The following is a 70,348-nucleotide window of genomic DNA, read 5'->3' on the forward strand; positions in this document are numbered from 1 at the left end:
CGCCGTGACAGTCTGAAGTAGCACAATAAAATCAGAGTCCAGTAGCACCTTTAAGGCCAACAAAGATTTATTCAAGGCGTGAATTTTTGAAGAAAAGACTGAGGAAGAGTGCTTGCACTCGAAAGCTCACGCCTTGAATACATCTTTGTTGGTCTTAAAGGTGCTACTGGACATTGTATCTCTCCATTACATCTCTCTTATTTTATCTCTCTTATTGTATCTCTCCATTACAAGAAGCTTTGAGGACGTGTTTGCCAACGGCCGCTTCTGTTGGTGGTCAGTCTGTCATACTGGCCAGCAGACCATACATACCATTATTTTGACTTCTTTTAGAGAAGTAGAGAAGGTTCAAGAGAGGGGGAAAGGCTAAGGCATTTCAGTCAGGTGACCAAGGGATTGTTGTTAGGTGAGAAGTCGTGTCCGACCCATCGCGACCCCATGGACAATGATCCTCCAGGCCTTCCTGTCCTCTACCATTCCCTGGAGTCCATTTAAGTTTGCACCGACTGCTTCAGTGACTCCATCCCTCCACCTCATTCTCTGTCGTCCCCTTCTTCTTTTGCCCTCAATCGCTCCCAGCATTAGACTCTTCTCCAGGGTGTCCTTCCTTCTCATGAGGTGGCCAAAGTATTTGAGTTTCATCAAGGGATAGACCAAGGGATAGAAGCTGGTAAAAGGCGAGAGAGCCAGCATGGCATAGAGGTTGAGAGCGACAGACTCTAATCTGAAGAACAGGGTTTGACTCCCCACTCCTCCGCATGCAGCCAGCTGGATGACCTTGGGCTAGTCACAGTTCTCTCAGAGCTGTTCTTGCAGTGTAGTTCTTGGAGTTTTCTTAACCCCACCTCCCCCACAGGGTGTCTTTTGTGGGGAGAGGAAGGGAAAGGTGTTTGTAAGCCGCTTTGAGAGTCCTTTGGCAGTAAAAAGTGGGGTATAAAAAAGCCATCTCTTTGTCTTCATGCGAGCCAAAGCAGCTGCTTCTCAGTTTTAGAAAGAGTTTGAGCCTTTAGGCAGCTGCAAATGAACTGAGGGATGACTGAGCTATACAGGAGCCTGATTGTCCAGTCCACAAAGGACCTGGCTGGAAGGTGGAGTAACTTGCACAGTCTAACTTTCATATGCAAATGAGTGGGCAGGAGTGGAACAAGCAGGCATCCTTGCTGAGAAAGAAACCGACTGGACCTCTGCCCAGGTTTTTAAGCGTCATTGCTGGAAATTAAGTAGCAGGGCAGGCAGTACAGCGAATGTCTATCATGCATACACCTTTAACACTGTTACAGAGGCATACCCAGTCTTGAGCGCTACATGTGCGGGCTACCTTCCGTGAGCGGTTTTGCTTGAACAGTTTTGGAAATGGAATCTCAAGATTTGTTTTTTTAAAAAGTGACATTTACCGCATCACTGGGGAAGCAGGTAATTATAGCTTGCAGCAGATGCAGACCCGGTGGCAGTTCTGTTCAGACACTCCCACGTGTAAGTGTGCCGTGCTGCATCACTTCCTGTGCACAATACACATATCCGGAAGCAGGAGCTTGTTAGGGACTGTGTTTTCCTTAACACGAACTGCAGAGATGGGTAAGTGTGACTTGTCGCCTTCACAACGCCACCTGGAGAGCTCTCTGAATCTGGAGAGCTCTCTGAAGGTGAGACATCAAGAACAGCCCCCCCTGGGGCCAAATTAGACGTAACTTGTTTATAAAGAGTTGGGTCTGGGTTCCAAATGCACGTTCCCCACAGCCCTGAAGCAGCTGTGGGTAACTTAAAATAAAATGCAATAAAGAATGGCCTGTTTTTCTTGGAATGCCACCGTGGGCAGAAGGCAGGGCTCTTGAGTTAAGAACATAAGAAGAGTCCTGCTGGATCAGCCCCTTGCTCCATGTAATCCCGGATCCTTTCTCACACAGTGGCCAACCAATTCTACTAATTTGCCTGCAATTTGCAAGCTATTTTCATGCTCCAACACAGGGCTGGGTGGGAGGAGTTATTTCTGGTTTGGCTGCTCTGTGTCAAGTATTCTGTGCACATGGAGCATTGAAGGTGGAAAAATACTCCCCCACCCAAGGCATACACATGTGCATTATTATGGTGCAGGAAAACAGCTGAGAGTGGGGGAGTAGGAGCCTTTTCTCCTCCTGTGGCAGAATTCAAGGCTCTCCTTTATTTTCAAAAAGCCTTTTCCCTCCACCGTTGTGTGTCTGCAGGGAACCCAACTTTTTAAAATGAAGCATGTCTCGTTTGGCCCTTGAACAGCGTCCGTGGGCCTACTGAAAAGAGACACAAACTGCCTTCTTATCACAACGGCAGAGCTCACCAAGAGAAAAGTCATACGGGAGCCAAAGTTGGCATCTTAAGCCAGGGTAGGAAGGCCTTTATCCAGTTATCCAAGAAACTATCTGATTAATAATTCCAGGACGCTGACTGAACTTTTTCCCCTTTTGCTCCACCCAGCATTGCCTGCCCAGAGGACTGTCCCACCATTTCCCCCTTTTTCTCCTATTGTCCCAAAACACCCCATGACCCTAGCTTCTTGTTCTTACATTCCCTTTGGCGGCCTGGACGTTTCCTCAATAAATACTGCCCTACCCACAGGGCTTGGCAATGGCTAGAGCTCTGATCGACCCCTATCCAATTCTTTTTACCTTTGGAGACAGGTGGGCATGTTTCCTTTATCAGCTATGACGACAAGTCTTGGGTCACCTTTGCGAACGTTTCCCGAAAGTCCCATCTGATTTTAAGCGCAGACCGGACAGGGGCGCTGGTCAGAGGCTTGCAGTGGACCTCAAATGATAAGAAGCAGCAGCAAAAGACCACAGAGCAGGGGTAGTCAAACTGAGGCCCTCCAGATGTCCATGGACTACTATTCCCATGGGCCCTGCCAGCAGATGCTGGCAGGGGCCCATGGGAATTGTAGTCCATAGACATCTGGAGGGCCGCAGTTTGACTACCCCTGCCACAGAGCCCCTTCATCACCAATACTGAGACACAGAGAGAGAAGGAGGGGAAAAATCCCACCGGTTTTATTGAGATGAGGTGCTACGTCACCTCCTAGGCACTGAGCTAAAGGGCACCTTACGTGCTACATGAGACAAAGACCGGGTTAGGAACACACCACAAGGCGCCATGGCTACACCCAGCCTTAGAGTCCACTGAGCTGTGCAGCATAAGAGACAAACATAAAACTGCTAGCAAGGGCAGCGGAAAGCAGTAACTCCGGAGAACCTGCTCTGCTTGGACGGCACCTCCCTTCACGCGCTTTCCCCAGGGCCGGCTGGGGAGATTCCACTGCCCCTTGGCAACCAAGGGCCGATTCCGCACAGCCCCACAGGCACGGTGAGAGCATGGGCAGAGCGTCATGCGCGGTCGTGTGATTGTCGTCTCCCATACCATACTCCCGCTCCTCAGGCCATTGCTTCAGCCTTTTCCGGCATCTCTAGAACAGTGCGCTAAATGCTGTTGTGAACATAGCACCGTCGACGTACATGGCACTTTTCAGAACAGGGGAAGAGAGAGGGAAAGGGGACGACCGTACCCTGGAGAGTGTGCAATCTAAAATCCAATCAAAGGGGAGGTAACAAAGATACGGGAGTTGAATTGTGAGCTGAGTGACAAAATTACACAGCCAATTCTAACCTGAGAAGCACAGCGGCTCTGCCTGTTTTCTCAAGACGTCTGCCTGGCACTCTTTCTGAAGTCAGACAGTCACGCGCGGTGAAGGCACCACAGCTGGGCGGCCGGGGTCTTCTGCGCCGCTGCCGGGAGAGTCAGCTCCATGGAGTTTAGCTTGCTCCAGCGGGCAAGAACAGCTCAACCTGCTGCTCAACCACCTGTCCTGCCTGCAGAACAGACTGCGCCAGTCTCTGAGTCTACTCTACGCTTTCGAGAAGATGAAATGCGTTGTTTGGAAAACAGCGAAAGGAAAAGGTCACTGCTGGGGGTGGGGGGCCGCCACGTCGGTGGCAAAGCGCATGCTCTCCTCCCCGCTCCCTCGTAATGCACATCCCGTCACTGTTGTCAGGCACTTCAGCCCTCTTGGCTTGGCTTGGCTTGGCAGGAGGGACCCTTCCACCAGGGTGCGCTGGCTCAGACCCCATCGCGGAGGCACAGGGCCTCCACTGTGCTGCTCGGGCCCTGCGCCACCCCTCCGATCACAAAGAGCAAGTTGGCAGCCTGCAAGCTCGAGCAGGAGCAGCGTCCGGTGGGCATGGAGGGCAGCGGCTCCCATTTCTTCTTTGCCAAGTTAAAGCTTTCCACGGAGCACAGGGGACTCGACTGGTTTCCTGCAAAGGAAGAGAAGCGACAGCCAATCAGCAGTCACCTAGACCCACGGCTGCCACACGCATTATAAGAGAACTAGATTTAAAGCCCATTTCACATGCAAATGAAATGGGCGCTAGATGGCCTGGGAGAAGGCCTACCCCCCACCCGTGGCTCTCTGGAGCCTTCTCCCCACCCGTGGCTCTCTGGTAGAAGGCTGCCCGGCCCACCCCCCACCTGAGGCTCTCTGCAATCCCGCCCTAACTCCTCCCACACTGCCCTTACTGCTTTATTCAGTCCGTGGCGCTCTGCGCCATGGGGCTGTTTAAAGATGGAAGTAGTCCAGCCAGGTTCCAAGCCCATGCATCTCCTAACACGTGCTGCATGGTACGCACTGCTGCACTGACCAGAGACTGAATTTTGCAGGGTCCTATGATGCTCACAGCAGTCTTGGACTGAGAGCACAGACTCAAGTTAGAAGCAAGGAAAAACAGGTCTTTGGTGGGCTTTTTCCACCACCCCAAGCTGAGCTGACAATGCTAAGACCGTGTGTGACATCAACCCACCATACACACACACACACACACACACACACACACACAGAGTGCCAAAAGCCACAAGGCTGCAGATTTCTAAAGGTTCCATTATCCCGTTCAAGTGTCAATCTTTTCAGGGGTTATGAATTTTCACTTTTACAGGCTGCATTTTACGTTTGGCTATTGCTAGACGTTTGGCAGCTTTTAAGACAGAGGAGGAGGCTGGAGAGAGAGATTGGGGTTTGCATCCCTTTTCTGCTGAGAGAAGAAATCACTAGAGGCAATCCCTCACCCCACAGCTAGAGGTAACAAAGATGCAACCTTCCAAGCATTCCAAAAAAGACATTTTTATTGTGAAAATGACAGGGAAAGCTAGCCTGTACCTAGGGACACGCGAGTCACTCACTTCCTTAGCAGGCGCTGTGTGTGTGGAGGGGGAAGGAAGAGGATTCCGTGCGGAAAGGAGCCAAAAAGCCATTCAAAAGAACCACAAAGTGATGAAGGCACCATGCCTTCCGGAGACAGGCAGGCATCAGCTAGCTGCTATGCATACTCACGTCACACATGTGTGGACATGAGATCAAATATCTGCATTATTTATGCATGCAGTAAGTACCCCGTGGATCTGCCCTCAGCAAAGGCTACAGCACATCGTGTACTCTGCAGGGATTGTCAGGAGCAAAAAATATCCACTGCCATTCTTTTTACCACATGGCAGGAAAGCGAAGGGTCTTCAGCATGAATGCACTAAATGAGACAGACATCGTTTTCACCAGTCAAGGGGGAAAAAATGAAACCTCTCATTCACACGTCAAGGCTGAGATCTTCACTCTTCCCTTCAAGAGCCCCAAAAAAGCACGTTGGTCCTCAACTAGCTTTTTCTGTCCTGGCCCCCACCTGCTGGAACGAGCTCCCTGAAGAGATCAGAGCCCTGCCCGAACTCCCAAAATTCTGCAGGGCCTGCAAAAGGGAGCTCCTCCACCAGGCATTCGCCTGAGACCGACAACAGGTCCCCCCTCAGACATCCCCCTCCATGGCCTGAACCAGTCTGTCCTCTCTAAGGGCTTTAGCTAAGTTCCTGTTCCTGTTATATTGTTGCTTAAGATCACTGAAATTGTGTTATTTAGATTACTGTCGTTGTTGTATTGGTTTATGTTATATATATTACTTCGTTCCATGTTGTATGTAAACCTATGGAAGGGCGGTATAGAAATCAAACAAAGAAACAAATAAATAAATAAGTAACCCCCACAGAATAAAGCAGAGCTTCTGCATAGATTTGTTTTCCAACAGGCCAATCCTCAGCAGGTCTGCAATGGGCCTTACACCCAGAAAGCGCTCTTAGAATTGTACAGCAACTCACTTTGGCCCTGTGAAGAAAACAGATCCCATCTGGATCCCGCCCAATGCTCTCTGGTTCTCTAAGGCAGGGGTAGTCAACCTGTGGTCCTCCAGATGTTCATGGACTACAATTCCCATGAGCCCCTGCCAGCGAATGCTGGCAGGGGCTCATGGGAATTGTAGTCCATGAACATCTGGAGGACCACAGGTTGACTACCCCTGCTCTAAGACACCCTGCCTTAATACGTTTAAAGAAACATCGTAGCAAGTAAGATCGAAGGGTTGGGACACTGGCTGAAGAAACCCAGGTTCAAATCCTCACTGGGCCCTCAAGCGAACCATTCTGCCTTAGCCTAATCCCTCCTGCATTTATTTAATAATACTCTGCTCTCTCTCCTGTAAGATAACCAACAAGAATGCCACTCTATAAGAAAACCCCATTTCAAGGGAAAACCTCAAGGTCACTTAGCTGGGAGCAGACAATACCCATCACGCTAATTTCCCTCACGGTCTGACAGGAAGACTAAACTATAGGGGGGAAAAAGCATAATTTTTCTTTTTCTTCCCTCAAGCTTAGTCCTGCAATCCTCTATAAATCTGTCTTTCTCTCAAGATTAATTATCCTGAAGGAATCCCGTAACTTGTTAGCATAGGGCACATGCAGCAAACTCTGCTTTTAGCCACGATAATTAAATGATTCGGAATGATTTCTCCTCTAGGCCCTCTGCTCAGACACAGCCACAAACAGAATCCCCAGACCGCCCTCTGAGACAACCCTGAAACGTTTTTCCGGCTTCCCGGAAATGACATCAGCAGGCCACAACTCCCTGCCATGCCCCTGGAAGTCACTTGTCACTGGAAGTGACATCACCTAGACACTCCCACCGGATGTGACATCACATTCCATTGCCTCCCCAACCCACCCCAATGCCAGAAATGGCCCAGCGGCCTACTCAACTGGGCAGGCATCCACGGCTCCATCACCACCTTGGAGTACTTACCTCTCTAGGCTTGTCGTTACAGCATGCAACGAGTCTCGGTCAGCAAGAAATTTTATGAACAGAGTCCCTCTCCTTTCCATCCCCACCAGGTCTATCATTGGCCATTTTGGGAGGGGGCGGGTTGGCAGACATATTCATATGTGGTCATATCACCCAGTATCATTATGTTTAATTTTAAAAACATATTCATAGAATCATAGAATCATAGAGTTGGAAGGGGCCATACAGGCCATCTAGTCCAACCCCCTGCTCAACGCAGGATTAGCCCTAAGCATCCTAAACCATCCAAGAAAAGTGTGTATCCAACCTTTGCTTGAAGACTGCCAGTGAGGGGGAGCTCACCACCTCCTTAGGCAGCCTATTCCACTGCTGAACTACTTCGACTGTGAAAATATTTTTCCCGATATCTAGCCTATATTGTTGTACTTGAAGTTTAAACCCACTACTGCGTGTCCTCTCCTCTGCAGCCAACAGAAACAGCATCCTGCCCTCCTCCAAGTGACAACCTTTCAAATACTTAAAGAGGGCTATCATGTCCCCTCTCAACCTCCTTTTCTCCAGGCTGAACATATTATTTATTTATTTATTTATTTATTTATTTATTTATTTATTTATTTATTTATTTATCATACTTCTATACCGCCCTCCCCGGAGGCTCAGGGCGGTTTACATTATAACAGAAAACAATACATAAAACAGTCTGTAGAACATGTATAACTGATAACTAATAATTGTAACCAAATAACAACACAGTATAACAGTAAACAATATGGTAATACAAACAGGTCCAGGGCTTATTGATGGGATTCTGAGGGGGGGAGCAGGGGCCCTTGGTTGCTGATTGATTACGTCTGGTCTCGGCCAAATGCCTGGTGGAGGAGCTCCTTTTTGCAGGCCCTGCGGAACTGTTTAAGCTCCGTCAGGGCCCTGATCTCCTCTGGGAGCTCATTCCACCAGGTGGGGGCCAGAACAGAGAATGCTCTGGCCCTGGTCGAGACCAGGCGGACTTCTTTAGGGCCAGGGATCCTTAGCTGATTGGAGGCATTAGAGCGCAGAGCTCTTTTGGGGGCATAGGCGGGGAGGCGGTCCCTCAGGTACACTGGGTACACTGAATTTGATATTACAAATCAATTAACTTCTGCACCATCGGGGAAACCCTTCTGGGTCATTAAGATACCCCAGGGTTTCACAATGCCCCTTTTGAGGAAGCCTGCCCTAATTTCAACCGTGACAGAATAATTGAAGAGACAGCATGCTGTGGTAGTTGTATGGTAGAGACCTGGGTTCAAATCTTCGCCCATGAAGGCCACCAGAGAATAGAATCATAGAGCTGGAAGGGAACTCATGGGTCATCTAGTCCAACCCCCTGCACTATGCAGGACACTCACATCTTAATCGCTCATCTACTGTAACCTGCCACTCCCTTAAGCCTTCACAGAATCAAGTGACCCACAGCCTAGTTATTCTCTCTCAGTTTAACCTACCCCCAGAGCAGGGGTAGTCAACCCATGGTCCTCCAGATGTTCATGGACTTCAATTCCCATGAGCCCCTGCCAGCAAACGCTGGCAGGGGCTCGTTGGAATTGTAGTCCATGAACCTCTGGAGGACCATGGGTTGACTACCCCTGCCTCAGAGGATAGATTCATGCGGGTACCTGTGCGGCTCTTAAGCAACAGAACAAAATTTGAGCACGGTGGCACCTTTAAGACCAACAAAATCAATCTCTGTTGGTCTTAAAGGTCCCACTGGACTCAATCTTTGTAAGGACAGAACAGAAGGGACAGCCGCAATGACAAAACAAAGATGTGAAATTGAGGAAGTGTCTTTATGCATGCCAATTCTGCATTAAGGTGGAACAAGATTTCACACAGCAAGCAGCATTCTCAAGTGAAATCGTTACGTCTAATGAGGCTGCAAGGATAGGGTATTTGCATTGAAAACCAGTGGCTTTTTCTCTCTATGCACTCTTTCCCCCTTCTGACCCTCAGGCTCTTTCCCTCCCAGCCTCAGCACCCAGCACCCATAAGGATGGAATTATAGGGTGGGAAAACACACATCAGAGCAAGCAATGGGGGTTAAGAGGAACAGCTTTAAGGGGTATCTCTGCAGACCAGCATAGGGCTTCTCTCCCCTAACAAACACCCCCTTGAGTTTTTGTGCACATTCGTGTTCCCCACCCCAAAGCGCCCGATGGCCCTGATCTGCAACACTTACCGAGGCCACCAGCTACCACCACACGTCCACCCAGGCCGCCAGCCACAAAGTCAGCCCTCTTGTCCCTCATGCGGGTGGCCCGGCTCAGCCGACTCCACGACCCTGAATGGGGAAAGGGGTGGGAGGGAGCAGATGTCAGCTTGCCACAAAGGTAGAGGAACTCAGCTTACAGTGGGAAGAGAGGAGCAAGAATCCTGTGTGTTACGGAGGAGTCAAGGGCCTTACATGGAAGTCACGGCAGAGTCTGCACGGGGATTTTTAATCACTCCCAGTCTGAATAAATCCCTTCCGTCTACACTGAATTCGATTTCCATTTTGATTTTGGGCACTTTTCCCTCTGCAACATGCATGATAGATTTTCCCTCTGCAACATGCATGATAGATCCGCAGTTTGCTGGCAAGGGTTCATGAGAATTGTAGTCCATGGACATCTGGAGGACCCCAGTTTGACTACCCCTTCCAAACCTTTAAGACCAACCAAATTAAACTCCGATGGCCTTAAAGGTGCCACTCGATTCAAGCTTTGTTCCACCCTTGGAGGGACTCAAGCCAAGGAGGACACACTTTGGCTAACTTCGGCCACAGGCCCTTCCTTCCTGCTCACAGGGACAGGCTCCCATTTACCTTCCTCCAAGTCAAACATTTCCACAGTGTTGACAAAGTGGGGCCGGGAATAGAAGTTGTGGGGGCCGGGCTGCTGCAGTCCTCCCAGGCTGAAGAAGCAGCCGTCCACCATGGCACAGCTGGCAAAGGCACGCCGGCTGGGCACGCTCGGGTAGCGCGTCCAGCTCCTCACTTCCAGATCGAAGGCTTCCAAGGCCGTGACGGGCAGCTTCCCCTGCCTTCCTCCTGCGGGGAGAGAAGATTCTCAGCCGCTGGATCCCCAGACCCATTCCATGTGGGCCAGGGAGCCAGCCGAGGGTTCGGAGGCTGAGAAGGGAAAGGAAGGCGGCTTAGCCAACCAAACGCCGCCTTTCCAATCCAGGGCAACAAGATGCCTGGAGACAGAGAAAAAGATCTTGTGCAAGCAACTATTAAAGATGCTCTCGGCTTCAGGTTTGTTTGTTTACTGAGATCCATGCAAGGTCACGCCGGAGGAGGGTAGCTCCAGACAAATCAAGAGCTCTTGACTTCGCCATCCCATTACTTTTGGGATTAAGAGACACGTGGACTCCATCGATGCTGTCGTCAGTGACAGATGGGAGTTCACAGCCCCGCTGAGAAACCAGGCGACCAGAGAATGACCCAAGAGTCAAGCACAGTTGTGTAGCAGGAACACCCCGGGGGGTCCTGAGGCGCAAAACCCACCGCCTGCTGACTCAGGATAATGACTTTTTCAATTAACCGAATCTTAGATTGTGCAAACAGGCCCAAGATCAGTCGCAAATAGCATCCCCGCTGGAGTTCCAACAAGCCTTCAGGCCTCTGCTGGAACAATCCTGCATGCTTGGCTGGCCCCCGCCTGACGAGGGATTGTGGTTCTTTGTGGATCTTCCCTTATCTCTCTCTCCTCTCTCCCATTCAGGCTTTGCCTCTCTCCTCACCCTACACCAGGGGTAGTCAAACTGCAGCCCTCCAGATGTCCATGGACTACAATTCCCATGAGCCCCTGCCAGCATTCGCTGGCAGGGGCTCATGGGAATTGTAGTCCATGGACATCTGGAGGGCCGCAGCTTGACTACCCCTGCCCTCCACCCCCAGCCTCACTGAAGATTGTACCGCCTCTGTACATAAACCCAGCCTCTGTTGTACTGTCGGTAACATCTTGCACATCCTTGAGGGCAGGGACTAAACCAGCTCCATCCCAGCAGGCGGCGTTGTCATGGGCACAGGAGGACAAGAAGTGGCTAGGCGGGCCCGTGCTTTCAGAACTGCTGCCAGGACCCTGAGGACGTGCACCACGGAAGACAACCATGGCGCAGATGCCAGCGGGTGGATCCTGCCCTCGGACCCTGTCCTTACCCATCACGTAGATCTTGTTTCCGTGCAAGAAAGTGGAAGCTCCGTAGCAGGGCGTGGGCATCGAGGGCAGGGACAGCCAGAGATCCTTTGCCGGCTCGTACAACCGCACCAGCGCTTGAGGAGATGTGTCTGAGCCCATCCCGCCTAAGGCGTAAACTGCACCATCTGGAAGAGAGGAGGGGGCAGTCAAAGGAGTGGGCAGAGAGAGGGGGGGGTGGGAGAGAGTACGCAAGCAGTCTGCCCATGCCCGCTACCAGATGAAGTCACAAAAATAGTCACTGCCAGGAGCAATCAGGGTGGCTGAATATGTTGCCTCCGACAGCAGTCAACCCTGGACCCAAACTGAAGGGAGTAAGGAAAATCACAGGCACTTCAGACTCAAAATCTGGAAAATCGCGGTCACCCAAACTTAAACCATCAATGTAAGTTGGCATAGCTGAGGGTGGAAAAGGCTTCTAAGACCCTACAGTTGCTCCAGTGAGCCAGAGGGAACTTTACCACATAAATTATCAAGCCATTTTCAGGTCTGGGAAGAAGTCCCATCCATCGATTAATTCAAAAGAAATTCCATCTAAACATCCGGAAGAAGTTCCCGACTCAGTGGAATAGGCTTCCTCAGGAGGTGGTGGGTTCTCCATCTTTGGACATTTTTAAACAGAGGCTGGTTAGCCTTCTGACAGAGAGGCTGATTCTGCGAAGGTTCAAGGGGGTGGCAGGTTACAGTGGATGAGCGACAGGGTTGTGAGTGTCCTGCACAGTGCAGGGGTTGGACTAGATGACCCAGGAGGTCCCTTCCAACTCTATGATTCTATGATTGCACTGATTCCCTCTGCGTAATCCACCTTGAGCCCAAGTGAGAAAGGTGGACGATCCATAATGCTTATAAATAAAAAGTAGGTGCCCTTCATTGGCAAAGGAATGCAGCCACTCACGACTGGCATTTCATGTCAATGCGATATGTTCTATTTGTGTACAAAGCAGCTGTTTTGAATTGTGGCTCAGGATCTAGAAGTGAGTCATGAAGCCCGGAGAGATAAGGTGGGGAAAAGAACAACCCAGGACAAACTGGAGGCTTGATAGCAAAATTTGCATTGGCATCTCCATAATGGATTTAATAGCCATGAAATAATAATGCCTGTTGCTCAATAATACTGCCATGGGTATGTATACCTGTTCAAAATGAAAAACCTAAAAACTAATTCCACACTAAGCGATGTGGAATTCTAACATTCAATTTTGAGGAAAGGCAAATAAGAAGAGGCCCCCTATCCTAATTCTGCCTTCTTAGGCTATGAACCTCCAAGAGACTGGAGGGGACCAGTGGGGATATGAGGGGCTAGAGTTCACTTGGAGGGAATCCTAGCCCCCCGTCCCAGTGAGGCGCCGGCCAGGCCAGCCCCCCAAACTGCCCCCCAGTGGCCCAGCTCATTAAGAACAAGGTCCTGTATGCGTGTATGAACTACCTCCCTCCTCCCCAGGGGCAGTCAAACTGCGGCCCTCCAGATGTCCATGGACTACAATTCCCATGAGCCTCTGCCAGCATTTTCTGATAGGGGCTCATGGGAATTGTAGTCCAGGGACATCTGGAGGGCCACAGTTTGACTGCCCCTGTCCTAGGCCCAACTAAATCCTCAATTTGCCAGGCTTCTAAATTACCTGTGCACAATCTGAGATCTTTAAAAGGGAAGATTTGTTTCTAGTTAAATAAACAGCCCTGCCAATCAGAACACAAAGGCAAAGCAAAAGAAACAACAAACTGTGTGGCCTGCGATATCTTAGGAGCGCAACGAAGAAAGGGCGAAAATAAAGTCTCTTGATTGTGTTTTCTTTAAACAATTTAGAGAGTTGATGCTGAAAGCTGAGCTGAACACGGTCCGTTATAGTCTTGTTTCGATTGTATTTCAGCAGCAGCAAAAACCTACACAGCATAGAAAACAGACCTAAGGAGGAACCAAGCTCAAAGTGGCTGTTTTAGCTTGCTTTGCCTAAGTGATGCAGCCTGTAATTCATCTTTCCTCTAGATTGTTTGACTTAGCCTGAAATAGGGCTGAGAGCCCAGGTTTCCTGCCAGCCGCCATTTTTAAGTCCCCCCAGATGAGGATATTAAAAATAACCCATCCCTCTCATCAATCACCAGAAATGGAGGATAGATTCAAATGTTTAGCCATAATGGTCTGAAGTAGCACAATAAAATCGGAGTCCAGGAGCACCGGTAAGACCAACAAAGATTTATTCAGGGCGTGAGCTTTCGAGTGCAAGCACCCTTCGTCCGACTATGATCTTCTTACATGACAGGGAATATAAGGAGGTATGCTTTCCTCACAGGAGGTCTTTATTACCGGGTTCTCATACAAAGGAACGCTGCTGCAAAGGAAATGGAAAGTAGGGGGAACTGGGGGCTGAACTTAAAGTGCAGGTGTTATAAAGGGGAAGGAGAAGGGCAGTGCCAGCAGCAAGCAGATGGGCACACATATGTTTGGGGCTTCTGCCATTTTCTTGCCTTTGCAGCCAAATATAATCCTTTATTAAATATATATATGTCTGTGTTGGCTAAAGTGTCTTCCATTAACTCAGCACCCAAGAGTCACAAAGCTCCAGTCTATTCCTAACTAATATTTTGTTTATATTCCACGTAAACCCACGTTGACCCAAGTGGATAGGTTGTTAGCTTCAGTAAGGCCGACCACTTGTCATCGGGATCACTGGTCCCCAACCCCCGGTCCAGACCGGTACCGGTCCGTGGATCAGTTGGCACTGGGCCGTGGCTCCTCCTCGTCCTCCTCCCTGGCTGCTGCCTCGGGGGCTGCCCTGCCACTCTGCCGCCGGCTCACCTTTGGTGCTCTCCAGCGGCCGCCATGGCTGGGGCTCCCCCTTGGCACGGCAGTGCGCACCTGCTGCTGGCAGCACCCCCAGCGGGCGGCAGGAAGTTAGGGGCGCCAGCAGGAAAGCAAGTGGAGCAGGGGCTCAGGCGGCGACGTCCCTCAGCAAAAGACTACCCCCCCCCTGGGCCTCAGTAAAATTGTCAAGCATTGACCGGTCCCCGGTGATAAAAAGGTTGGGGACCACTGCTCTAGATCCCTGCCCTTCTTGGTTACTCGAATCAAATGGTATTTTGGTATTATTAAATGGTAATACAAGGGTATTTCCAGGAGGCTAGGGAAAAAAAAACATTATTGGATCACCAGGACCCAGACGGTTACCGCCCCATCCCACACCTAGCATTTCTGGAGAAGGTAGTTGAAAGGGCAGCCACAGACCAACCCCTACCATACCTAGAAGAAACTACGGCCTTCAGTCCATCCCAGGTGTGCTTCCATCCTGGCCATGGGGTGGAGACAATCTTGGTGGCCCTGATGCACAAGTTCAGACATCAACTGGATATCACCCAATAAATGTTTAACAAATGTAAAAATATAAATTAAACATTAATTAACTCCCACCCGTTCGGGAAACCCTTCCCGGGCTACCAAGAAACCCCAAAGCTTCACAAAACCCTGGCTGAGAAAGCCTGTGTTACTATAATATTATGCGACTGTGTTGGAATTTGCTCTGGGCTAGCTTGCAAAGGAGAGTGGTCAAGAAATCCCAGAATAAAAAATAAATAAAATACATCAGCAGAGCCAGTTTGGTGTAGTGGTTAGGAGTGCGGACTTCTAATCTGGCATGCCGGGTTCGATTCTGCACTCCCCCACATGCAACCAGCTGGGTGACCTTGGGCTCGCCACAGCACTGATAAAACTGTTCTGACCGAGCAGTGATATCAGGGCTCTCTCAGCCTCACCCACCCCACAGGGTGTCTGTTGTGGGGAGAGGAATGGGAAGGTGACTGTAAGCTGCTTTGAGCCTCCTTCGGGTAGAGAAAAGCGGCATAAAAGAACAAATTCTTCTTCATCTTCTTCTTCATCTTCTCCTAGGTCAAACAGCTAGATGAGCCTTTGTGAGGGAATCTTTGTTTCCCTGGCCTGCTGTTGTTCTGCCTTTCTACTCTCAAGATGATTCTTGTTTTTTTAATTTATTTTATTTGGTTATATTTATAACTCCCCCCTCCCGGCTCACTTCTCAGCCAAGCTTGTTTCCTACCACCCAATCTATCATTTAGTTCTCTCAGTTTTGGCACCAGCCGTTTCAGTGCAGTGTGTCTTCTGGCAAGGAGGCAGAGGAGAAGGTCTGATTTCGAACTGCTCTTTGCCACCGGTCTTTAAGCAGCTAAGTAAAACTCTTTAACACCCACATATGTCATTCAGGTCACATATTAAGCTAAACAGGATGCGGGAGGCTCTACACAAAGAACATAAAAAATTGCAGTCAAAGAAGTATGTAAACCCCCATGTTCGGAATGCGGCTGGGTGTTCTGAATACGATCCATTTCACTCTAAAGTCTGCCCCGTTGGGCCGAACTAGGAGCAAAGCGTCCAACGGCCCTTGAAACAAAACAAGAGGAGCTGGGGGGGTGGCTTAAAAAAACCAAAAGCTGGCTGAGTTATTATTCAGTAATACGGTCAAGGAGCATTAACAGAACCGTCTCTTCCTCACAGAGTCCCTACTGTTCAATAATCCAGTGGTGGTTAGTCTTTCAGGACGGATTTATCCCCGCAGTAAAGCCGGAGGAAATACACCCCCAGTTAATCCCATTTACCAAGTTGCCCCTGGGGTGCCAGCAGGAAGAATGCGCTAAGGGGAGCCCTAAAGGCTCTTAGGGATGAGATATCTTCTCATTAGTCACAAGAACCTTGAACAAGACCGCATCTCCCACCTTCTAGCAGAGAGTCCTATTCTCCGTGATGGCTGACATGAGGTCTCTCCCCCAACACCCAAACCCCTCAAAACAAATGGAAACAAGTCCCCCCCCGCCCCCGCCCAGTCTTAGCCTGTTTGGTGTGGTGGTTAGGAATGTGGACTTCTAATCTGGCATGCCAGGTTCGATTCTGCACTCCCCCGCATGCAACCAGCTGGGTGACCTTGGGCTCGCCACGGCGTTGATAAAGCTGTTCTGACCGAGCAGTGATATCTGGGCTCTCTCAGCCTCACCCACCCCACAAGGTGTCTGTTGTGGGGAGAGGAAAGGGAAGGCAAATGTAAGCCGCTTTGAGCCTCCTTCGGGTAGGGGAAAGCGGCATATAAGAACCAACTCTTCTTCTTCTTTTTCTTCTTACTACCACCTGAGAGGTCCCCAGCACCCGTCGTTCCAGATGCGGCCCCCACCCCTCCCTCGGCAACATTCCCCACAATGAATAACACAGGGATGCTTGGCAATCACATCTAATTATACTCGCCTCATTGTATCCCTGGAGATGCCATGGCAACCCAGCCATGCTGCCAAGTTTGGTCTCCAGCGTAGCCGGCCCACCGCTCTGCAAGAGAGGACTCAAAGGCTTCCCTCCTCCAGAGTGGAACAAGGGCTTGTCGACAGGGACGCTACTCCCTTGGCCCACGGGAAGCCACCTCTGATGAACTGTTGCACCGGGCTGGCCAAACCCAGCAGCAACCGGGAGAGGCAGTATGGGGACTGTTGTCCAACATGGTAACTCAGAAGCATGGAGGACTCGATGCCCAATTCTAGTAGACTTGTATTTAGCCGCCTTGCTCCCACCACGCCAGGGGGAACGGCTCCGAGCTCTCAGCACCTTCCGCTGCCACTATGAGTGTCCACAACACTCCCTGGGGAAGCTCCCCTTATGTCCAGGGCAGGGATAGCCTAAGAGCCATTCCACAAAGCACTCCATTGGGTCAGATTCTCACTCAGCTTAGCCTGCCTCCCAAGGTTGCTTTGAGGTCAAGCAGGCAAGAACTTTTATTTATTTACTTTATCCCACCTGCCTTCCTCATGAGGACTCATAGCAGTTTACACCATTCCCCTCTGCTCCATTCTGTTCTTTAGGATGCTTTGGGCTGATCCTGCGTTGAGCAGGGGGTTGGACTAGATGGCCTGTATGGCCCCTTCCAACTCTATGATTCTGTGATTCTCACAACAGCTTTGAGAGGTAGGTTAGGCTGAGAGAACGCAGTTGGGCTGGACCCCGGTCACCCAGCAAGCTTCCGGTGCCTGCTCTGCCACGGAACTAGGCAGGGATGCAAAACCTCAGGCGACTTATTTTAAGCAGTTATCACAACAAAGAGAAAAATGGATCCGTTTATGTAAAAAACATTTCCCCCCCAAGTGTGCCGAAAGATCACTTCCGTCGACATTTAAGGGCTCTTGCGGTGCAATTAAACACTGGATAATTCCGGTGAATGGAGAGATGAAGCCGATAAATTATTTACGTCTGCTTTGTATTGGCCAATTCACCTACATGTAACCTCCCTCCTGGGATACTCTATGCTGCCAGCTGAAATATTTATACTGCAGACTGCGAAACAAGACTCTCATGACTAAACAAGGCAAAAATTCACACACACCCCTCATCCCTTCCCCCATTCCGTCTTCCCTGCCAATTGCTTCTGCTCCTTGCTGGAAACATGCTTCCTACTCAAGTAAGTGTTCTCTTTTTCTATAAGCTGAACTGCCTCGGATTGTTAATGCAGCCCCCCTGCCCGATGGCAGAGTGCAGCATTTTATAAATACATTTTAAAGACAGGGGCCATTCCAGGCTGTGGCGGCTGTATTTTTGACTTATGAACTTCTTCGTCTGGTACGATCTACAGATATGGACTGCCTGGTTGTAATGTCAGAATTATTGAACGGAGGACCAAGAAAATCAATATCTCTGCCCACATTGAAAAGCCTCCGATCAATGGCAGCTCACATGCTTTGCACATATTAAGGCCCAGGGTCAACGGTCAACATCTCCAGATTTCTTGGGCGTGGGGGCTGCTCCCGTCTTCATTTATGTTTTTCATTTGGATTGGATCAATTGGTATCCTACCATTAACAGCTGGGTAAAATTTAAAGACATATAAAAAAGAGAGAGAAAAAGAGAGAAAGAAAGAAATATCCCAAGGCTACTAACAATATTTTCAAGATTTATACAGAATAAAGAAAAGTAAAGTAAAAAGTCTCTTCGTTCTATGTTGCTTTAGAAGAAGATGAGTTGGTTCTTATATGCCGCTTTTCCCTACCCGAAGGAGGCTCAAAGCGGCTTATAGTCGCCTTCCCATTCCTCTCCCCACAACAGACACCCTGTGGGGTGGGTGAGGCTGAGAGAGCCCTGATATCACTGCTCGGTCAGAACAGCTTTATCAGTGCCGTGGCGAGCCCAAGGTCACCCAGCTGGCTGCATGTGGGGGAGTGCAGAATCGAACCCGGCATGCCAGATTAGAAGTCCGCACTCCTAACCACTACACCAAACTGGCTTTATTGGCTAGATCCTAGAATAAAGCAACATAGGACAAAGAGACTTTTTACTTTACTTTTCTTTATTCTGTATAAATTTTGAAAATATTGTTAGTAGCCTAGGGATAGGCTTTCCCCCCCTCTCTCTTTGATTGTAGACACTACAAATCATCCCATTTGTTTGTATTTGGGTTAATTTGTGTGTGACTAACTTTAGCTAGAGCTTCTTGTGGCACAGAGTGGTAAGGCAGCAGACATGCAGTCTGAAGCTCTGCCCATGAGGCTGGGAGTTCGATTCCAACAGCCGGCTCAAGATTGACTCAGCCTTCCATCCTTCCGAGGTCGGTAAAATGAGTACCCAGCTTGCTGGGGGGTAAAACGGTGCTTCCACAGGGGATACCTTTACCTTACCCTTAGTTATCTGCCTACATTTTTATCCTGACCTTTGGCATAATGGTCAGAATAGGTCAGACTAGGAGGTTTGAAGCCTGCTCTGCCACGGAAGCTTGCTGGGTGACCGGGGTCCGGCCCAACTGCGTTCTCTCAGCCTAACCTACCTCCCAAACTACTATGAGAACAGAACGGAGCAGAGGAGAATGGTGTAAACTGCTATGGGTCCTCATGAGGAAGACAGGTGGGATAAAGGGAGTAAATAAATAAAATAAAAGTTCTAGCCTTCTTGACCACAAAACAACCTTGCGAGGTAGGCTAAGCTGAGTGAGAATGACTGACCCAAAGCATAGGCATGGGGCGCTTTGTGGAATGGCTCTTTGGCTATTTGGCCAAACCTGGCATACTAGGCAGTCCATGCATATGAGAGGCATACTAAGAGTCCATGCATAGAACGAGAGAACCTGAATCAAAGGAGAAAACAACCTTCATTTTGCTTTTTCTTAAAACGGCTGTGAAAATAAGGTTGGAAACACCAGGGCTGGCAATTGCTCCAGTAGTTCCCACCCCCCACCCCCATTTCACCAAGTCAACGAATTTGCGTGCGTCTGCAAAATGAGGAAGACGGATAGTGAAAAAGATTCCCAGTGAAAAGCATTCCCAGGAGCAGGGTCTTGGGTTTGATTTAAAGCCCCGGAGGGAGGGCAAGATGCTGCGGAAACGTGATTCACTGGCAGACTCTCATGGCCAAGAATGCACACAGCTCCCTGAATTAAGACAGCTCCCTCCTTCTGTGCTAGCTGGCCACTCAGCCAATCAGAATCATCTTTAAGTAAATGCATTTGACTTCTAGACTCGATCTCATGCTTTTACTCTGCGGAGGGGGGGGGGGAACTGCCGCTCGCTTCCCCATGCAGAAACCAAATTACACCTCCTGGGATTCTCAAGGCAATAAAATGGGATCTGATTACAATGAAAAGGGGCTGCAGCTCCATGGCAGAGCACTGTATGTCCCCAGGTTCAACCCTCTAATGCAGGGGTAGTCAAACTGCGGCCCTCCAGATGTCCATGGACTACAATTCCCAGGAGCCCCTGCCAGCGAATGCTGGCAGGGGCTCCTGGGAATTGTAGTCCATGGACATCTGGAGGGCCGCAGTTTGACTACCCCTGCTCTAATGTCTCCAGCTAAAAGAGAAAGGATCAGCTGGCGGGTGAAGTGAAAGACTTTATGGGCCTGAGACTCTGGAAAGCTGCTGTCAGTCAAAGTAGACAATACTGACCATAGCAGTACAAGGGCCTGACTCAGTACAAGGCAAGTAATAGGGCACTGGGATACCAGTGCGGTGTATCAAATGTTACCATATAATAAACAGACTTCTATGGAGTATTCAAACTTCAGTAGTTCTTTAATGTCCAGAATATTAAACAAATCCCAACGCGTTTCGCTGTGTGGCTTTTTCAAGGGACATCAATTTCAGTGTTTTCGACAGGAACTTCAGTTTAGAGAAACAATCTCTTAACAGAGAGTAAGACTGTTATAACAACTGCTACTCCTAGCTTGAGGCATTCCAGACGCCTTGAATCTGGTCCTTCACTGGGTCATAGAATCATAGAGTTGGAAGAGACCTCCTGGGTCATCTAGTCCAACCCCGTGCACTGTGCAGGACACTCACAACCCTATCGCTCACCCACTGTAACCTGCCACCCCCTTGAACCTTCAGAGGAATCATCCTCTCTGTCAGATGGCTATCCAGCCTCTGTTTAAAAATTTCCAAAGATGGAGAACCTCCCACCTCCTGAGGAAGCCTGTTCAACTGAGGAACCCCTCTAACTGTCAGGAACTTCTTCCGGATGTTTAGACGGAATTTCTTTTGCATTAATTTCATCCCTACCCCTCCTATTTCATTTTGACTCAGTACAAGGCACCTTCATGTGCTCAGGTGAATAATTCAGTAAGATTAGATTCCAGAAGCAAAAGAGGCAAATATTAAAATGCCTTTCATTACTCACAGAAATATTACCAACTGGCCGCTAAGTTCAGCACGATAAACTAAAAAATCAGAAAGAGTAATAACGTTTACATCCCCATTTTCAAAGATCAAATTATCAGCTATTTATGCCCTGTCAGATAAGGCTTTTAAATCTACTCCCAATGGCATGAATCACTGTAGTTGGAAAAAAGGAGGCAAAAAGAGAGAGAGGGAGGGAGGGAGGGAGCGAAGCCTGGGAACCAAAGACTGTAGCAGAGAGTAGACAGGAATCAGAAATGGAGATCAGATACCCTGAAAGCGTGTCACATTTTCTGCAACAATTTATTATCAGCAAAAAACCCCGAAAAACCAACCACCAAGTCTGCTAACTGCATGAGCCAATAGCGTATTTCTGGTGCAAATTGATGTCTTCCCAGGTCCTACAGAAAACGCCTACTTGCCAGCTTGCTCCGGCATTCTTTTGTGACTTTATTTGTGGCCTAGAAAGGAACACCGCCCCGAGACATGGTGAGGGACAGTATGTAAACTGAATGAATAAATTAAAATAAATAAATAAAAACAAGCCATGCTGCAGTGTTTGTAAAGTCCCCGCTTGCTCACCTGGAAGCAACATCCCCTTACTTTCTGAAGCCCAAATGATAGATTTAGACAGCACAGAACCCAGATCTTAGGTCCAAGTTAAAATATGATGCTGGGGAAAGCTTACCCAATGTAACACTGCACATGTCTGTGGTGCACATTGCTAAACCAGCTTGTTTGCACATCAGGGGATCCACAGAAAGTTACAATGGTGGTGTGGCGACAGTATGTGTGCAGCGAACAAAAGATGTGCCACGGGCATGCAAATGCCACGTGGGTAAGTTTTTCTTGCTTGATTCCCACATTAAAAGTGGGAGTTATCTTCTTTAAAAGAAGTAAGCCTCTTCTGCCTCTCCTCTGAAGAATTCAGTGCAGCAGATGTGGTTTTTCCTCCCCTCTCCCATTTTAGCCCTGCAAGAACTGTGTGCGTGTGTCACTGGTGACTGAACGATTATATAAAAACATATTTTATACATTCCTGTGTGTTTTAAAACAACTGTGTGTGCTTAAAATTGACCTCTGAGGAAGGCCTGCATGGGTCGAAATGCGTTCATTCTTTGGGTTACTAGGATATAACTAACTTGTGTATGTGTGACTTGTATAGTAAAAGTGTCACTCTGTGCTGTTTTTATTGTTTTTAATATATTTGAGCCCCCCAAGTAAAATTCAAATGAAATAACATCTATAATCATATAAAGTTTGAGCTTCCTCAACCTTTCTCGGTTCCCAAGAGCGTGTGACTGGCCGCCTAGCAAACTTCAGGGCAGAGTGGGGATCTGAACCCGGCCTTTCTAGCTGGGGGCTGCAATTAATTTTTAGTTTTAAATCTATATCACATGAGTTCTCTGTCGGAATATCAAACCTCCTCCCTAAAACACAGCAGGATTCTACTGCAGTGGGAAGTGTTGTCCACTTGCAGCCGACGGACGGTTTGTCCTTAAAGTTTCCAAGGCGAGAGATAACCAAGGATGGTTTGCCATTGCTGGCCTGCACGTAGCAACCTTCCTTCATGGCCTCCCACCCAGGTACCAACCAGGGCTGACCCTGCTTAGCTTCTGAGATCACATGAGACCAGGCTAGCCTGGGCTGTCCAGGTGAGGAGGGCCTGCTGCAAACTACTTTGCGGAGTAGATCCCCACCTACCTTACCTTTCTCAACCGCAGAGATGCCCATAGCAGCCTGGGCGAGGTCCGCCTTCCTCTCCCACTTGCCCTCGTCCATGTTGTAGACTTCAACTGACGCCAGAGGGCTCTGTGCGGAGTCCACCCCTCCGATGACCATCAGCTGCTTTCCCAGCGTCACTGCGGCTGCCCCTGCCCGAGGCGTAGGCATAGGCGGCAGGGGAAGCCACTTCCGGGAAACGACATCCAGCATTTCCACCGTGTCCAGGGGGAACGCCTGCTGGCTGCAGCCCCCCACCACAAAGAGGTGCCCATCCTGGTAGGCCGGGCTGCAGTACACGCGGCAAGTCGGCAGTGGGAGGAACGTCTCCCAGAAGAAGGATTTGGCGCTGGCAGCTTCCATTTTGCCCCGCGGCTGGACATCTCAGGAGGCAGCCATGGCGACAGTCTCCGTACAGCCTTGGCGTTGCGGCCTGCAGGTATTCCACGCAGCCCTGAGGGGATCCGTGGGGACAGGCCTGAGAGAAGCAGGAGGTCCTACTTCCTCTGCTGCTGAAATGCCACATCTACGAGGCATGAGTGGAAGGGGAAGCCGATAAAACTGCCGGGAAGGTCCAGAATGCGCTGAAGGAGCCAGGGAAGAGCACCAAGAGGTCTGAGGGATGCTGGTTCCAGCAGGAAAGGAACCATTCCTACCCAGAATGCCTAGGGCTGTCTCGAAGCTCTCTCTGGACACCAAGGCCAAGCCTCGACTGATGGGAGTTCAGCATGAAGCATCAGCCAGTTTTTGGGGGGGCGGAGCTCTCACGGAAAGCCCTCGTCCGGTCGGTGCCTCTCAGGTCTTTCTACCGATGTGGCTGGGAAGTCTGCAGGGGAAGGGGCAGGGAAGAGGGACAGAGAGGGGAAGGGGGGGAATAATGTTACTATAGAGACTGCCACATGACCGTAACTTTAAGGAAATTTGGCTGTGGAGAACAACAGGTCACACTGGCTTACAGGGAGCTTCTGCTGCCCTTTATGTCCAGGCAACAATCCCAGATTCATTAACTGGAGAAGGCTTCGGGCAGCCTGGGCTTTGGGCTAGAACTAACAACATTCAGCACCAATTATGCTCGACACACAATTAAAGCTGAAAAACACAGCCTGCCTGTGGCCCACCGAGGCCTTTCCCACAGAGCCTGCCCCCCCCCCCCCCCCGCCATGACTGGCCCAGCCCTGATCAAGGCAAGCAGAAGGGAAGCTAGAAAAGGCAGGATCCGATCAAGGTCAGCATCCTGGTGTTTCCAAGGAGGAGGAGGAGAGGAGGAGGAGGAGTTGGTTCGTATATGTCGCTTTTCTCTATCCGAAGGAGTCTCAAAGCGGCTTACAGTCGCCGTCCCTTTCCTCTCCCCACAACAGACACCCTGTGAGGGAGGTGAGGCTGAGAGAGCCCTGAGATTACTGAAAAAGAAGAGTTGGTTCTTATATGCCACTTTTCTCTACCCGAAGGAGTCTCAAAGTGGATTACAGTCGCCGTCCCTTTCCTCTCCCCACAACAGACACCCTGTGAGGTGGGTGAGGCTGAGAGAGCCCTGATATCACTGCTCGGTCAGAACAGCTTTATCAGTGCTGTGGCGAGCCCAAGGTCACCCATCTGGCTGCATATGGGGGAGTGCAGAATTGAACCCAGCTGGCCAGATTAGAAGTCCGGACTCCTAACCACTACCTGGACAAATGGCATTCAGAGGTATACTGCCTCTGAATGTGGCAGTTCCACTTATCTATCAGGCTAAGAGGCTGATGGACCCATCCCCCAAGAATGGGTTGGATTCCCTTTCAAAGCTTCATGAACTAGCAGCAGTATTTTATTTATTTACAAGAAGATTCGTATTCTGTCTCTCCAGGCCGGCTGTATCCAGTGGCAGTGAGTTCTGTTAATTATGCATGATGGGGGGGGGGGCTGTATAGCTAAATAAAAAAATTGTTTCTAGTTTACTGTTGCTGTTTACCCAAGTTAAATCGCTGTAGTGGTGCAACCTCCAGTGATGTGTGCATGCAACTCTGTTAATTTATGTTCCAAGAAAGCTCGCCACTTCCAGATGTTACTGACAAACCGCCGATTTAAGTATGCCTGCATCAGGTCATCAGGCTTCTACTGCATGAAGCTCTCTCATTTTTAATGTTCCCCAAATGCAACATACACTGCCCCCCCCCCCCGGGTCTACAACAGTGGTTCTCAACCTTCCTAATGCCACGACCCTTTAATACAGTTCCGCATGTTGTGGTGACCCCCAACCACCAAATAAGGCAAGTCTTCTTTCACATAAATTAAACCGAAACTGACCCATGGCATAAAGATCCACTGTTCACGATTGTATATAAAGGAAGAGCTTCCTTGACAGCAGGACTGATTCAAACAATAGCACCACCACTTTAGAAAAAAAATCATTTGAAAAAAAATTACCACTTAATGTATGCCAGTGCTCTTTGGTGCTTTTCAGTTAACTCCAATGCATGCACAGCATCCGTGGGGTGGTTCAGAAGAGGGTGCAATGTACAGCTAAAGGGAGTGTTAGTGTGCCCCATGCGTTCATGCAAAGTAATTCAGAACAGATAAGGTAAAGGTATCCCCTGTGCAAGCACCAGGTCATGACTGACCCTTGGGGTGATGCCCTCTAGCGCAGCGGTCTCCAAACTTCTAGTAGTCGGGGACCGCTTCTGAGGGTTGGAGAGAGCCGGCGGCCCGGCCACCGCTCGCAAACGCGCACGCGCAGTTGTCGCACATGTGCGTGTTCGCCACTAGGTGGCGCTAACGCGCATGCGCAGAGCTGCCGCGCATACGCTTTTTCGCCAGCAGGGGGCGCAAACACGCATGCGCGTCAGCTCCGTGCGTGCGCATTTGCGTCGCTGGCATGCTGGCGGCCGTGCCTGCTTCTTCCCCCCCTGGCGGCCCAGTACCATGGCATTTGCGGTCCGGTACCGGGCTGCGGACCGGGGGTTGAGGACCCCTGCTCTAGCGTTTTCATGGCAGACTCAATACAGGGTGGTTTGCCAGTGCCTTCCCCAGTCATTACCGTTTACCCCCCAGCAAGCTGGGTACTCATTTTACCGACCTCGGAAGGATGGAAGGCCGAGTCAACCTTGAGCCGGCTGCTGGGATTGAACTCCCAGCCTCATGGGCAGACAGCTTCAGGCAGCATGTCGCTGCCTTACCACTCTGCGCCACAAGAGGCTCTTTCAGAACAGATACAATGGCACAAATAGGCAGCTCTCTTCAACCAAAATTAAGTCATCCTTCTACCTTTGCTTTCATCCCCTCAGAATGAGTTTTGCACGTACATGTTAAAAACTTGATAGCTCCAGCACCAGATGTGACCTGCAGGTGCTAAAACGGTCTCCAAAAACTGCCGGGGAGCGTTTTCACATATTAGTTGAAATAAAAAGCAATTCACACACCCAATTTCATCTTCGGCAACTATTTTTCGCAGCCAGAGTAGTTCAGCGGTGGAGTTGGCTGCTTAAGGAGGCAGTGAGCTCCCCCTCAATGGCTGTCTTCAAGCAGTGGCTGGAGAGATACTTATCCTGGATGATTTGGCTGATCCTGCATTGAGCAGGGGGTTGAACTAGATGGCCTGTATGGCCCCTTCCAACTCCATGATTCTAGGCTACTGAATGATATGTATGAACATGTGGATCAATTCTTGGCACCAGAACACTTGTAACATCCATTTTTTAAGAAATTAAACAGTATATGTACTTAGCCAAGATTAAGATTTAATGATATGTGGAAAGGAAAGAGGGGAATTTAATCATTCGAGCTCTAATAACCAAAGGCTCCCTGCACTATTAGAGAAACAGGTGTGTCCTTTAACTAGCAGTCTCGTTTTTTCCTAACTCAACACAAGAAATCAGGAAGCCAAACAGGGCTTGAAGGATTGAAACATCCCCCCTTCTTGTGGAGCCCAGATCCACCGAATCATAGAATCATAGAATCATAGAGTTTGAAGGGACCTGCTGGGTCATCTAGTCCAACCCCCTGCACAATGCAGGACACTCACAACCCTATTGCTCATCCAATGTAACCTGCCACCCCCTTGAGTCTTCACAGAATCAGCCTCTCCGTCAGATGGCTATCCAGCCTCTGTTTTAAAAATTTCCAAAGATGGAGAACCCACCACCTCCCACATGTAACTGCAGATGGAAGATTTCCAGAATGAAAGGAACCAGTGATCTTGGTCACCTGGTGAGGCAAATAAACAGACTCAAAGGGAAGACAAGGTTTTCTTGCATAAGGACTTAGTCCAGGGGTAGTCAGATTGCGGCCCTCCAGATGTCCATGGACTACAATTCCCACGAGCCCCTGCCAGCCTGACTTAGTCTCTTTACTTCCTAGAAGTTAACACTTGTATAAGTTACCAACCTTCTTTACCAGCCACAGCTGCTGCGCCTTTAATGTGTTGATTCAACACATGCAGACACCACCAGGTCAGATAGAAGTGCATTCTTTCAATACTTGAACAGCTGAATTATTCACACCAAACCAGAGACAGCTTGGTGTATAGGGGTCAAAAGTGGCAGCCTCTCATCTTGAGAGTCAGGTTTGATTCCCCTCTCCCCACAGGCAGCCAGCACCATGACCCTGGGATAGTCACGGTGTCTCTTGTGGGGAGAGGAAGGGAAAGTGATTGTAAGCAGCTTTAAGACTCCTTCTAGTAGTGAAAAGCAGGGTATAAAAACTCATCTCTTCTTGGTTTCGTGCTTAAGAGCGCCGACTTCTAATCTGGCGAGCTGGGTTTGATTTCCCACTCCTCCGCATGCAGCCAGCTGGGTGACCTCTCACACAGCAGCAATCTCAGGGCTCTCTCAGCTTCACCCACCTCACAGGGTGTCTGTTGTGGGGAGAGGAAAGGGAAGGTGAATGTAAACCCCTTTGAGACTCCTTCGGGTAGAGAAAAGCAGCATATAAGAACCAACTCTTCTTCTTCAGTAATATCAGGGCTCTCTCAGCCTCACCTCCCTCACAGGGTGTCTGCTGTGGGGAGAGGAAAGGGAAGGCGACTGGAAGCCGCTCTGAGACTCCTTCGGGGAGAGAAAGGCGGCATATATGAACCAACTCTTCTTCTTTCTGCTAGGGCCGCTAGGTCACTTCACTCATACAGATCAGAGTTCCAGTTGATTAGGGAAAAGGCTCCATGTAGCCCCTTTGCCGAATGGATCACCAAGAAACAAAGCCGACTTTCAAATCAGTAATTATGAAATCAGGACAAAGATAAAAACCAGAGAGCTGCAGCAGCAGCTGCCTTAGAGATCCCGGGAGGAAAACGAAGGAGGTGTTTGGCCAGTTCACCTGCCTCACACATGGCCACACGGACCGGCTAAGAGACCCAGGCCTTTCTTCCCTTGTTCTGTGCTCCACCTGGAGCTTTTAATTTGCAGCTGGCCCTCCTCGCATAATAAATCCCCGCTTTAAATCTTGTCAGCGGCCAGGCCTCTACAGCTCATTTATCTTCCCCCTCACAAAATTAGAAGCTTTAGTAGTTTAATAGCCGAGAGCTGCATAATTTAGTAATGAACGCATGAAATATTGATAAGAAGGTCCCCAGATCAGGAATAGCTTTAGGCTCTGCAGGGAGGCCTTTCAACACTCTCAGGAAGAGACAGAGGGGGAAATGTACCTTTTATGCCGTGCTCAGCACCCAGGGGAAACTTGGCAGATGCGGGCCGAGACTTGCAGTAAAAGCAGGAATTGTATCTGCAGGCAGCAAAACGCTCCTTGAGCATCCACCCAGCGGATGGCGCCCAACACGGGAACTTGCCTGCAGTTTGAGTTTAAAGTTGGGCCAAGGTTGTGGCCTGTCATTTGTGAGGAATTAGAGCAGGGGTAGTCAAACTGCAGCCCTCCAGATGTCCATGGACTACAATTCCCATGAGCCCCTGCCAGCAAGAGCTTAGCAGGTCCTACAGCAAGAGGACCATAAACAGGATGCTGGAAAGGTTTAATTAAAGGGTCAAGGGCCTCTAGGGAAGAGGGGGGGTCAAGACTGAGGAGCACACACTGGCACATTCTGCAGCTGCACTGCAGGGGGGGTGGGAGAGACACAGAAGCCAGGGTTGCTTCTTGCTCCAGGGACAGCATCCATTTCCAATCCAAACAGGAGGAAGGAAACGAGTTCATGCATAGAGTGCAGAGGGTGGAAGGACTGATTATTTTTACAAAACCCAGGAAATGCAGTGGGCTGCCCTCTGTTGTTCATGTTGCTTGAAGCATTGAGGCCAGTGTAGTCAACTCTGACCGGCAGCCGCTCTCCAGAGTCTCAGGATGAAGACATTTATGTTGCTTATTATCAGATTCATTTTTAGCTGGAGATGCTGGGGACTGAACCTGGAACCTTCTGTTTGCAAAGCGGAAACTCTACCATTCAGTGATGGCCCCTCCCCATTTGGGAGGGACCTTAGCTCAGGGGAAGGGCCTCTGCTTTGCATGCAGACGGTCCCAGGTTCAATCCCTGGCCCCTCTAGCTAAAAAGACCAGATAGTAGGTGATAGGAAAGGCCCCTATCTGAGACCCTGGGGAACTGCTGCCAGTCAGTGCAGACCTAGATGGACCAACAGGCTGATTCAGTATAAGGCAACTTCATGTTTGTCCATTTGTGCTCCCACAAGCTAAAGTGAACATAAAATAACAGGGCAGAGGAGGAAGGCTTTAGCTCGCCTTACTTGTACGCACAATTTCCGGTTAATAAAACAAGGACACCCATCCCTGCTTTACATGCAAATGGAAGATGTGGAGGAGGAGCTGTGACTCCATGGTCGAGCATCTACTTGGCATACAAAAGGTCACAGGTTCAATCCCTGGTAGCTCCAGTTAAAACATTAAATCAATAGGCAACGTGAACAACCTCTGACTGGGATCCAGGAGAGCTGCTACTCATATGAGTAGGCCGTACCAAACCCGACGGATCAAGGTTCTGACACAACACAAGGACGTCTGCCTGAGCCTGTCACGTCTGGTCTGCCCCTGATTCCACACAACTGGATACCGAATAAGATCATGAACGGTTAAAGGATGGGAAAGTAGGATTTGCAATTAAAGTCTCATGCAAAAGTTTCTGACCAGAGACGCTTGCCTGGATAATGAACCTGCTCAAGCGGGAAGCGACGCACAGTCAAAGAGGTCAGATCCCTCCAAGGAAAAACAGCTGCAGGTTGCGTGGTTCTCCTGTAACAAAAAAAATACAAGTAAAATAAATGAGCTTAAGGGGGGGTGGGGGGGAGAAACAATCATGTTGCAGACGATGATTTGCATGCATAAAGTAAGGAGGAAAAGGTTTCAAGTGACAGAGCCTGGCGGCAGGATTCGTTCCCCTCACCTGTGTACTCCCCCTCCCAACATCACATCCAGGTTGACAGAGGAACAGCTCTGTGGGAGTCCATAATTCCCATATATTGAGTCTACCACTGAGCTATTCCCCTGTGTCCCCCCTCCCCGCTCATCTATCACTTGTTCCTGAGAAAGAAAAGGGCAAAGAGCAAGCTTTTTTGGATGCCCTTCAGTGTCCTAACGCTGAGCTAGTAGAACCATTGTGGCTAAGCCCTGCGACCCAGGAAGCTGTCCCATTCCAATCTCTGCCACAAAGTGGCCTTGGGCCGGTCCCTCTCTTTGCCTCCGGCAACTGCAATATGGGGAATATACTAGCCTACCTTGCAAAGCTGTTGCGAGGGTCAAAACACCATGTGGGCGTAGGGCTATGAAGGCTGAGCACGCTATACGATCGGCAAGTGCCGAAATGAAGCATCCGGAGGCAAGAGATTCATACCCTCTGAATGCTCACGACATTCCTGCCAAGAATTCATCTTTGACGCCGCCTGCCCTGCGGAGAAGGGCTATGCCAATGCTTGGCTCTGGGCCAAGGAGCCGTTAAGTAACTTTGTCGCCGAAATGCAGCATCTGCAGCTCAGGTGCCCCGGAGTCCCGAAGCCCTGCAATTTAGCCCCTTTGAGGTCCTTCCGCTTATATCGACCTGCAGTCAGCTTTGACTGCTCCCCACCCCGTCCCAGGCCACGGTTGCCAGAGCAGAGCCACATGGTTAAGCATGTACACATCCGGACAAAGTACCCCACCACTGTCCCCTTGCTCTAATGCAGAGGCTCTGACCGCATTGCCAGAACTGCTTACTCAGCGTCCCCTAGCACCAGCTAGCCTGCAGTCTCAAGCGAGGAGCCAATAGTTTAAAACTGTTCTCTGATTAAAAACAACAACTATAAAGACGCAGCGGTGCTCTCATGAGGAAGAGCGTGCAGGGCGGCCAAGTTAATGCGGCTGACGGCACCTCAGCTGTCTCATCCCATCAACAGAGGCAGGCGGATTCCGTCCTAAGCCGACAGAAAATTCCTTTTTTATTAACTTGAGCCTGGTAAGCCGGACTTGATTTGAAGACTCAGGTTTACAACAGGTAAAAGAAAGGTCGGAGAGCTTCTTCTAGTCCAACGGACAAGCCCCAGAGGAAAGAGCTGTGCCTGGCGCCCGTAAGGGCTTGGCTAAGAGATGGAAACTAAGCCAAAACTGCTTGATGTATTGTACTGCCAAGATATGGTAGATCAACCCATGTAGGGTTGTGTTTATTAGGAACACTGGCATCCCTCCCTTCCTTCAAGCAGCTTAGGGTGCCACATACAATTCTTCCCTTCTACAGTTTACCTTCACAACAACCCTGCAAGGAGGGCGAGGTTGAGGCAGATTGACTGGCTCCCGGGTCACCCAGCAAGCCTTACGGTAGAGACATGAACCTGTGTCCCTTGGATCCCAGCCCCAAACTGTAACCACTGCATTATGCTAGTTGAACCAAAGAACTGTGGAGGCAGAGAGAAGCTGAAGTGAGGAGAGGAAACCGAGGAAGAGCCTCTGCTTTGCATGCAGAAGGTCTCAGGTTCAATCCCAGAGGCATGTCCAGTTGAAAGGACCAAGCAGCAGGCCAGGTGAAAGACTTCTCTATGAGACCCTGAAGGATGGCTAATTTTTTCAGGCTTTGAGCCGCCAAATGGGGTCAGCTGGCCACACCTCCCTGCCACGGCCCCAGGAAGTGACATCAACACCCACGTTAATGGGCAGGCTAGAGGAGGACTTGGGGGGGGGGAGACAGGAGCCGGTTTAAAGCAGGAATATGCGTGCAGGTTCCACCCCCTCCCAGTCACAGACACCATGAGAAAACTCATGCTTGGGAAGAGGGGAGGGTGAGCAATAGAAGCAGCTGGTTTTCTAGCTCATGGCCGAATCCATTAAGGTGGGAAGGGAAAGGCCAGGGAGCTGCTCCAGAGCTCCCACGGACCCCTGGTCGAGGCCTGCTATCGTAGCGATCCCCAACCTGTGGGCCGCGGACCACATGTGGTCCGTCGACTAATTGGAGGTGGGCCGCGAAGGACGCCTTCTTCCCCCCCCCTCAGCCCTTTACAACACACTTCGAGTGTCATTGTCTCCCATCACTCCCAGATGGGACTATCTCGTTGCAGAGAAACAAGCTCAGGGTTCCCATTGATTTGTCATTGTCATGAGTTAAAATTTCCATGAAAATAAAATGTTCCTTATGTTCATTGTTATGGCGTGTCTGTATCTTATTCTGAAGGGATGTTTAAACATTACCATAGTGATCAGAGAGCGTTAGGGCAGTGGTTGAGAGTAGAGGAGTAAACTACCCCCCCCCCACCGGGCCTCAATAAAATTGTCAAGCGTTGAGTGGTCCCCGGTGATAAAAAGGTTGGGGACCACTGTGCTATCGGACATTTGAACTCACAGTCCGCCAGAGAGCACCTTACCAACCAACCAGAGTCCCCCTCAACGTGGCAAAAAAAGGCTGGGAACGTAACAGCTAGAAGGGAGACTTGACAAGCACGGTGGAGCTGGGTACCCCTGCCTTCATCCGCTTTCCTTCCCCAGCACGCCCACCAGCCCCAAATTCCTGTTATCTCAGCAAACACGCATTGCCGAGATCCCTTTCTGTTCTGGGCTCATTGCTGGAGCTGTTTCCTTGTTAAAGGAGAGCGGCAGCAGCGTCTGCCTAGCTGCAAGAACCCCACAGACATAACAAATTGAATTCACTCCAAGGGAAGAAGAAGGCTGACGACAGACTAAGCATTTCTCCTTTCATAACAAGTTTTGAGCCGGGAAGTTCTGACAAGTTTTGAGAGAGGAGGGATATGATTTGCAGCCGAACAGTGATAGGGGCTTTGGCAAAAGGAGGCACGGCAGAAGCAAAGCAAGCTAACGGGGGAAGGAGAGAGGTTTGGAACTAATGGCCAAAAAGGGTGCAGGGAAAAGCTATTCCCATCACTTTGCAAAGTGCCTACAGAGAAGGATATGTACAGTCGGGTTGCTTCCATTTCATTGTATCTGAAGAAGTGTGCATGCAAACAAAAGCTCTGGGCACACAAAAATAAAACTCTGTGGGTGTTCAAGGTGCTACTGGACTCAAACTTTGTTCTTTGATTTCCAAGAGAACAAAATCAGAGTCCAGTGGCACCTTTAAGACCAACAAAGATTTATTCAAAGCACTCACAGGAAGAGTGCTTGCTCTGGAAATCTCAGGCCTTGAATAAATCTCTGTTGGTCTCAAAGGTGCCACTGGATTCTCATTTTGTTTTGTTGTCCTGCTTCAGACCCTCACAGCTACCCACTTGAATCCGTCTTGATTTCCAAGAGAAATACTATCCCTCAACCCGTCTTGGACCAGCAGGCAGAGGAAGAGATGAGGAGAGAAAAAGCTCTACCCTTTTGGCCTCAACGCTCTGCTGTCAGTCCTCAGATGTGTATTTATTTTGGTTACGCAGTGCCTGAAGGGGGGCGGGGAAGAGATCCTGCCCACGTGATCAGAGCATTCATCCCTTTCATTATTACACACATTCCAAGGCTAAGCCCCCGGCACAAAAAGAAGGCTAATCCCTAGATCTAAGTAAGCAAGGGGAACCAAACGGAAAGCATCATCTGCGGGCGGCCTGAATGTCAGGCCTGCCATTCTACGAGGAAGTCTTTCACAGAAGCCGTATCTATCGGTAGAAACACACCACACAGAAGGAGGGAAGCAAAGCTATCTCGAAACGCACCGAGATGCCGTTCCCCAAATTCTCCACATACACGCTGCGCCTCTTGAGCAGACAAATGTGCCTGACTCACGGTTTGGTGATTTCTAAAAGGAGCCAAAGTTCAAGCAGAGCTCCACCTTGCCTCTTCTGCAATCGGGCAGCGGTTCCTAGCCCAATTAACTCTAGGACCAATTAACAGAGATGCCTGTGCTAAATATAATAATAATAATAAACTAATTCCAGTGTTTTATCCAGTCTTTTCCCTTGTGGCTAGGCTTGCCAGCTCTGGGTTCGGAAAGACCTGAAGATCTTAGGGGAGGATTCTGGGGAGCTCAGCTGGGTACAATGTCATAGAGGCCACCCTCCGAAGCAACCCCTTCCTCCAGTGGTGTTGATCTTAGTCATCTGGGGATGAACTGCAATAGTGGGAGATGTTCGGGTACTACCTGGGGGTTGGCAACTTTATCTATGGCACCCAACTACCGGCTGAGAAAGACATCCCGGTTTCCACCTTCCGTTATTCTCCTCTCCCACAACAACAAAGGCACTATGAGATCCAACACGCCCTCACCACATTCTATAAAGGTAAAACTTGCAGTAAATGCACTTCCAATAACTTCAAGAGAGCTTCACTGTGTTCTCAACCATTTATAGATGCCAGGTCAAAAACTCCTTAGGAGAATGTTTGTCGCTCCCAGCTGGATTGATTGGCTGTGTTATGAGACTGCAAACAAGTTTTTGTGTGGCTGTTTGCTGAGCTGTGACCTGTCACTGGCAGTCTTCAAGCAAAGGTTGGATACACACTTTTCTTGGATGCTTTAGGATGCTCTGGGCTGATCCTGCGTTGAGCAGGGGGTTGGACTAGATGGCCTGTATGGCCCCTTCCAACTCTATGATTCTATGAAATGGTGGGACAGAAGCATTTTCGTAAACGAAGTCCTATTGGAGGGCTGGCTGTACTCCTGCATTCCCCACCCCAGGATACCTTTAGCACCAAAGTATCTGGCGACTGGCCTGCATGCTCTGTTGCAAAAAGCAACCCCAAGGCAAAGGAAGACAGGTGTGCTCCTTGGGAAGTACGACCACTGTAATTCGAAGTTCCCACTGTTGAGATGGACTGCTCCGTCCGGCTCATAATTCTGACTCCTGCTGTCAGCCAGGGGTAGACAAACTGCGGCCCTCCAGATGTCCATGGACTACAATTCCCATGAGCCCCTGCCATGCTGGCAGGGGCTCATGGGAATTGTAGTCCATGGACATCTGGAGGGCCGCAGTTTGACTACCCTTGGTCAAGGCAAACCCATCCTGGCAAATGGCACTCTCCCCAACCATGAGTCCTGAAAGGCTAAATAGAGTTTAGGCTACAGGTCTATAGGCTGTATATTGAGTCTATGCATTAGCCTGCCAAGGTCAGTGCTGTCTACCTGGACCAGCAGAAGCTCTCCAAGTTTTCAGTCTCGGACAGATACTTAAAATTGGGATTGAACCTTGGACCTTCTGCATGCAAAGAAGAGTCGGGTTTTTGTATCCCGCTTTTTACTACCCGAAGGAGTCTCAAAGCGGCTTACAATTGCCTACCCTTCCTCTCCCCACAATAGACAACCTGTGAGGCAGGTGAGTTTGAGTGAGCTCAGAGAGAACTGCATCTGGCCCATTGACCCAGCTAGCTGCACGCGGAGGAGTGGGGATCAAACCTGGCTCTCCAGCTTAAAGGTTGCTGCTCTTAACCACACTACCAAGGAGATACTTAAACCACAGGGAACTATCCTGCACTGAATCAGATGATCGGTACTGTCTATTCAGACTGGTAGAAGCTCTCCAGGGTCTCGGGCAAAGATCTTTCACATCACCTACTGCCTGGTCCTTTTACCTGGAAATGCCAGGGATTGAACCTTGGACCTTCAGCATGCCAGGGAGCTCTACCATGGAGCCATGGTCCCTCCAGCTCTCCTTAGCCATGACTCCTCCCCAAAGTGGCATCCCTGCCCGTCTGGCCAGCCTGCTGCCCTCACTGAGCCTCTAAACAAGCAGGCCTTTTGTTCTGCACTTTAAGAATTTCTGAAGACACAATAAACAAAGGAAAAGTAAGTTTGCCATTATTCAGTGGCTTTCTACAACCCCGCAGCCTTGATTTCTCCAAAACAGTTAAAAGGAGAGGGAAAATCGATTCTCTCGCTTAAAGCAAAGCAACTGCTGCCAGAAAGGTTGCAGAAGTTCAGTGCAGGGGGCTGAGCAAGCAACAAAGAACTGTTCTCATAAAGTGCACAGAGGAAAAGGGCAGCCCTCCAGGTGCCTGGGGCACAAACAGTCATAGTTGTGGAAAACAGGAAATGTAAAAAGGCAGATTCAAAAAGTGAGAAACTAGTATGTACCCTGGGTCAAGGCTTGGCCATGCAAGGGCTGCGATGCAGCATGCCACACAGGCAGCACAAGAGGGAGCCAGCTTTTAATTTGACAGGGCTGCCAGAAACCCCAGGCCTGTCTTGCTACTGATCTCCTTAAAAAAGTGACACTGATTTAAGTTCCAGTGGGGCATCTGTAGGAATCTTTCACAACAAAAACCGAAGGGAAATATTGCAGAATCTTAACATCTAACAGATGGCAACATCAACTTCCGGGACCTCCAGAGTGCTGGCTGGAATAAAAACAGATTGGCGGTACCTTGCAGATTTAAGATAATGAGTTTCCCCATCTTGTCCTTTTGGTTATTTGCCAGATCTATATGACCGCCCCTCCGGGCAAAGCCGGCACGGGTCGGTTTGCAACGTTTAAAAGCACAAAAATCCAGAATAAGCACATAAAATCATCTTCATCAACATAAAAACATAACTGGAGTTAACGCTTCGCGGCAGCCGTGCACTCCCGAGCAGACGTGCACGCACCCGAGCTGCACACGTGGAACGGCGGTGCGGGCAGGAAAGCGACTCCGCCGCCGTTCACACGTTACAGATCGCGGGAAGCGGCTCGATTGAAGCCTTCCCCACGTCCCCTCCGATCCTCAGACGAAAAGCCCGGGAGGAAGGCCCCCGCCCCACCCCCGAAGCCAAAGGAAAGCCCCGGGGCTCCGGCGAAGCCGGGCAGCTGGGGAGGACTTTGCTCCGACCGCCCGGCGCATCCCTCCCCCGAAGCCACGCGTTCTCTGCCCGCCCGGCCTCCGGCCACGCAAGAGTTTTTAACCCCTCGCCGAAACCGCGTGGCCGGCGTCCCCCTCGCTCCTCCGGCCCGACACCGCAGAGGGAGGCGCGGGGCCCGGCGGCACGCTGCGCCATGCCTCCCTCCCTGCCCGCCCGGCCGGCGCCCCTGCACCTCTCCAGCGCCCCCGGCCACGCTGCGCGCTCGCCTCGGCAAACTTTGCGGACGGAGGCGCCCAGGAGCCCGGCGAACGAAGCTCTCCTCCGCGGAGCCCCGAGCCCACCCGACAGCCCCGGGTCTTCCACCAGCAGCAGGCGCAGCAGCCCGCGAGGCGCTCACCTCTCCCGACGGCGCGCTCCTCCACCAGCCCGGGGAAACTCTGCCGGCGCGTCGGGCATGGGGCGCCCCCTGCCGGCCGCTCCCCTCTGCCCGTTCGCGCCGCGCCTGCCTGTTCCGATCCGGCTCCTTCTCTCTCTCTCTCTCTCTCTCTCTCGGCCAGGCTCCCAACAGAGCCGGCGGGCGAACGGGGGGGGGGGGATGGAGGGAAACACCACCCACCGCTTTAACTCTTTCTCCCCCGGGCGCTGCGCGCTCGGGACAGCCGCCGTGCAATGAACGTCGCGCTTAGCTGGGGCTTCGCCAAGCGAGAGGCTGTCAAATTGCAGACCGACTCTCTCTCTCCCCCCCCCCGCCCCCCATCGTTTGGCAGTTTTTGCATTTCGGGATCGTGGCATCGCTCGCATGCCATTAAAACCGAGCGAGAGAGGGAGATGGAAGTTAAAGAGCAAAAGACCGAATGCTGCTCTGAGCAATGCAGAAGAACTTCTGAGGGCGAAGAGATTTCGGTTCTGGGGAAGGAGAGCCACGCGTCTCAGAACCTGATCCAATGTAAGTATGTTAGGGAACAAAGTCCATCTAATGCCTGTACTTCTTAGGAAGCATTAGCAGCTCGAAAGGCTGGAGATCAGACTTGCCTGGATAATTTAACTTGCTTTTCATAAGTTTTGATGGCCGAGGCTAGCCTGAGGCTATCCGATCTCGAAAGAAGGGTTCGGCCTCTATGGGTCTTCATAGGTTGCCTGTGACTTCACATACTCATGGAATAGGTTGGATTGCAGACGTCTCAATTTTGCATATATCTTTGGAACGACAAAGCTGCCGGGAACATCCATCAGATGTCTCTCGCACACTAAGGAAAGGAGGGGCTGCACAAGAATGCTACTTGCTGATGAAGAAGAAGCAGAAGAAAGAAGAAGAGTTGGTTCTTATATGCTGCTTTTCTCTACCTGAAGGGGTTTCAAAGCAGTTTACAATCCCCTCCCCTTATACTCTCCCCACAACAGGCACCCTGTGAGGTGGATGAGGCAGAGAGAGCCTGATATCGCTGCTCAGTCTGAACAGTGAGCTCAAGGTCACCCAGCTGGCTGCATGTGGGGGAGTGCGGAATCGAACCCAGCTTGCCAGATTAGAAGTCTGCACTCCTAACCACTACACCAAGCTGGATCTGCAAGTGCTTTCCCTCTCCTGTTTTCTGTGGGGCTAACGCAGCAGTACTTGTGCTGGAGGGAAGAGTAGTACCTGGTGGGTCAGTTCTTGTTTGCCTCTTTGGTGTAATGGTTAGGAGTGCGGACTTCTAATCTGGCAAGCCGGGTTTGATTCCCAGCTCTTCCTCCACATGCAGCCAGCTGGATGACCTTGGATTCACCACAACACTGATAAAGCTGTTCTCACTGAGCAGTAATCTCAGGGCTCCCTCAGCCTCACCTCCCTCACTGGGTGTCTGTTGGGGGGAGAGGAAAGGGAAGGAGATTGTAAGCTGCTTTGAGACTCCTTCGGGTAGAGAAAAGCGGCATATAAGAACCAAGTCTTCTTCAGTAATCTCGGTCTCACCTCCTTCACAGGGTGTCTGTTGGGGGGAGAGGAAAGGGAAGGGGATTGGAAGCTGCTTTGAGAGTCCTTCAGGTAGAGAAAAGCGGCATATAAGAACTAACTCATCTTCATGGAGGCCAATTTCCAAGATTTGAAAGGCCTCCCAGGAAACCTGGACCAGAACATTCAGCTGATCCAAACGTGGTAACCAGACTAATATCCAGGACTGGGTAGGGGGCTCATATCACCCCACACTGAAAGGGCTGGTTCATACATTTGAGGCTCTATTTTAAAAATTCTTGTGTTGTAGTAATTTAATATTTAAACTGTCCCTCCTCGCAGCAGGCTCTGGGAGGTTTACAATAATAAAACCACAATATAATATAAGACACAATTAAAAAACAGTCTCCCTCCCCTCACTCTCTTAAACACCCTCCATTGACTATCTGGACTGGAGATGATATAAAAATGGGGCAGGGGGAAGTAGGAAAATCCAATAAATAAATAATTTAAAAGGAGGGAGGCTGGTGCCGTTTCAGACAGCCATGGTCTGAGCCGTAAGCCTGCTGGAAGGCTGCCATTTTACAGGCCTTGCAGAACTTTGGCATGGGCTACTAAATGGCCAACTGAAAAATATGGGCCCAAAATATTGTTCAGCCTTGCCAGTAAGGATTTACCTCACAAGGCTTGTTCTGGCCTGCAGAGGTGGTGCAGGTGACAGCCAGAGACAGGGCCTTTTATACAGGGCCTTTTAAAGTGGTGGCATCTTGCCTCTGCAATGCCCTACCCCTTAAGGCTTGCCTGACATCTCCTGTAATTCTCTTTTATGCCTGGCCAAAACATACAATCTCTCCCAGGCTTCCTCTAAGACAGGGGTAGTCAAACTGCGGCCCTCCAGATGTCCATGGACTACAATTCCCAGGAGCCCCCTGCCAGCATTCGCTGGCAGGGGGCTCCTGGGAATTGTAGTCTATGGACATCTGGAGGGCCGCAGTTTGACTACCCCTGCTCTAAGAGGACCGATAAGACTGTAGCCTGTCACCTCTTCCAGAAACATTTTTAGGCCACTCAATTATGAGGCTGTTTTCATCCTTTGGTTGGGGTTTTGCTGGTTGGTTAACTTTAGCAATCTTTATGCCACTTTATGGCTTTGCCATGGCTGAGTTGGTGATCTGCCTCAAGCAGGCCTCCAGAAAGGCAGCACAAAAATGTCCTGAAGAAACCACCCAAGCTTTCGCAGGCAGGGCTGTGACACAGACAAGAAAGCAAATGGCAACTGCTGCTCTCTCTCCCCCCCCCCCTTCTCACTTACATCTGGTTTGAATGAGACAGAAGAATGAAAGGAGGGAGACGAGGGCGGAAGGAACACAAAAGCCTGGATCACCTCAGACTGCGTGGGAAGGATGACAGTTTTTCACTGTGAATCCAAGTCACAATTACCCTAAAAATGGAAAGCTACCATAGCACGCAAAGAGTTTTTGGGTCCTGGGGTGCTCATTTTCTGCTTGTGGGGAGTTTTCACAGGGGAGTGTCTAATTTTTTTTAAATGTGGTATCCCCTCAAGCAGTCTGAAGTGGTTCGACCCACTTTGCCCCCTCAGAATTCAGTCACCTCCCTCCGCTCTGGGCATAGACCTGCAGGCCTCGCTCACCCAGGTGAGCAACCGGCCAAATTCACCGCTGCCGCTCTCCTCCCTCCCCTCTTCCTCTGAGCGGTGCCTACTGCCACCTCTCCCAATTTCAGGGACTGCTTTGTGAGTTAAACCATGGCCTAGATCTAAGAGGATGCTTTGTTTTCTAGCAGGGGAAAAGGGCATCTATCAATGGCCACCAGTTCTGGTGACTGAGGCACAAATCCTCTGAATACCAGAGCCAGGAGGCAACTCACAGGAAGACCTTGGCCTCTGTGTCTTCTTGTTGGCTGTCCAGAGGAACTGGTTGGCCAGTGTGAGACGGGAGGCTATAGTCTAACTCAGGGGTAGTCAAACTGTGGCCCTCCAGATGTCCATGGACTACAATTCCCATGAGCCCCTGCCAGCAAATGCATGGACATCTGGAGGGCCACAGGTTGCCTACACCTGGTCTAACTTAACACAACCCTCGGCTCTCCCCAGCATTCCATCTTGAGTTGCATTGGGCTATGGACTCATAAATTACTTAATCCATTCCCCTGTGTAAGAACCAACTCTTCTTCTTCTGTTGTTCTGTGCCATTCTTTCCTCTTGGCTTGAATGACCACTATCTGCATTTTTTTTCCCGAGGAGAAATGCACACATCACATAAAGAATATTTATTGGGCTGCAATTGCATGGATGGTACAGCCATTGCCCAGAGCTCTTTTGTCCTGTGACCCGATCACACACAGAATATCTCCCTACAGGAGCAGTATCATGTATTAAACATCTCATGACATTCTGGCCAGGCTGCTTCCTGGCTGTTGGGTCCATCTGTCATATTTTGATTGTCAGCCAGAGGTGAGGAAGCAGTTCAGAGCTAGGAGCCAAGCTGAAAATTCATCATGAGCTGGAAGGCAGCTGCTAATTTGTATACTTAGGGATTGGTAATGACCATAGCATGTGTCTAACTTGCATGAACACGATGAGCTGTAATCCAGGGACGTTAGACATATTGCATGCATTATGTGATATTAGTCTGGAATTCTAAGTCACATTGTGTATACGAATGTTAAGATCAGATCCAGGTCCCTGTAGGCTATTATTCTATTTCAAGCAGCAGCCATTGGAAAACTCAGAAGCAAGGCATGGGGGGGGGGGGGGGGAGAGAATGACAAGTTTTCTCATTGGGCCCTGGCATCAGTTATTCGGAAGGAAACCACTTCTGTACATGGAAGGACCGCTGACTTACCATGCATAATAGCTACTGAGAGATCTCTGCTTCTCCATGAATGTCTTCAGTCTTTTTCGAAAGCCCACAGCGTTGAACACACAGGAAGTGGCTCTGTTGGGCTTAAAAGTGCCACCGGATTCAAAACCAGTCCTGGCATTTCCGTCTTTGAAGATCCTAGTGCAGGTTCTTTACCAAGCACTGGGACCACCTTTTGCCATAGCAAGGCTCCTGTCCTTTTTAACCATGTAGAAATATAGCACAAAAATCCTTTCCTATCACTTCAGCTCCGTGGCAGCTCCCCTGTTAACAATTTCTGCCTGTGTCTGCTGGTCTATGACCGTAATAATGATCTGTTCTGTTCTGCCAAGGAACAGGAAAAGAGAAAACAACTCTAAAAAAAGGAAAGGGCCAGAATGTGCATTAGAGCTCTGTGGCATGTAGGGTTGCCAGCCTCCAGGTGGTAGCTGGAGAGCTTCATGTGACCAAGATCAGTTCACCTGGAGAAAATGGCTGCTATGGAAGGTGGCAAGCTGGGTGACTTTGGGCTGGCTGGTCACAGTCCTGTCAGAGGTGTTCTCACAGAGCAGTCCTGTCAGAGCTCGCTCAGCCCCAACTACCTCACAGGGAGTCTGTTGTGGGGAGAGGAAAGGGAAGGCGACTGTAAGCCACTTTGAGACTCCTTCGGGCAGAGAAAAGTGGCATATAAGAACCAACCCTTCTTCAGTAATATCAGGGCCCTCTCACAGGGTGCCTATTGTGGGGAGAGGAAAGGGAAGGAGACTATAAGCCGCTTTGAGACTCCTTCGGGTAGAGAAAATTGGCATATAAGAACCAACTCTTCTTCTTCAGCAATATCAGGGCTCTCTCAGACTCACTCACCTCACAGGGTGTCTGTTGTGGGGAGAGGAAAAGGAAGGAGACTATAAGCCGCTTTGAGACTCTTTCGAGTAGAGAAATGCGGCATATTAGAACCAAGTCTTCTTCTTCTTCATAGAGTAAGGGTCACTGGGAGAGCAGGGGAGACGTAGTTGTGATTTATCTGCATTGCATAGGGTGACTAGAGACCCATTCCAGCTCTGTTGCTATGCTTATTATAATAGAGATGACAGGATTTCGCCAGCCACGGCCCCACACTATGGAATTCCCTTCTCCTAAAGTTCCACCAGCCGCCTCCATTCTGCAAACTTTTGATCATTGTATTATTCAAGAGGCTTTTTTAACGCCCTGATGCACTGACAGCTCACAGATTCTGTTGTGAATGCCTGATTTTATGAGCAGCTAGAACTTTTTGATCTCTGCTGCTTTTAAAAAACGTATTTCTATTTTTATGACGGCTTTCGTTCCACGGCTGTAAACCTTTTTTTTTACAAATCTGTTCTATAATTATGTCGCATTATAATTTCAGGTAGTGAGCTACTTTGAATGCCATTTGACAGAACAAAAAGGCCGGATAGGAATCTTCCAGGGAAAGAAATAAAACAGCCCTGTTTGACTCACGCTCTTCAGTCACGCTCAAAATGGGAGAGAGTTATCTGTGCCTTTAATGATGCAAAGTGGAGGACTGGTTTAATGTGCAGGGTTTAGTTTGCCCACAAATATATAATCTGCACATTCTGCAGACAAAATTGAAGTTTTCTTGGTTCCAAATTAGAATGTTTTGGCTCAGAGGACAAAGAGTGTTTTCCTCACATTCTCCCTGGGTCTTAAAGGCACCGTGAGTTCTGTACTCTGGATTCCATTCCCAGGCACACAGAACCACTTGTGGTACGGGGAATGGGGTATAGTTAAACTGCTTTCCTTATCTGAAATGGCCCTGGGGAACTGTCCTATTCCCTGCTCAGGAAACTTGCTGTATTGGTGGACTGAACATCAGCATCCTCAGGAAGGCAAGTAAGTGTTCTTGGGGGTGCTTCGGGCTGGGAAGACAGTGGGGGAGAAAAGCTTCACATGCTGGGAACAGAACTCACAGCACATGTCTGATTATAATGACATGGAGAGAAAGTGACAAAAAAAAACTCTTAACAGGTGCTTAGGCCTGCATGCGTACAACACGAAATGTTACAGACTCTTTGGGAGAAGAAAGATTTGGGCACAACGTTCAAAGAGAGCAGCCTGCTTTGCAGACTGGGGGAAAGTGGCAAATCAGCTTTCAGGCTGAGTCAAGAAAGGAGGAGAGCCAGTGCTTGGGTTGAAGAGAAAGGACAGGCATAGGACAGAAGTCCCTAAATGATATACTTCTAGATTTTAAACTTTTATCTCCCCCTCTGTGAAACCTAAGGGTAGCTAACATCACAAAGGACAAGTTTGCAACGTGCAAGCTACTTAAAAAAGACCAGTGCCATTGTACAACTTCAGCTGTGCCCAAATTAACTCACAGAAATCCCAATGCCTCCTTGAATAGGTTGGCTGCCGAAAAGAGTACTGGGTCAGGATCCTGCTGTGACAGGTCTTTGCTAGGCAGGAAGTGGTACGGTGCCCCATGGTTAAACCTTTATGGTCATAAAGATGATGGAACTGACCAACCATGGATCTGTTCGACAATTTGCTATGTTAGAATTTTATTTTCTGTTATTATTATTGTTATCTTTCATTCATTATAATAACTGTGTTTGATGTATTGTTCTGTGGTATACAAATGTAATAAATAAATTCATTAATAATAACGAGAAGAGGAACACAATAATGGATTTGGCTTTGAGCCAGCTTGGTGTAGCGGTTAAGAGTGAGGACTTCTAATCTGGTGAGCCAGGTTTGATTTCCTGCTCCTCCTCCACATACAACCAGCTGGGTGACCTTGGACTCATCACAGCACTGATAAAGCTGTTCTGACCAGTGATATCAGGGCTCTCTCAGCCTCACCTCCCTCACAGGGTGTCTGTTGTGGGGAGAGGAAGGGAAGGCAATTTTAAGCCACTTTGAAACTCAGCATATAAGAACCAACTCCTTTTCTTCTTAGTGCCTACTTACGTTTGGAGTGGAATCAAAATTGCGATATCTTACATATACGTTACCTCAGTTAACTGTTGATTAATTAGCATGTGCATTTCTTTATTCACAGTCTCCAATGGCATTTAGAATCCTATCACCAAGGTAACAAAGTCGGGGAAGAGACAACTACTTTTGATACCTTCGCTTGTTCATGCATTGGACAGGAGATATATAGACTCCAGTCCACGACGCCATAATAAATCTTCAGGATTATCATTCTTTGAGACGCAAAGCTCCCTTCCTCAGATATGAAGGGATATTCGACTCTCAAATGCTTATACCCTGAAAATCTTGTTGGTCTTTGAGATCTGGGACCTTCGTACCTGCGGGACTGCCTCTCCTCCCCAACAGACACCCTGTGAGGGTGGTGAGGCTGAGAAAGCCCTGAGATTACTGAAGGAGAAGAGTTGGTTCTTATATGCCGCTTTTCTCTACCTGAAGGAGTCTCAAAGCGGCTTACAATAGCCTTCCCTTCCTCTCCCCACAGCAGACACCCTGTGAGGGAGGTGAGGCTGAGGGAGTCCTGATATTACTGCATGCAAGAAAGGGCCGCAAGAGTCAAGCACAGACACTGCCCCTTCTGCCCACCCACTCCCAATCTGCCTGAACTCCCACAGTTCTGCAGGGCCTGCAAAAGGGAGCTCCTCCACCAGGCATTTGCTGGCAGGGGCTCATAGGAATTGTAGTCCATGGACATCTGGAGGACCACAGGCTGACTACCCCTGATCTATGGGACACATCTACTTTGATTGCCCCCTTTATCAAACAGCTCATAAAAAGCTTATCTGCCCCCTTTCGGAAGGGAGGATCAAAGACCTCATGGGGGACAATCCTCCATCGCAGGGGCATTTGCTGGCAGGGGCTCCTGGGAATTGTAGTCCATGGACATCTGGAGGGCCGCAGTTTGACTAATGATGATGTTTTATTATGTCTTGTTTTTATATCCTGGCCTGTGACCGTGTAAAATGAACGAATGATTCGACTCACCAGAGATTCGACATTTATTCCAAACTAAGTTTTAAAAACACGATCTCGACACAGACGCCCCAAACAGATTAGTGGCTCGGCACACCAGGGGGTGCGTCAGAAATAGCCGCCCAACCTAAGCCCTGCAAGATCTCCCGGTGCACGAGAGCCACGGGCTGCCCTGTGCCAGTTCGGCACAGGTGTCTTGCGCGGCAAGCTGCAAAAGCGGAGCCTCCAGCTGCCTTAATCCCTCAGTCTCGATGGCAACTGAATTCATAATTGATGAGGAGAGGCTTCGGGGAGAGAGCTGCCAGTCACTTGTCAGGGATGAGAAAAAAGGGGAAGGACCGGCTTCCAAAGGACCGGCAGGAGGGGGGCTGGCGAAGCAGGAAGGGGACTGGAGCCTTAAGAGAGGCGTGGCTTTTCCCCCCTCTCTGCAGAGACCAGCATGCCCCGGCTTTCCCTGGGTGGGACTGGTGCTGAGCAACACTGTTAAAAGAAATCCCTAGTGCAATATTTAGAGCCTGGATGTTGCTGCAGGGACAAAACTGATTAGGACAACCACACGACAATTAGCACTGTTTACTCAGCGCTTTCAAATTGCCCCACAAGTCTCATTCCTGCCTGCAGCGCTTGTGGGAGACAAGTTAAGGCAGGCGCCCTACTGCAGGACGGCCGGTTTGCGTGACCAAAGCTCCGCCGCGCACCCCGTTTGGTGCGTGCTTGACATTTACCGTGCCGCTGCAGGAGCCGGATGACGGTGATGCAATCAACGTGGGCCCAGCGAGGAGCTGAGAGTGCAGCAGAGCAATCCCCAGATCACTCCAGTGCATAACAAACTCCCTATTTTCAGCATGATTGTGTGAGTGTAGGAACAGACTCAAGCCCGACGGACACAACATTTCAAACCTGGTATCTGAGGTCCACAGGATCCTGTTGGCTCTTACAGTTTGTTGACAGGGCTCCCGATGACGTCCTCCCGTGTCCAGGGTGTGCTGCTTATGTTTGCCACCTGTTTATGGAACTTAATCTTCTGAGTGCTTAGACACTTACTTCCCTCTGCCCCATTCACTCTGCCAGTTGTTTCCTTCATGCACCAGATACGAGCATGGCTTCTGTCCTCCTCCTGTCTTCACTAGCTTCTGTCCTCCTCCTGGAAGCCCTCGAAGAGCAGAACCAGAACCTTGCCAAACAGGCCCACTTAAGTCTACCATCCTGTTTGCGAGCGGATGCTCCCAGGAAGCCCATCGTAACCCACATCTGATCTGAACTGTGCCTCTTGCCTTGGAACTGTGCGTAGAGAGAGAGAGAGAGAGCAATCAGAGCACTATGGCACAGTTCTAAGGCAAAGAGGCCTCACAGCCAGAAGACCTCGTGGCGATCTTGCTAATGCAAAGGAAGGAACAGATGGAGAATTCCCTAAATCGGCCACATCCATGAGCCTTTGGACTTCGATTAACCCAGAAGCCGACACTTACCCCTGAAAAGTCTCCCCCCTGCTTCGGACCGTGCGACATGTATGGAGGTCAGTAGCTGTCACAACTAATGAACAAACAGGAGGAGCAAGGGTCAGTTTTAATGTTTGGAGTGGAGAGCATGTAACAGACCAACAGATTCCCTGCGCTGTGGCCAGGCAAGATACAGGAGGATTGGCGGTAAGCTCTTGGGAGGAAGGGCAAGGATTGGCCATCTATGGGGCAAGGACGTCTCCATGCTCCACCATGCTTCTGAATAAGTCTGAAACAAAAGAGCCTCCAAAGCAACGACTTCGGGCTACTCCGCTTAGACAAAGAACGAGAGTCCTTTCCGGGGTTGCTAGCCGATCCAAAGGAGCATCTGGAACTTCCTATGCTGAGTACTAGCAGAGAGGTTAGATTGAGGGCAGCGACTCCATCAGGACGTATGCAAAGTGCAGTCCAGCTGGGAACATGAATGCCTTGTAGCAAGAAGCAATGGACGTCCCTCTGTCCTTCTTCTCTTGCAAGCTGCACATCGTGCACCGCCGAGCACAGAGGGCTCCAAAACTCCTCCAGAAAGAGCCCCCTCCCCGGCCTTCCCCGGCTCTACACGCCACCCCCAGCGCTGGCCAAGTAGCGCTCGTAGTTCTCCTCGCACCTTCTTATGCAGCGGCAGAAGTAGTTCACGTCAGCAATGGCCTCCAGGAGGTCTGTCTGGACCAGGCAAATGTCATGCAACTCCGAGGTAGGGATCGTCTGGGCTCTGGAGTCTCCCATCCCGGAGAACATCTACCAGGTTAGAAAGAAGAAGAAAGACGGGACTTGAGTAGGCACCGATGCTCTCACCTTTCCAGCAAGCACAGAAAAACACCTGGGACCCAAAGCGGAGTGGCAGTGGAATCGAAAGCCACACACCCCCTTTCCCTCACCCACTTTCAACATGGCAAAGCCTGCCTGCAGCGATTCCTCGGAGTCTGGCACCTGAAATCCCTATAACTCTGGACCCTGGGCCTGGCCAAGCTACGGCACTAGAACTACATCTCCTGGAACGCATGAAATAATGAAGCACCCCTTTCCAGGTGGAAACAAACTGATTTTAAGATAGTTGAGCTCATAAGAACAAATAAGAGCTCTTCTGGATCAGACCAGGGGTCCATCTAGTCTCATTCAGCATCCTGTCTCATACTGTGGCCAACAAGGTCTTCTGGAGAGCCACCAACAGGGCAGAGAGGCCAAGGCCTTCCCCTGGTATTGTCCCCTGGCTAGTAGCCACTGACAGACCTCTTCTCCACAAATCTCTCTGATCCCCTTGATAGGAGGTAACTACCACCAGTTCTTCAACTGCTCTAGCTCCTGAACCATTTCAGGAATCCATCCTTGTTGGCGAATGTCATTGCCAAACAGGCTGGATCCACAATACCTGCTTTTTCAAAAAAAAGAAAATCATCGGCATTGCCTATGACAACTTAATGGCAAGGAAAGGGACTCCAGTTCTGAACTAAGATCTAGTCATAGAGATGAACCTCCCAGCAGATGCTTCAGGACTGACGGATATTACATACTGGTGGAGTTATGGTGAAGTCCTAATATCCTGAAAGTTAGCAAAGTGCCATAGTATGGAGAGTAAGCGCAGCGTGGGCAGACTGCAGGCAGTCAGAAAACAACGAACAAAGACAAGCACATTCAAAAATATAGTAACTATTTATTAGACAACTTAATTCTACATACTTAGCGGTAAAGATACGGTCCCTATTCTAATCTAAGTAGTCGGATGGAGAGAGGTGCTTGGGGCATCTCCGTTCCATCACATTGCAGGCTTGAGGAATGGAGAAGAGGAAGAAGGACTCACAAGACAGGAAATTACCCTCTAGAGACAGATCAGTGAGGTCATGAGGTAAGAGGTTCCTATCTATCTCACTAACTCTATGGTGAAGAGAGTTTCTGTTTGAGTCTCAAGTCAGGAAACGTCGCACAGAGAGCTCTTTTCAACATGGACCAGCTCAAGTTTGAGTCTAAAACCAATGAAGACTAACACGCTCTGACTCAAAAGGAACAAGTGGGAACAAAAAGGTAAGTAAGGTGATCATTCCAGAATTTTTTCACTGACCTCCATCTAGTTGTGAAAGCCAGAAAGCAATCCTTGTTGAAGGAGAGGCCAATGGGACCACACCACCAGGGCATGACAACCTCCTGTCTCTTCAGACCCTTTCCCTAATAACGCTTGGCCTGGAATCTGCTGAAGTCATTCCTTCTGCCCAGCTGAAAATCTGGCTAGCGGCCTGTACTCAGCAAACAAGTGCTTCTTTACATGAGGCCCATGAGAGCAGGTGGGGGTAACAATAGGGGAGGACAGTAGGCTGGAGGGCAACCAAGCCCCCCGTGCTCCAGTGCCAGACACAACTCTGGGCTAGAGGTAACTGAAGCCAGACAGCCCCAGGTCAAGGCTGTGTTTACAGGATTCAAAAATCCTCTAGGCCAGTGGTCCCCAACCTTTTTATCACTGGGGACCGGTCAATGCTTGACAATTTTACTGAGGCCCGGGGGGGGGATAGTCTTTTGCCGAGGGACGTTGCCGCCGCCACCTGAGCCCCTGCTCCACTTGCTTTCCTGCTAGCGCCCCTGACTTCCCGCCACCCACTGGGGGGTGCTGCTAGCAGCAGCTGCGCAGTGCCACACCAAGGGGGAGCCCCAGCCATGGCGACCACCGGAAAGCACCAAAGGTGAGCCGGCGGCAGAGTGGCAGGGCAGCCCCCGAGGCAGCAGCCGGGGAGGAGGACAAGGAGGAGCCACAGACTGGTACTGACTGATCCACGAACTGGTGTCGGTCCCCGGACCAGGGGTTGGGGACCACTGCTCTAGGCCAACACGGACCTGCCCTTGGAGCCAGCAGGAGTGAGATGGCACAGAATCGCCAGGAGGGTTCTCTTCAGGGCTAAAATATCAGTTGGCCAAATGCCAGGGAGAGGGCAGGAAAAGAGGAAGACGCAACTCAGTCAAGGAAGCCGGGGCCGTCTGTTTGCGAGACCTGACAACTGCTGCTAACAACAGGACACTTCTGGAGGTCATTAATTCATATGGACAGCACTTCACAAACACACACAGAGGCCAGGGATAGAAGAGGAATGTTTTCCTCTCTCGCACCTTGGCCAATGGACAGCAATCCATGGGGAGGCAAGGGGGGGGGGGATGCCAGATGCGCCGGAGAAGCTCTTAGCATCTTCCCCAGAGAGCTCGCAGTGTTATTGATCAAAATAAAGGTGGGAAATCGACACCCTCCTGCGGGCAAATAATGATACTTTGTCTACACAAAGAGCCTCCAGGGTCTCTTGTGGCGGCTGGGTTCCAGCAAGATCCAATTAACCTTTACTGCCCAGCTACTCCTCAGGCTGCTAGGCTGGCCAGATGTCAGTGCTCTGGCTGGCTCCCTCCTCCTCTTGCGGAGAAAGGTTTTCGGCCAAAAATCTGCCGCAGGGGCTAAAAACTCCAGTGGAAAAGTGGTCCCCTTAAGCACACGGTGCTTCCTTGAGCTGGAATGACTCATGCCCACTGAGGGCAGGAGCTCTGCAGCAAGAGTGGCGTTCTGAACCCTCAAACCGTTCTCCTCTGATCGCCTGCAGAGGTGCCCCAGTAGCCAGCCTCCCTCCCCCATGGCTGAAGCATCTCCCTTCCCAAGTCAGGTGGGGACATTCATAAGCTGCACTATAGAGCACCCTCAGACCTGGATGTGAGAGGCGGGGGCACCAATCTCCACTGAGCCCCAAGGCTCTCCTAGGGAGAGTCACGGTCTCTCTGTCCCCAAGTGTCAAACGCAAAAAAAATCCTGTGGCCCTTTACATACAGCTGTAGCCTATCCTTGTGGCCAAAGAAGCCCTCATGGAGTAAGGATGGAACTAGAAGAATGGGGGGGGCTCGGGCCCAAAATCTCCATGGGTAACTTTGTTTTTAACCAAATATGGGGTACACTTTAACAAATAATTGTTAAAATTTTATATTGTTTCATAGCTCAACTTTTGAGTTCCTGACTCTGTTAAGGTTGGGTTTTCGTTCCCTTTTTGGTTTTGCAACTTCCTGTGAGGCCAAAGCTACTGCCAGAGGATTGCGTTCTGGACGGTTCCTGCTAGCAAAAGGTTTAATACAATTTTTTTAATTAACAGATATTATATATAAAAGATCACAATAAAAATACCCGAGGATGGACGATGGTGTCGGAATCTTGGAGCCGAATGTTGTCATCTATGCAGATGTGATGGATGTTGGTGTCGTGCGGATTGATCCAGAGGGGCTTCCCGCCTCGGCTGGAGTACTGATTGCTGGCCCACCTGTAATACAGGGAGACATGTGACAAGATGATCTCCGGGATTACTTCCCCAGGTCATAGAATCATAGAGCTGGAAGGTACCCTCCAGGGTGATCTAGTCCAACCCCCAACAGAATGCAGGAAAGCCTCAACTACAAACTGACTGACAATTGAACCGTTTCTGATGAGGTGTAGCATGCCCACACATCCCCTGCCCAGCCTGCGACCACACAGGGGAGGGGGGGAGGAAAGGAGGATAGCTGATTACATCCTCATCTGTGTACAAGCAAACTCCCTACTCTGCTGATACACTCTCACAGCAGCTGTCTCTATGCTCCTCTATGCTGCCTTCCAAATTCAAGGTTTCCTAAAATTTGATCATGTCAGACAAGGAACGAGATGAGAAGGGAGAAGGGAGGGAGGTATTGCATCGAGTTAGAGCTGGTCAGGTAGTGCTAGGGCAGGACAGGGAAGAAGAGCCGGCAAAAATGGCTTGAGGACTTTGCCAATTCACTGCAGCCCCCCTCCTCCGATTTCTGAGCCCTCCCCTTTTGTAACAACACAAAACCATCCAAACCCCACGGGGGCCAGCAACTCCTTTTTTTTTGTAAAAATAAAAGATCCCCGTGATGTTGTGTCACTGGAAGCTAAATTCCGTGTTAAGAGAGGCAAATCTGCAGATGAATCAAATAACCTGTCAGATTTAATGTAGAACCTAAGGTATACGAGGGAAGGCTGTCAGTGTCCCTCTGATTTCTGCAAAGAGCACAGAACAGTTGCTGCAAAGAGAAGGTCACAGAGATAAGACAGGCGGCATCTGCCGAAGACCTGGCCTTCCAGGCAGGGCAGGCCACTGAGTAGACATCCCAGGCAATAAAAACAGCTCACTGCAACCTGGCTAAGCTGACCTTTGGTTGGTTGCTTAGCTCTTAAGAGATCAGTCCAGATCTGTCTCTCTGTACCTGGAACAAGCAGGTTCATTGGCATAAAGCCCATAGCACGACTCGGACTACACAGCAAAGCAGAAGGTGCCAAACAGGAGATGCCAGCTAATCCCCCCCCTCCCAACACCCCCATGAGATCTACCTGGATTTAGGACACAGCATCCCTTTTTGACTGACTGGGGTCACATTCCCCTAGAACAAAAGGAAGCTACACTCCTCAGTCCCAGCTGGGGACGCAGCAGCACCCAAAAGACCTCAATGGCCCAACCAAGACATGATTAAAGAAAAAGCAAAACACTCCCAAGTAGCTCAGCAGACGTAGGCTCAGCTGAGGCAAAGAAAAATCAAGACGCGAATAAATGTGACCCAGCAGGAACGTCTGGCTGGAGATGGCAAATAAATGGGTAATTGCTTAAGTCGGATTGTCGTTTGCTTGATGCCAAAGGAAAGGTCCCTTTCATGGGATTTCTTTAATGAGCTACATTCTTGGGAGATGCAGGGATCCGGGAAATCTGCAGACCGAAGCCGGCCAGTGGCTTCAGTCTGCAGATTTCCTTCCTTCCTTCCTTCCTTCCTTCCTTCCTTCCTTCCTTCCTTCCGCTCCCCTCCTGCTTTCCTGCTTTCCTTGGGGGGATTTGTACTTGGCCCAAGAGGGCTTTCCCTTGCTGATGGGACTAACAGCAGCATAAAGGAAAGGACCCCCTCGCCACAGAGTCAGCCATCCTCACCAGTCAAAGTGATCCTGAAAGCCGCACAGGCCTTCCTTGGAGCTGAAGAACGTGTACAGCTCCCTGTCGCCGGCTTCGGTGGAGAGCCGCTCTGCTCCCTGGGCCACCGTCACTTTTCGTTTGCTGCAGCGGATTTTGCCCAGGCTGAGGTCGACAGGCAGCTACGCGGCGGAGCGGAGAGAAGCGAAACGTTACTCGAAGTGAGGGAGCCGGGGAGAGAAAGAGTGATGATTTCACTGGAAATGAAAGCAGCGGGGAGACGGAGAAATCATGCTGAACGGAAAGTGGCTGTGGCCTTAACAGAGATGGGAGGGGCAGGGTCTTGCAAGGACTTTGGGCTTCTTGCCCCACAAGGATGTGGAAGGGACCCTCTGAAGGGGTCAGGGCTGACTTCTCTGTTCGGCGCTTGCCCTGCAGCTCTTTCCCTGTGCAGGTGGGTCTGCTTCGCCGAACAGCACTGGGCCTGCACCTGGAGACCTTAAGAAGAGCCCAGCTGGTCCGCCCACTTGAGCATCAGGTTTCCAGCTGCAGCCAGCCAGCTGTTCCCACAAAGCAGGGAGGGCACAACTTGCCTCTGCTTTTTTTGGCCCCCAACACCTGACATTCAGGGTCACAAGCTGGGGCTTGTAAAGAATCTGAATAGCGAAAAAGAATCTGAATGGTGGAAGCCCCTTGAGGATTCCACTGACTTTCAAGGGCTTAAGGCATCCATGCCCCCTCCAACAGTTCCCCCTTCAGTGGGCTCCACTTCCCTCAACATCCTGGGCATCTCGGAGCATCGTCAGGCCTTATCAGGCTATTTTAAACCTCACCCCTTATCCTTGTGATTGATTGGCAAAGCCAGCCTTCTTTGGATTTCTGGAGGATCTCCGGGAAATGGGAAGATGCCTGTTTTGTCTGCGTCATCGCAAAAAGCAATTTCTCTCCCCGGCTCCACCCACTTGCCTACCAGATATAGCCACTTCCTCTGAACCGAGGATCTCGGCTGCAGCCACTGGACTGCCAACACGATGCAATGGGAAGAATGGTGGATTTTGATGGAGGCCCCTTGGACTGAAGTGGGCTATTTGCTCCCCATAACACAGAGGACTGAGATTCCTTCTCTTCCAGATTCCATCTGCTTCTCCTGCAGCCTGTATTGTACACTTGCAACATGCACAAGCAGTCTTTCGAAAAACCCGTCCAAGGCAGCTGTGTACCTCTCAGAGAGAGGAAGAGGATAAGTCTCTGATCTTGGCATGATTTCTTCTTTCCTACCCTTAGGGGTAGGAAAGAGGGGTAGGATAAGGAAGCTTAAATTCAGATCTATGCAATCACACAGAGAAACTCCCAAAAGCCAATTGATGGGCTATATAAAAAACCCTAAACCAGGAGTAGTCAACCTGTGGTCCTCCAGATGTCCATGGACTACAATTCCCATGAGCCCATGCCAGCAACTGTTGGCAGGGGCTCATGGGAATTGTAGTCCATGGACATCTGGAGGACCACAGGTTGACTACTCATGCCCTAAACCATCTGAGGCTCCATTTACATGAAAGACCTCTGCAGAACAAGAGTGAGTAAACAGGGAGGAAGCCCAATGGTTGGCTTCCCAATAAGGCAGTGACCCCGATCAGGTCCGAAGGTGTCAAGCTGGGCCGATCTGGGAGAGCCCCGACGGGGGGAAGCCATGATGTGCTTCTGGTCCACTCACCGGGATGTCCCGCAGCGCAGGGAAGTGTGGGTGCTGCCCCTCCAGGGCACAGCGCATGGCCTGCAGGACACGAGGCAGGTCGGTGCCGAACGTGCGGAAGATAATGGCAAAGTGTCTCCCTTCCCGGTGCAGGCTCTGCAGGAGGTGGAAGAAGGAAGGCAGCACCAAGTGGTAGCTCGTGCCTGGCTGCTCGCCGGGGATGGAGAACGTCGGGTGAGGCTGGCCCTGCCACTCCATCAGCTTCAGGTGGCGCGCGTGGAGGTCTCGGAACGGCCGGCCCAGAGGCTTGGCGGTGAAGGCGGTGTCGCGGCCGAACTGGGTGTAAAAATTCACGGCGCCCGGGCAGGGAGGGAGCAGCGAGGGGGATTCGCTCAGCCACTGCCACTCGCCTGGAAGAGAGAAGGAAGATCCGAGTCCTCTGCTCTGGAAGCATCCCCCTCTGCCGTTGTTTTTTTTATATATATATATAATTTTATTATTTATTGTTATATAAAGCATTTACAAAAAGTAAAGGGGAAAAAAAAGCGACCAGCTGATATGGTTTGCCATCCTCTTTTAACATACATATTCAATTCCCATCACATTTTAATCCTAATCTATAAGTTTATACCATCTTTCTTAACAAAATGATTGTTAATACATGTGAGAATATGATCTGTTATAAGAATATATTCTATTATTATCTTAAGTGATATAAAGTCGGTCCCCTTCATATATTGGCCCTGACCTAAGAGTTACTGCTGCTGTCTTGTTAATACTTGATGCCACAAGAACAGGCCTCCACCCCTGCCCTGCTTCCCTGCTTCAAGGACACTCAAAGTGACGCCCCTTTCCACTGTGGGGGGCCCTTCAGTCTGGTTGCTTCTGCTGCAATTGTATTCCGGAAGGGCCCCACAAATCTTTAAACAGGCTTTGGTGCTACACGCCTCGCAAATCCTTAAACCACTCCTAGGCATATACCCAAGTACCTTTCATTGCCTTCTTTCCTTTGAACATCCCTGCACTTGGGTCCACAGACTCATGATCAGTGGTCTCATCTGTCATGGAATGGGGGTGGGGGGGTAAAGGCAAACAATGCAGGGATCAATGGCTTTCTCAACCAGGGTTTCTTGATGGCCCTGGAAATCGGGTGATAGGGCCATATGTGGTCATGTCAACCTGCCCCCCCCTTCCAAAATGGCCAATGGTGGGCCTGGAGGGGGTGGGACGGGGAGGGACCCCGAGTGGGCGTGTCCACAGCTCTGCTTCCCAACCATATTCTGCACGATCGCACCACTTCTGGGGTTTCTTGAAGCCTGAAGAGTGTGTGTGTGGGTGTGTACACACACAAACACACACACTTCTCACTATTCCCTGCCTTTTCTTGAAAATCTCTAGCCAGGGAGATTCCACAAGCTTTTTGTGCAAAGCTTATTTTACTGCTTCTGTGTAACGTCAGTAAAACACTGTTTCTTTCCCACCAAGGGAATCAGAGGATTCTGTGAAGCCAAAAATCACAGCATGGACAAAATATTATTCAACATTTAAAAAAAAAAAGAAAGGAGGAGGTGAAGTGGACTGTATGAATATCTGATGTGAACAACAGCGGTCCAGGCAGAGGGCACCTGAAGTCGAGCCCTTTCTGCTGAATACATGTTCATCTGGATCTCTCATGCCTGAATGGGAGCAACAGGGTGCGGGGGGAGGGACCCGGAGTGCCCCAATTCTGAAGAAATCAACAGTATGCAAATATGCTTCGAAAGCACTGGAATATAGGATGTGGCAGCTCTTTTGATGAGGTTACTTTCACAGAGAACAAAGGAGCTTGATCTATAAAGAGATCCGGATCGTGGGCGGCATAATAGGTACATGGCCCTGCCCTGCAGCAGAGAGCCGGACAGCCAGATAACCCTGCAGTTCAGAGCCACACCTCTCCAGACAGGCACAAGAAATTTTGTGTGTGGACAATACAGGTGCAAGATGGACAGAAACACATGTTTCAAGGCTTCCCTACACCTACCTTTCTCTCTTAGCCCCCATTTCCACCAAACGACTCCAGGTGGCATTCATGCTTCGCCATCCTGTTTTTATCATCACAACAATCCTGTGAGGTTGGTTGAGCCGAGAGAGAATGACTGACCCAAGGTCACCCAGTGAACGTCATGCCAGAGTAGGCATTTGAACTCAGGTCTCAGTCCAGTCCTGTCAGCACAATACCATGCTGACCCCCCCCCACCCCCCCATTTTTTTCAGCTCCATAATACTAATGCATGAGAATTTACTCGAGAGGGAGTAGGTAGAAGGAAACAGGGTTGTAGTTTTAGTGTCTGAAATTTTTCAGAAGTTTTTGTCGTCTTCTTTGTGACCTGTCAGCCTATTTTTATTGCACTGATCTATAATTTTCTGTAATCCAGTTTTATGGCATTATTTATTGTTTGTACTGTACCATTTCATTGCATCTCCAAAAATATCTGACCTCCATCTTGAGTCTATGCAAAGAAAGCAGACTAAAAACAGTTAAACCAATCAACTTCTAAAATCTGCTGCCCAATTAATTGATTCAACAGTGCCTCACTAACATTTATTTTTCTTTCAAAAAGCAGAACACACCTTCTGAATCTTCACGGAAACTTTTCTTCAGCTCAAGCCAAATGCCCAGCAGTTTTTTAGGGGGTTCAGTGTTAAGGAGGACTATTTATGATCTAAACTTCTTCCAAATGAATTCTGGTTCTCCCCCAAGGCCCTGCTCCCCCAAGAATGCATTGGCTTGCAGTGCATGGAAGATAAGCTTGTCAAAGAATTGAAAACCCAACCATAGTTCCCAGTTTGTACTCCAGAGAGGTGCTGCTCAACAGAGAAGCATACACTCACCAAGTATCTTTTTTATTCCTTTTTATGTATTATTTGTAAAAAGAAGAAGGTACAGGGTAGATGAGGCTGAAGCTGGGACAAATTCATTCCCTATTTGGGACATATTCATGAATTGAACCACAAATCATACATCCCCATGTTCAGGGGAACCTGCTCTCTGAGAATATTCTGTTGCCTGGTCCAGAGTCAGGTTCTTGTGCCAGGAGCTCCAAAACCGAGTGTCCTCTTGAAAAATGCAGACACTGGGGCCAAGTTGCAGCCCAAAATAATCTTTGGACCACACCAAATCACACATCCCTCCTCTCCCGACACTGCCCCCTGCAAGCAGAGATAGAGCAGTGCCTGGTCCAAACAATGATTCTGAATAATGACTAATTTGCTCAGACTAATACCTTCATTAGTTTTAAGTGTAGGGAATTTAAATCCTATTAACGACAAACATCACAGAAAAAGGCTTGCTATCATGAGCTTCTCTCTGGGTTGCCGCCCAGAGGCCTGCACTACAAAGATTTGACTAAGGAACTGGGATGGCCACATGCCCTCTGCACCCCCACTTTGGGGCAGCTGGCACAAGAACTGGATTTCAGACCAGGAAACAACATATGTCTTCTCAGAGAGCAGAGTCCCCTGAATATGAGGGTTTATGATTGGTGGTGCACCAACCCTTATTTTGGGGTTCAGAGCTTTTAAACTACCTTCAATATTTGTGGTTGGATTCATGGGAAAGTCTCAAATGCACAACAAATAAGGAACCAGGAACCAACTCCAGCCTCCCGCAGGGTCAGACAGTTGTGTAACTTGTCACTGTCTCATGCCATCGCAAACATACCCTGTAGGTATGCTTGTTACATTCACATGACACAACTTAATGAATGTGACATGTGAAGAATGTACTGCACCACATTTTGCCCAGATACCAAATACTGAGTGGTGAAAACACTAACTGCCTCACGACAGAATGCAACTGTGAAGAAAGGATCCACAGACGACATGGATCACCGTATCTAATAATAATCCAATGCAGATAACAGAAGCTGCCTAAACAAGGCCAACCACAGACAAGGGAGGAGTCTCTGTTTACTCGCAGGACTATGCAGGTTTGCAGAAAAATATGACACTGGAAATTAATCAGAAGGGGGAAACCCCTTTTAAATCCTGGCAATTACTGATAATACTTCAGAGCTGCCTGTTCAAGCCCCCAAGAGTTTAGAGGGGGAGAAATTGCAGGGCAGTGTAGCATTTTCCATATCATTTCTCCCATTCACTCCCATCCCCCAGTTTCTTGTGGCTCCCCCAGCCTGTCCATATTGCATAACCCCCTGAAAAACTTCTAATGGCAGTAAATTCCAAAGAGATGGTTCTCACACAACCTGTGATTTTGGAATGAGAATATCCTTGCTTTGAGTACTTAGGATTACATTGGAGTGGGGGAATTAAACACGACAGCAGGGTGCCCTGAACAGCAGGCAGCTTTGAACAAAACTTCAGCATTCTGCAGAGTACCCCACAACCTTTCCCAAGACACCCTGTTCCCATCTCCTCCTTGTACTTACTGGCTGCAGCATTTAGTGGGCCCTGTTGCTTCCTTGCTGTCCTTCATCTACCATTTATTTTGCGCCCCCCCCCCACAAAAAAAAGGATCAAGCAAAATATGTTCAATTAATTGACTTCTGCTTCCTAGTCACAGAAACTCAGATATTTGACACAATATTGTCATAAAGGGCCTGTCACTTCCCCAAATGGGACAGAAGACACCCACAGCAATGAGCACCCCCTTCTCTATGCTCCTCCTGCATCTTTGAGCTGCTGTTTCTTGACACACAGATGCACAACTGGCCTCTCCAAGTCCTCATGAATGCTTGGACAGAGTCATTTCCTAACTATTAAGGACCATTGTGGAAATATCTACAATCCTTAAAACACACACCACTTGAGATCAAGCCCACAGATGATGCCCATTTCCCATAATCTAAGCTCCCAACAATATAGTTATCCGAGATCTTACCTGAAGGATTGACCTTTCCCCAGGTCACAGTACTCAGGTAATAATTCAGAGCTGCCCTGGGGTCCTGATTGGTCACCGCATCGGACACCAGTATTGTGTTGTTCAAATCAATGTGCAGAACCAGCTTCCGTTTCTTAGGTCTTAAGGCCGCTTCCAAAAGAAGGCCAGCAGCAGTTCCTGCTTGCCGGCAGGCTGTTTTCTCATCCTCACTTATTTGAGCAGGAGACGGATCGTGTTCCCCATCTTCGTGGTTGGCCCTGTCAGTCTTGTCCCGTTCGGCAGGACTGCTTATGCTGCTCCTCATATGGCTAGTCCCAGAATGAGAATTCTTCCTTTTCCTCAAGCTTGACTGTTTGGCAATCAGCTCCAGCTCTGCCACTCCAGGAGACATCTCTGCACATAGAGGCATTGCGGGGCCAGAACTGCTGCTAGAAGTGCCCCCTGCCACAGTCCAGCCGTCGCAAGGATCTGTCTTCCTCAGAGCGATGTGGTCATTCATGGGCTGATGTGAATCTCTGATGCAACTGTAGGGATAAGAAGAACAATTAATCCGTGATTGTGACAGTGTACGTCATTCAGTTTTACACAGTGCTTGATTGGCATGGGCTTGAACCTGGGAACCCCAGGTTCAAGCCTTCACTCAGTGAAGAGGCATTGTTGTGCAGGTTTGGGCAAGTCATGCTCTCTTGGTGAACTGAACTGTATGGTTGCTTCGAGGCTAACATCCTGTTCCTCAGGGAAAATGACCAGATCTGTCAGTATCCTCGCCAGCCCATGGGTTTATCCATATCCACATTTTATTTTCACAGATTGCAAAATAAAGGAGAAAAAATATGTTATTTCCACAAGACCAATCAGCCACAGATAATTTTAACATATAGCAAAGGCATATGGGACAGTCCTCGCAGGCTGGCATCACCTCAGAACATACATAGATTGGGCATATGTGAGATGGATTCTATGTCAAAAGCTCTCTGCACCTAAGATCTCATTTCTCACTTCTGCTGTAACTCTAAATTTGGCAAAGTGTGCATGCCCACGAAAGCTCATACCCTGAATTAAATTTTGTTGGTCTTAAAAGGTGCCACTGGACTCAAGCTTTGTTCTGTTGCCTAAGACCAACACAGCTACCCTCCCAATGCTATAACTTAGTTATTGGTCTCGTAAATTTAATCTGCCCTGACCTGGACAGTCCAGACTCAGTGGATCTCATTGTGCCTCAGAAATTAAGTAGGATCATCCCTGATTAGTACTTGAATGGGGACCACCAAGGAAATCCAGGGTCTGCAGAGGAAATCCGTGTCAAAATATCTCTGTGTGTCTCTTGCCTTGAAAGCCCTAAATTGGCCATGCCTTATAATCATAGAATCAGTGTGGGAAAGGGCCATACAAGTCATCTAGTCCAACCCTCTGCCTTGATGACACTTTAAGCATGTGAAGACTATCAACAGCATTTGGAGCTTCAATGGTGCTGGATTTGGGGAACTTTACTCTGACTTGGGAGCTTGCAGAGTGACCTTGGGCCAATCATTCTCTCTCAGTCTAGCTTTCCTTACAGGCTTGCTCTGAGGATGAACAGAGAAGAGGAAAACAATTTTGTAACCTGCTTTGGGTCCTCATTGAGAAGACAAGCAGGATGCGGGGGGGTGGGGGTGGAAATTGTCCCAAATACACTAATGCCAAACACTGAGAACGCAGGAGAAACTCTAAGCATACCAGGTCTTGTTGATAGTCTATGTCTAACTCATGAGATACACATGACCACAAGTAAAAAAAAAAAATGTCATAAATACAAAAGTAAGTACAATTTTTCCCCCCACAGAGTTCAGGAATTTTTTTTTTCACAGAGTAGTTCAGCAGTAGAATCAACTGCCTAAGGAGGTGGTGAGCTCCCCTTCACCGGCAGTCTTTAAGCAGCAGCAGGACAGATAATTATCTTGGATGCTTTAGGCCAGGGGTAGTCAAACTGCGGCCCTCCAGATGTCCATGGACTACAATTCCCAGAAGCCCCTGCCATCATTCGCTGGCAGGGGCTCCTGGGAATTGTAGTCCATGGACATCTGGAGGGCCGCAGTTTGACTACCCCTGCTTTAGGCTTATACTGAATTGAGCAAGGGGTTGGACTAGATGACCTGCATGGCCCCTTCCAACTCTAGGGTTGTATGAGCCTGCATGCGTAATCAAGAAGCAAGTTCATGGAATGGATCTCCCAGAATCCCTTTTCTTAAAGGTCCCATCCCTCTTCCAAACACTACAAGCGCCACCACTTCACATGCATCCTGCTCACCTCTGTGTTCCTCCACTCACTCATTTTGTCCCATGTAGGTGGGGCACAACAAATGTCAGATGACAAGTCATTTCAAAGTTACACAGCCACAAATCAAAGGGATCGTTTCATTACGTAACACATAATTTAGCTTATGGAAATCTTTGTCACGAGATGTTGCAATAGCCACTAAACCGCCTTTAGAAGAATGATTAGTCACTAGGAAACACAGATGCCAAGAGTATCACTCGTTACTGGTCATGACAACTGAAAATGAAACCTTTGAGCTCAGTCATTACACTTCTGACCAACAGATGCAGCTAGTTTCCCAAAGAACAGGGCTCATCACAGCTGAACACAAAGAAACACAAGCCTTGTTCAATCAGAACCTTTGTGGTCTGATATAGAACGGCATACACAGAATCCACAGATCATCTGCCAAAGAAACACAAATTATGTGACCAGAAGGATATCTGATATCCCAAGGCACCAATATTCCCAGTTTTTTTCCTGAGCCCAGATCAGCCCAACCCCATCAGAGCCTGGAACTGTGTTGCCTGGGGGTCCACCAGAATTCCAAGGTTGCTATGCAGAGGCAGAATGGTAAACCAATTCTAACAATCCCTTGCCTTGAAACCCTTACTGAGTCACCAAAAGCTAGCTGCAGCTTGATGGCATATTTCACCACCTTCCCAACCTTATCCAAGTTTCTCTTTAAAAAAAATCACACTGTGATCTTATGCAAAGTTTGCTCAAAATTAGGATTCCACATGTTCAGAGAGCCTGAAGTATTTATTTTCAGGGCAGCTCGCAACCTATCCATACAATAAAAGGGTTAAAACATTTAAATTACTAAAACCGGTTTGCATTAAAAACCCAGAAGCTCACTTCTTACTCTCTGGTGGGAGGTGAATAAAGTGTTCGAGGTTGTTGACTGTGAATTGCAACAGGTCCCGCCAGATGCAACTGTGTTCATACCCATTTGGAAATAAGTAGGGATGCCAGCCTGCAAGTGGGACCTGGGGATCCCCTGGAATTTCAGCTCATCTCCTGGCTATAGAGATCAGTTCCCATGAAGAAAATGGGTGCTTTTGAGGGTGGACTCTATGACATTGTACTTCACTGATTTTCCTGTCCTCCCCAAGTGCCACCCCCAAATCTCCAGAAGTTTCCCAACCTGGATCTGACTCCCCAAGCCTCTGAAATAAGTTCCACTGAGTAAACAGGAACAGACCATACTGTGAGTTGTACTACTATGCACGACGCTGCACTGAGTCACACCACTGGTCTATCAAGTTTAGCATTAGCTCTACTCTGACTCACCGGTGGAGAAGTTTCCGCCTGGAGTACCACAGAGCTCCATCAAGACCATCTGAAAGCTCAATTTAAACCGAATGAAAACTCCCCCTGCTCCCCGCCTCCCTGAACAGATGTACTTCACCCTGATTTGATCTCAGGTGTATTTGTGCCATTGTGTGTATGAAGTCAGCACACATCGCAGCACAGCAAAACAAAATTTGAGCCCAATGGCGCCCTTAAGACCCACAAAGATTTATTCAAGGCGTGAGCTTTCATGCGCAGGCACACTGCTTCACACAATGGAACTGGGACCATAAGAGTACAGGTGTGAGGAGAAAGTAAATTAGCATCAACGGAGCAAATTAGCAAATCCCCGTTCCATTGTCTGAGGAAGAGTGCATGCACTCGAAAGCTCACGCCTTGAAATAACCTTTGTGGGTCTTAAAGGCTCCATGGAGCTCGAATTTTGTCGTGCTACTCCAGACCAGACGGCTGTCCACCTGATCACTACAGGGTCTATTCTATTTTTCCATGCAGGGAACCTATGCAGTCCTGGTGCTGCTTCTGCCAACCCACTGGCGCTCCCCATCTCCCAGAGGGGAGATGCAACTGCAGTGGACGGTGCTCCCACCGCACCCACCCCGCGCTCGCCCCCTCCCCACGTCTGAAAGGACCAGCCCTGCAAAGCCCTCCTTCCCAGCGGCAGCCGCTCCCTCCTCCAACGTTACCAAGTTACCGCTGCCCGGCGCGCGACTTCCGCTCTGGCTCCTTCGCCACGCACCATGAAGAAGCCTCTTTCGTTTTTGCCGGCGTCTAGAGCGTCCTTTCCCGGGCATGTCCTTGTGAGGGGTTGGCGACCGCAGCGCCACCTGGTGGCCGGAGTTCGTCCGTCCTTATGTCCCCGGCTCACTTTCCTCTCTTGGCTGGATGCCGGCGGCTTGCCCAGGTTGCAATCCAAGGCTGAACAAATTTAGAGTCCAAGGGCACCTTTAAGACCAACCAAGTGTTATTCCAGGTATGAGATTTCATGTGCACGCGCCCTTCCTTAGATATAGTGTCATGGAATGGAAGTAAGCAGTTCATACTTGTAGGCAAAGTAAAAATACAGTCCAATAGCAATTTTAAGACCAACAAAAATGTATTCAAGGCGTAAGCTTTTGAGTGCATGCACTCTTCCTCAGACTGACGAACGAGACTAGGGCCCATTCTGCACACATAGGATAATGCACTTTCAATGTGCTTTGGCAGCTGGATTTTCCTGTGCAGAACAGGAAAATCTACTTCTAAAGTGCATTGAAAGTGCATTATCTATTGTATGCAGAATAGGCCTAGGAGAATTACAAGCCTCCAGAAGATGCCTGGAATTTTCTTGAAAGGATAATTGATCTACAGTCAACAGAGATCTAAGCAGAAGTGACGAAACTATGGCTCTCCAGAGGCCCACGGACTACAATTACCATGATCCCCTGGCAGGGGATCATGGTAATTGTAGTCCGTGGACCTCTGGAGAAGCCACAGTTTGGCCACCCCTGATCTATGGCAACCACGTCAATGCTCAATTCAATTCCTTCCCCTCCCCAGGCCCCGCTGCTAAATCTCCAGTGACAGATCAAGTTATGGAAGACCTAGGTTTGACTCCCCAAATCTGCCATGGAAGCTTTCTGGGTGGCCTTGGGCCAGTTACACACTGACCTGTCAGGAGTGTGTTTTTTAAGTCCCCATTAAGGTGGGGGGCTGGACTGGATGGCCCTTTGTGGTCTCTTCCAGCTCTGTGATTCCGATTCAGGATAAAATGGAGGAGACAGAGCAATCTATCCCCTCTGAGGAGGAAGTTGGGGTGTAAATGAATTTTTTTTAAAGACAGAATTGCCCACCTTGCTAAAGAGATCCAAATCCAGCTCGCCACTCAGCTCTGAAGGTAGTTGGGTGACCCTGGGCCACAGGGTTGTTGTGAGGAGATGGGAAAGAAGATAATTATCTTATTAGTTGGAACTGCTGGGGAAGAGCAGTGCTAGCTATGCCTCTTCCCCAGTTAAAAATGGCCTCTCTGGGCTTCTTTAAACTCATCTCTTGTTTTTTTCTGTTGAGCAACTGATTGGCCACTGAGGGAAATGGGGGTAAGAAATGGGGGCTGCTTAGATGTATGACTCTTTCTTAAAGCAGCCCCTTCCTCCAACTGGTGTTTCCCCCTGAAGTCTCTTAGGTGGAAACCTATCCTCTTAGGTTGGCTGGAAGTAGATTTGCCAGCCACCAGGTGGGGCCTGGAAATCTCCTGGAATTACAACTGATTTCCAGACGGCAGAGATCACTTCCCCTGGTGGAAGGTGGCCTCTATGACATTATACCCCTCTGAAGTACAATCCCTCCCTAAACCTTCCCAGGCTCCACCCTCAAATTCTCCAGACATTTCTCTGGAAGAGGCGTGGTGAGAGGGAAATGTGGACAGATAACACTAACTTCCTGTGAATCAGACCTGTCAAGGTCAGTGACAGGCAACAACTGACTATGAGCAGCAGTGACTAAAAAGACGGAGAGGAGCAAAGGCTTGAGTCCTGTGCAGAGTCATCCTATATGGGGAGAGTGGAATGGAAATTAACCCTAGCCTCTCTGCACAGTGGAATTTACATAAAAGGTAAATTGGCAATAATCATGCACAACCACTGCATTCAACAACCGTTGGGGGATCATTTTAACATTCTAGTTCGGTTGCTGAGTTCTCTTACAAAAGAATTTCAAAGGGAGATTAGAAAGAGAGGCTGCTGAATTGCAGCTGATAATGAAGCGCAGAACAATGCATCCTCCTGGACTGAATCAAGACCTAGGTTTCCTGTCTTCTTACAGTGGCCGATTTCTCCATGCCTGCTACCCCTACGCATATCACACTTCATCCAACCACATCTGCTTTGGTCATTGGCCTGCTATTGTCCTTTGGCATCTGAAATCACTCCAGTTTCCAATATATAGGACAGATGGACTCACTTTCTAGCTGTATCCGAAGAAGTGAACAGTGGCTCGCAAAAGCTGTTGCAAACTGTGTTAATCTTTAAGGTGTTACTGGATTTTTGCTCTCTTCTACTGCTACAGACAGACAAACATGGCTGCCCACCTTAATCATGCACATTGTATGCTTCTTCAGCAGCATCTGTGTTGTATGTAATTGCCATCGTATATTTCGTCTCTGCCACTCCCAGCCAAACGGCTGAATCAGTGAGGGCAAAAGGGGCAACAAAGGTGTGCTCATTGTCCCCAGGTGTGCACAGCCCCAGGACATCAAGGGGTATAGTGCAATAGAGTCCAGCTTCCATAGCAGGCATTTTCTCCAGGGGAACTGATCTTTGCAACCTGGAGACGAGTTGTCATTCCAGGAGATCTCCAGCCACCCCCTGGAGGCTGGCAACCTAGGCATGGTGCACATGGGCTCTGAAGAGAATGGGCAACTCAGATCAAACTGTTGTTCAATTTGTGTACTCTGGGGTTCTGAGAACATGCCCTGTACAGACCTTGAACAGCTCTATATCCTGGAGGAGTGTTCTAACATCATAAAACCACTCTGTTAGCTTTTGTGCAGGGTGAAAACGTAGTATGAGTCAAATTCCTATTTGCCAGTGTCATAGTCCAAGGGACAGTGTCACGGCAACAGGGTTTTTACTTAGAGCCAATATAATGCCTCATGCTACACCACGAAGCTTTAAGTTGCTTTGTGAGGCCGTTGCTTCTTCAGGTAGGTCACTCTAATTCCAATTTTGCACATGCAAAAATCGTGAATTGTCCAGAGACACTTAAGGAACAACAGGTTAACGGGCAGCTAGAGAAGAAAGATGTTCTTTCGGGAGCCAGTGGCTGTATATGTTGGGAAAGGGTGGGTGGGTAATAAGTCCTGGTTTTTCCAGCAATATTTATTTGTTTTGTTTTAGTTTTGTGGCTCTTCGGCCGCTCCTCTCAGCTCGAGAACTTTAGCCCTTTATGGTTCTTGACAAATACGTACCTCCATGAAGATGTGTCTCCAGTAGTTGTTATGAAAATAGAAGAATTACCAGGATCTCTCTACCTTCAAATGTGTTGGGAAGTATATGACATATACTTGCTAAAAACCGCAGCATGGTTTGCCACCATCATTTTTCATAGCAAGAAGCTCACTGTCTTTATCAGGGGTAGTCAAACTGCAGCCCTCCAGATGTCCATGGACTACAATTCCCAAGAGCCCCTGCCAGCGAATGCTGGCAGGGGCTCATGGGAATTGTAGTCCATGGACATCTGGAGGGCCGCAGTTTGGCTACCCCTGGTCTTTATAGTGTTGAAGGCAGAAATTGAACAGAGTAAGCCTTACCAAACTGCTGCTTGTCTGGATGAAACCATACCTGTGAGATTTCTGTCTGTCCTGTAGCTGTTAAAAGTGTAGGACCTGTGCAGAGGAAGACGATGGCAGCCCAGCTCACTAAAAAGCAGGCTGAAATCAGCGTTTCAGAAACAAATCACTCTCAGCACTGGCTTGGAATCCAAAACCATGAGGTTAACAATGGGTTGGTTTGCCAACCTCAGAGAGTGGAGCTTGGAGATCTTCTGGAATTAAAACTTATCTCCAGACGACAAAGATTGGTTGGGGGAGGGGGGGGAATGGCTGTTTTGGAGGGTAGACTGACTCTATGGAATTATGCACCCCACCCCCATCTCCCACCCTGAGGTAGCAATTTTATGATTTGTCTAGTGCAGGGGTAGTCAATCTGCGGCCCTCCAGATGTCCATCGACTACAATTCCCAGGAGCCCCTGCCAGCGAATGCTGGCAGGGGCTCCTGGGAATTGTAGTCCATGGACATCTGGAGGGCCGCAGTTGGACTACCCCTGGTCTAGTGGCTTTTGCTAGGCCTGGAATTCATCCTCCCCTCCCAAAGGAATGTCAGGGGGAGCTCCCAGAAGCCCCATCCTCACTCAGCCTTGAAGCCTGGCTGTGAAATACCAAGTTAATGTTGGTGTTTTAATATGATATTTGAAACGGGCTCAGTTCAGCTGAGGTGGTGATTCCATAGTGGCACGAAGGAGCATTCTGTTCCCTGGGTAATGAGCATTTCTCTGCCATGCATGAGCCAGTCGCTAAGTTACCTGCAGCTGCCAAGCCCTTACTCTGCCTTGTATCTTGGCTCCATTGTTTGCACAGGAGAAAGGCCTTTCGCTTTGTGAAAAGAAGCCGTTTGGCTCGAGTGGGGGGGGGGGGCAGGGCTGCTGCTGATTTAGCCCTTGGGTGCCATAGGGAAATCATTTTCTCTATTTGCATGTCCCTGAGAGACCAAACAAACAGCAGGATGATACCCTCCCATCCCAGTCAGTCCCTAAGTAGTCCTGCTGAGGCCACCCATTTCCTTGAGACCCAAAAAGAGTGTGAGAGTGTGCAGAGGCCATTGGCAGGGATGCCTCCGCTTCCAGCACCTGAGATCCCATGAGCAGAGGAGAGCACGGTTGGTTTGCAGGATCTGGCAGGTAACCAGAAAGGCCAACTCAATTTTTTTCTCTTCTTCTATGCTCTATTTTCTGTCCAAAGGCCGGGATATTTTTGAGGGTGTGATGCAAGGAAATCGTTTCTATAACATCCAATGGTACAAGTTTATTAACTTAGTTTTATTCTTTTTCTGGAAGGGAGATGAGGGAAGAAGAACCCTGCCTGGGGACCGTGTAAGGTTGCCAGTCCCCGGTTGAGGCTAGGGGATCCCCCTGTCTGGAGTCTTTCCTCCTGTTTTAAGGCTCTAAGAAACCACAGGGAGGGAACAACCAGGAAGTCCCTTCATCACCTGGAAGTGAAATCCGGACATGGGTGGGATCCTCTGTTTTTTGCACAAAACTCTATAATAAGAAGCTAATTCTACCATAGAGATTTTGCCCACAAACCAGAACATCACCCCCAACATCCTGGACATGGTACGTCACTTCCGGGTGACACAGGCACATTGTGCTTACTTTCTGGTTCTTCCCTTCTAGTTCCTGGTAAGTTGCCCCTATCCCCTGCCTGCGGGTCTGACAGACCCATCCTAGGACCATGGGATCTAGAAAGCACCTGTCCAGTCACTGCTTCCTTGTACCAGTTGTTTTCTTGGAAGATGACCAATCCAAGCACCTGAAGGTGTGGTTATAGGGTTGGTCTGGAGGGTGGACCCTATGGACTGATACTTCACTCATGTCCCCCAATCCAAAATCTCCAGGACAGTGGCAGCCCAGCTCACCGAAAAGGAGCCTGAAATCAGAGTTGCTAATTAGACATATCTTTATTACGGTCATCACCAAATGAGTTGCTAATTATTCTCAGCACCATAAGGTTAATGATACATTATTTATTTGTTTATTTATTAGTTAGTTAGTTAGATTTATATACTGCCTCTCCCATCAAGCTGGCTCGCGGCAGTTCACAATAAAACATCATATAAAGCATCAGTCTAAAACACTCCATAACAACCTTGGGTTGTGGAGCACATGCACATGTGTGCATTGCCAGGCACACATGTACACTGATTCTTTTTAGCTCTTTCGAGTATTTCTGGCTTATATTGGTTTGCCTTCAGGCATTTTTTTCTTTTTTTATTTAATACATTTTAAAATTTCACCTTCCCTTCAAGGAGCTCAGAGTAGTATACACAGCACTTACCTGCTATTTTATGCCTATGGCAACCCTGTACATTTGGTTAGGCTGACTGGCCTGAGGTTGAGTGGGGATTTGACTGCAAGCCACTCAGATCCTAGACCCAGGCTCTAACCTAAAGGTAAAGGTAAAGGGATCCCCTGTGCAAGCACTGGGTCATGTCTGACCGTTGGGGTGACGCCCTCCAGCGTTTTCATGGCAGATTCAACACGGGGTGGTTTGCCAGTGCCTTCCCCAGTCATTACCATTTACCCCCCAGCAAGCTGGGTACTCATTTTACCGACCTCGGAAGGATGGAAGGCTGAGTCGACCTTGAGCCGGCTGCTGGGATTGAACTCCCAGCCTCATGGGCAGAGCTTTCAGACTGCATGTCTGCTGCCTTACCACTCTGCGCCACAAGAGGCTCTAACCTAGGGGTAGTCAAACTGCGGCCCTCCAGATGTCCATGGACTTCAATTCCCAGGAGCCCCTGCCAGCAAATGCTGGCAGGGGCTCCTGGGAATTGTAGTCCATGGACATCTGGAGGGCCGCAGTTTGACTACCCCTGTAGCTCATCGCATTGGCTGCCTAGAACAGGGCTGCAACACAAATAGGGTCCAATGGCACCTCTTAAGGCCAACAAAGATATATTTGTGAGGTCTTGAGTGCATGCTCTCTTCCTCAGACTAGAATA

General features: G+C 49.4%; 3 protein-coding genes across 10 annotated transcripts in view; 1 reads left to right on the forward strand and 2 right to left on the reverse strand.

The window, feature by feature from the left end:
- Positions 1–2,987: 2,987 nt before the first annotated feature.
- Positions 2,988–37,351, reverse strand: KLHDC8B (kelch domain containing 8B). 7 transcript variants are annotated; one of them, XM_077324881.1, is made up of 7 exons: positions 37,184–37,351; positions 29,767–29,858; positions 22,688–23,526; positions 11,310–11,474; positions 9,972–10,196; positions 9,348–9,449; positions 2,988–4,277 (listed from the first exon to the last, which is right to left on the reverse strand). In XM_077324881.1, the coding sequence occupies exons 3-7, from the start codon at positions 23,061–23,063 to the stop codon at positions 4,081–4,083; spliced, it is 1,065 nt and encodes a 354-aa protein (XP_077180996.1). In that variant the 5' UTR covers positions 23,064–23,526; positions 29,767–29,858; positions 37,184–37,351; the 3' UTR covers positions 2,988–4,080. The 7 variants fall into 7 exon arrangements, with proteins under 7 accessions (XP_077180996.1, XP_077180997.1, XP_077180998.1 ...); XM_077324882.1 differs by having other exon boundaries at positions 29,754–29,858; XM_077324883.1 differs by having other exon boundaries at positions 37,053–37,191.
- A 9,718-nt stretch (positions 37,352–47,069) lies between these two features.
- LOC143831680 (uncharacterized) lies at positions 47,070–64,001 on the reverse strand. Its single transcript, XM_077324889.1, has 6 exons — positions 63,781–64,001; positions 59,488–60,011; positions 54,633–55,021; positions 52,940–53,100; positions 51,157–51,289; positions 47,070–47,759 (listed from the first exon to the last, which is right to left on the reverse strand). The coding sequence occupies exons 1-6, from the start codon at positions 63,834–63,836 to the stop codon at positions 47,577–47,579; spliced, it is 1,446 nt and encodes a 481-aa protein (XP_077181004.1). The 5' UTR covers positions 63,837–64,001; the 3' UTR covers positions 47,070–47,576.
- Positions 64,002–66,649: 2,648 nt separating this feature from the next.
- The window catches only part of LOC143831682 (uncharacterized), a 14,262-nt gene continuing 10,563 nt past the window's right edge, over positions 66,650–70,348 (forward strand). The window contains exon 1 of one of the 2 annotated variants that reach the window (XM_077324895.1): positions 66,650–66,773. The gene's annotated coding sequence lies outside the window, so the exon portion shown is untranslated. Of the gene's footprint in view, positions 66,774–68,336; positions 68,526–70,348 lie in introns of those variants that run through there. The other variant, XM_077324896.1, reaches the window with a different exon arrangement.

Source organism: Paroedura picta, chromosome 3 (assembly GCF_049243985.1).
Source record: "Paroedura picta isolate Pp20150507F chromosome 3, Ppicta_v3.0, whole genome shotgun sequence".
In the NCBI taxonomy this organism is placed as follows: Eukaryota; Metazoa; Chordata; class Lepidosauria; order Squamata; family Gekkonidae; genus Paroedura; species Paroedura picta.

What these genes read in the sequence shown, in the direction of transcription:
- KLHDC8B (XM_077324881.1), bottom strand. Translation starts at nt 23,063, where the DNA reads ATGGAAGCTGCCAGCGCCAAATCCTTCTTCTGGGAGACGTTCCTCCCA. An exon ending in AAACAAGATCTACGTGATGG is followed by an intron (nt 10,197 to 11,309) that starts GTAAGGACAGGG and finishes CTCTCCCCGCAG; the next exon opens with GAGGAAGGCAGGGGAAGCTG. An exon ending in AATGTTTGACTTGGAGGAAG is followed by an intron (nt 9,450 to 9,971) that starts GTAAATGGGAGC and finishes TTCCCCATTCAG; the next exon opens with GGTCGTGGAGTCGGCTGAGC.
- LOC143831680 (XM_077324889.1), bottom strand. Translation starts at nt 63,836, where the DNA reads ATGGTGCGTGGCGAAGGAGCCAGAGCGGAAGTCGCGCGCCGGGCAGCG. An exon ending in GGGAAAGGTCAATCCTTCAG is followed by an intron (nt 55,022 to 59,487) that starts GTAAGATCTCGG and finishes TCTCTCTTCCAG; the next exon opens with GCGAGTGGCAGTGGCTGAGC. An exon ending in CTGCGCTGCGGGACATCCCG is followed by an intron (nt 53,101 to 54,632) that starts GTGAGTGGACCA and finishes TCCGCCGCGTAG; the next exon opens with CTGCCTGTCGACCTCAGCCT.